The sequence below is a fragment of the Malaclemys terrapin genome, chromosome 2 (assembly GCF_027887155.1).
Source record: "Malaclemys terrapin pileata isolate rMalTer1 chromosome 2, rMalTer1.hap1, whole genome shotgun sequence".
Classification (NCBI taxonomy): Eukaryota; Metazoa; Chordata; order Testudines; family Emydidae; genus Malaclemys; species Malaclemys terrapin.
This window is the reverse complement of record NC_071506.1, coordinates 140948090-141017502: the sequence shown is the minus strand read 5'-3', so window position 1 is coordinate 141017502 and position 69413 is coordinate 140948090. Positions and strand designations below refer to the sequence as shown.

Below are 69413 nucleotides of genomic sequence, written 5' to 3'. Positions count from 1 at the left end.
TGCCCCACAGTCACTCTGCCCAGGGTTAGCACCGGACCCTGGGCACCTCCCCCAGTGCCAGGGGTGCTCAGCAGAGCACTCAGCCCTGTCCCCCCAGACTTGTCCCCTCTGTGCGGGGGATCGGCTGCCCTGACACTCCCCTCCCTCCCGGCCAGGGCGCAAAGCCAACCAGCAGGAACGGGAGGCAGCCCTGAAAGTGGCTGAGGATTTCATCTCCCGTATGAAGTACTCCCCAAAGACCCAGGTGAGTGAGTGCTGGGCCCCGGTGGGCTCTTGCGGGGGTAGAGAAGGGAAGTGGGGCAGTGATGGGGGGCTCCCTGCCAGTAGGGGGACCAGATACCAAGTGTGAAAAATCAGGACAGAGTGTCGGGGATAATAGAAAAGCCATATATAAGAAAAAGCCCTGAATATTGGGACGTCACTATAAAATCAGGACATCTCTGGGTGTCTCTGGGCCTTTGCCGGGCTCGCTGCCCAGCCTGGCTTCCCCCTACAGAGAGCCCAGAGATGGTTCCCAGGGCCCTTCACCCCAAGGCAGATCTCTCCTCCCATGCAAGGGGGGTGTCTTTGGGACCCCACCATGCCCCCCCACCTCATGCTAGGAGCACGTGACTCTCCCCACCTCACCAGTCTCTGTCCCCCTGTCGGCTGCAGGTGGAGATCCTGCCCCAGGGCCGTGAGAGTCCCCTCTTCAGGCAGTTCTTCGCGAGCTGGAAGTGAACCTGGGGCCTGCCCCAAGGCTGCCCGGCACTGCTTCGTCTCTGGGCCTGCCCTCCGCTCTGTAGCTACCAGGGATCTCATTAAATGACCTGTGCGGGGACCTGTCTGCCTCCTCTCGCCTCCATCCCTCGTTCCGGGCGGCCGCGGCCTTTGCTCTGCCCTCGTGGGGGCTGGGGGGGGGGGGGGGGGGCCTGGAGAGAGATTTGGAAGGGCAGGGCCTGGAACCAGGCACGGTGCCATTTTCCCCCTCAGCTCCGGCGCCAAGCAGCGATGGCAGCTCCTGGCCTCCGGGAGTGTGTGCGCCAGTCCAGGCCTGAGACGTGACAGCCACCCACGGGGAGGGACGTGGGTCCCCAAGCGAGGGATCAGATGGCCGGGGGGCAGCTCCCAGGCACTGACGCTGAAGGAGCCCAGAAGCTAACGTAGCATCTCCTGGCTGGGCAGAGACTGAGCGGTGTTTGGCCGCCACATGCCGGAGAGATCCTGCGAGGGGGGACTGCGGGAGGCCATGGCCGCTCAGCAGATCCAGGCTAAGGGAGGGGATGGAGAGAGGGGCCAGGCTCTGGGGAGCTCATGTGGGAGGTGGGGCAGGGTTTAGCAGAGTCCAGCTACAGTCTGTTACTGTGGGAGGCTGCCCGGGGCTGGAGCCAGCGACCGGAGGCCATAGGGCTCTCTGCTCTAGAGCTGCCCCTTGCAGCCTGGGGGGCGTCTCTGAACAGGGCCAGCGCCAGGTGCTTCAAAGGGGGGAGCCTTGCTACGGGGCCAGGGACTCAGCCTGGGGCACGGGCACCACAAGCCATTGGTTGGCCTGGTTGTAACAGAAGTGCTGGCTCGAGGCTGGGCAAGAGAAGCCCAGCAGGGCTCGGGCTGGGCAAGAGAAGCACTGAGCAGATACAGTCCCCGGGGCCCCTTCAACTTGCCCCCCCCATGGGAGGGCCAGGGGGAGGAAGTCCCCTCTGGGCAGGAGGGCAAAGGGCCAGGTCCCATCCCAGGGGCAGGCGGCAGCAGCTGCTTGGGGCTCCTAGGTCATTTTGGGCACATTGGGGCTGTTTGCCCAGCGCCACAGTGGAGCCAGTGGCTTCATGGGACTCGGAGAAGGCCCCGGAGGAAGCGGGGGGGAAGGGAGGAGGGGGCTAGCAGTGCTCATGGGGCAGGGACTTTCTCTCGCCGCTGGGGGGACACCACCAGAGCACAGAGGCCAGCTGGGAAGGCGTGGGGCAGGCCCAGGCCACATAGTGTATAATTTAGCTTCCTGGGCTGCAAGCTAAGCTGGAGTGGAGCATCCACCCCTCCTCTCCATTCCTGCCCCCGGGTCAGCACTGAGGGGACCTGAGGCAAGGCGGGCTGACGGGGGGGGAGCTGGGGCGATGGTCAGAGAGTGGTGGGGGGGCAGGGAGATGGGGAGACAGAAGCAGGGCCGGCTCGAGGGTTTTGGCCGCCCCAAGCAGCCAAAACCAAAACAAACACACACACACACACAAAAAAAAAGCCGCGATCGCGATCTGCGCCGGCAATTCGGCGGGAGGTCCTTCACTCCCAGGCGGAATGAGGGACCATCCGCCGAATTGCCGCCGAATACCTGGAACTGCCGTCCCTGTGCGGAACGGCCGTCCCAAGTACCTGCTTGAGAAGCTGGTGCCTGGAGCCGGCCCTGGACAGAAGTTGAGGGGACAGAGAGCTGGGGTAATGAAGAGGGAAGTCAGGGCGACGGAGAGCTGGTGCCCTGCGGCAGGAGCTGGCATCATAGTGAGTGGATCACGGAGGGCCCGTCACTCGGCCCCCTGCACTGGGTGCGGCTGACACCTGCAGGACACAGGCCGTGGCTGAGGTGCTGAGGCCAGGCCCTGGCTGGCGCCGGCCCAGCTGAACCATCTGAGCACCCTCCCACCCAGCCACGAGAGGCTGAAGGCCGTTAGTGCTTGTCCCTTTCCCCAAGCGAGCGGAGGAGGTCTGTGCTCCTGCCCCAGCTCTGCCCCGGTGGGCAGTTAGCAAGCACAAGACAGGCTGGCCAAGCCCGCCCGGCTGCTCACCCAGGGACCCGTCCCATGCCGCTGCCTGCAGACAGAGCACCACAGGCCGCCCCAGGGAACGCCCTGACTCGCGGGTATTCGCGCTGCCCAGGCCTCACACCCCTGCAGATTCCCTGCACCCGAACCCAGCCATCAGCACCCTGGCCTGGCCTGCTGCCCCCCAGGGCTAGTCTGCAGGGCGTGGGCGGCCCCAGCTGGCAGCCTAGCCAAGCCCCCGCAGCAGCAGCAGCGCTGCCAGCGTCCAGCCGAGCGTGGCGCGGGGGGCCGAGCTGAGGCACATGCAGCGCTCCACCTCCAACGGGGGGCCCCGCCAGTCCGGCTGCAGCTTGGCTTCCGTGGGGGGGCTGGTGGGGGCGCTCGGTGGCGGGTAGAGCTCCCCGGTGCAATCCAGCCAGTCCCTGGCAATGGAGCGAGGGTAACCCATCTCCAGCTTGAGGCTGTGCCGCTCCAGCTTCCAGTACTGCCGGCCCTTGAAGGCGTAGACCTCTCCTGCAGGGAGAGGGGTGTCATGAGCGCGTCAGGGCTCTGCGAGCGGCTAAAGGCTGGGGGAGAGGGCACAAGGGGTCCCCTTTAACACGCAGGAACTGGGGGGGTGGAGACAGAGCAGGGAGTCTCCATAGGGCACAGGGGATAACCCTTTACTTGGGGGGGCAGAGCGACAGGTTGGGAAGTCTCCATGGGACACAGGTGGGGTCCCCTTTCAGCCCCTCAGTTCCTGCGTGTGAATCACCACGAGGCAGGGGGCGGGAGCGAGGGGGGCGACTCACCGTCACTCCCGCTCAGCATATCGTCCATGGGGGTGGGGAGCTGCCCCCCGAGTGTGGTGTGGGTGGGGGACCCCTCGTCCATGCGCCCCGTGGCCTCGTCGTAGGACCACTGCAGCCCGCCCTTGAAGAAGTAGGTTTTCCAGTCGTGAGGCCGCGAGAAGGCGGCGTCCACTCCCCCCTGGGGCAGGCCGAAGTCCGTGACGGGGCGCGGGTACCCCTCCTCCACGCCGTTGTCCTTAAACACCCAGTAGAGGGGCCCTGAGGGAGAGGGGGGGCGGTGAGCGGGTGCCAGGCAGCCTGGTGCTGAAGGGAGCAGCCGGGGCACAGGAGACCGCTGGGGAACCCGCCCCATTCCCCTGCAGAGACCTCTCCACTCAGCTATGAACCAGGAGAAGATGAGATACAGGGGGATCGTTTATGGTGGTCCTGCAGCCCCACCCAAGGGTGCCTGGCGCGGGCTGCCAGGGGGTGGCTGAGCCTGCAAGGGTGGCATGAGGGTGCGTTCCACCCCCAGGGCACAGGACGGCTCCTCGCCATGCCCTGGCTGGCCCTGCGGTGCCCGTCGCTCTTGCTGCCCCGTGCCCCCAGCTCTCACCACTGAAGAAGAGGATCCGATGGTCCGTGTGCCTCTCGTAAACGGCGTCCACTTTGCCCAGGCTGCAGGGCAGACCGCGCCAGAAAGCCGCGCTCAGGGCGGGGCGCAGGGAGGTGAGGTGCCGGCCGTGGGTCAGACGCCAGAAGTACTGACCTGGCTCGGGGGGGGGAGACAGGAGGTTAGCGGCTGCCCCCTGTGCTCAGCAGCATCAGTCCCGGGAGAGCGGATGCCACAGCTGGGGCCCCCCATTCAAGGAAAGCCCCCAGCCATGCAGCACTGAGGGGCCCAGGGGAGAGATGGGCCCCGGGCTGGGCATGGTTTGGCGAATCTGGCGCAATCCCTCGAGTGCAGGTGTTGCGTGGGGGCAGCTGCTGGGGTGGCTGAGCACAGCCCCTCAGCCAGGGACAGACTCAGCCCCCTGCCCCCCTGCCGGCCCCTTGCCCCTCGGGAAAAGCCTCTCCCAAGCCAGGGGCACGAGGAGGAGGTGGGGCCGTCCCCTGGAGCTGGGGACAAGGGGCCTTTTCCTGCCTACAGCTGGGAGCTGGGGAAGGCCTGGGGCCTGGAGGCGGCACAGGGCTGGCAGGCATATGGGGCTATTGGCACAGCAGCCAGGCCGGGGGCCCCATGTGGCGAGGGCTGGGGCCCCCGAGAAAACAGGGAGGGAAGGGGCGGGTCTGGCAGCACGGGCGGGGAGGGGGGAGTGCAGGGACACAGGAGAACCTCCACCCTGTCTCTTCCCACACTCGCCGGGCTGCCCTCCCCACTGCACCCCATCCACATCCCACCCCAGGCAGTGCCGCCCCCCGGCCTTGGAGCGTACCCCCTGCTGGAGGTTGTGCCCCCACAGGCCCAGTCCTCAGCTTTCGCCTGGGGAGCTGCCCCCCGCCACAGGGCGAAGAGGCAGCTGGTCCCACAGGCGCCGGGGTCACCCCACTACATCATAATACCAGCATGTCCCCCCCCATCCCCCGTGGGGCAGAGGGAGCTGGCCGGTCCCACATGGAGTGCAATGGGCCGATCCCCCATGCGCAGGGACAGACCTTTGAAAAAGAAGGTTTCCCCGCGGATCTGGGCGACGGCGTCAATGCTGGAGGAGCAGCGATCCGGGAACTCCTTCTCCGACCTGCCACGGCAGCAGGGAGCGCGTCAGCAGCACGCGGTCGGCTCCCCTCCTGCCCTCCCACGGGGCCCAGGGGCAGGCAGAGCCATGGAAATACCCCCAGCCTGGCAGAGAGGCTGGGGCTGAGGCTGTACCTGCGTCAGGTCACCTGATGGGGCCCCGCACCTCGCTAGCCCTACTCCCACCTGACAACATGGCTGCAAACCCCACAGGGGCCTAGGTTTGCCAGACAGAGTCAGACCCGAGGTCCATCTAACCCAGTGTCCTGAGGTGTAGGAATCCCGCAGTCGCAGGTGGGGGACAATCTGTCCCCCACTTTAGGTCTCCAGTAGTTAGAGATGGGCAGGTTTATGAGGCCTTCCAAAAATGTTATCCTCCTTAACTGTGATAACTCTGGAGAGTCCAGTTTATCCACAGAAACACCCAGCCCCTGCTGGATTCCGACTGAGTCTTGGCCTCACTGACATCTTGTGGCAATGAGTTCCACAGGCTCATCACACTGTGTGAAAGAGTTTTCCCCCGTAGCAGTGCTGAATTCCCCACCTTTCAACTCCACCGAACGTCCCCCTGCTCGGTGGCAAGGGTGGCCAACCTGAGCCTGAGAAGGAGCCAGAATTTACCAATGTACATTGCCAAAGAGCCACAGTAATAGGTCAGCAGCCCCCCATCAGTTCCCGCTCCCAGCGCCTCCCGCCCACCGGCAGCCCCGCCAATCAGTGCCTCCCCTTCCCTCCCTACACCTCCCAATCAGCTGTTTCATGGCATGCAGGAGGGTCTGGGGTGGAGGGGGAGGAGTGAGGGCATAGCAGGCTCAGGGGAGGGGGCGGGAAGGGGTGGAGTGGGGGCAGGGCCTGTGGCAGAGCCAGGGGTTGAGCAGTGAGCACTGCCCCCGGCACATTGGAAAGTTGGCGTCTGTAGCTCCAGCCCTGGAGTCGGTGCCTAGACAAGGAGCCGCATATGAACTTCTGAAGAGCCACATGTGGCTCCGGAGCCCCAGGTTGACCACCCCTGCTCCATGAGAACGGACGCCCTTGCTCCTCCTCCTCTAAACCAGCTGTGATTTTAGATACATTTATCCTGCCCTCTCTTACTCATCCCTTTCTATGGGAGACCTCCCCCGTCGTTTCAGTCCCACTTCAGAGGAGAATGTCTCCAGCCCTGGATTGTTTTCCTGACCCCTCTGAGATGGGTGCCCAGGTCCCTTTCCCGAGAGGATGCTGTTAACCCAGGACCCTGCTAGGTGTCAGTGGCACGTGCCAACACTGACTTACATTTGCCAGCGTGCTGCCCATTCACCTGACTCTGGATTCGGCCAGGGGCCGCTCAGTGCACAGGCCTAGAACCAGGGGTTCCCCAGTTCTGAATGAACTGGATACACCACGGAACCCACTGGGGACAGTGGGAGCTGCTAGCTGACCCCCAGGGATCCCAGCCAGGCCAGGCCCACACCCGCGTGAGGGGGCTTGGGTCTGAGTGCAGGGTGGGGAGGGAAAAGGGATGGTCTCGGCTCACCTCAAGGCAGGGAAGTCACGGGGCAGCGACGGTGGGTCCGGGAGCAGCGATGATGCCTCCGGCTTCTCTGTGGAATGCAGAACACGGCTCCCTGGATGCGGGTGAGAGCACGTGGCCATCAGCCTCCCCACAGTCCAGCCACCACATCCTGCAGTGAGCCAGCTCTCAGCCCCACACAACGAGCTGCAGGTCAGCGCAGCCTCTCCGGGCAGCAGCCCCACCCCGACAGCTGCTTTATCCACACTGGGGATGTTCCCAGCTCTGCTCTCCCATGAGATGGCAGTGCATCCCAAAAATGAGCTCCGAGTTCAGCTCATCCAGCGCTATCTCGGTGCATGGGACACAGACTTGCCGGATTGGCCACCCCACCGGTGCTAGTCCTCTTTCAGAGGCCTGTTTGCAACAGCTGGGCACAGAATCCGGGCTCTGGCTTGGAGACTGTCCCGGAGACACAGCCTGGCATTAGAGCCGGGCAGAGAGGGCTCCCACCCCAGTCCCACCCCGGCGGGCCATACCGTAGAGCCTCTGGATGTCCACGCGGTCATTGGCCTGCAGCTGGTACTGCAGCGGGTCGCCCACTGGGCCCTGGTAATACGGGCGCATGATGGAGCGCTTGGAGGGCGAGTGCGCCAGGCCCAGGCTGTGACCAAACTCGTGCACGGCCACAGCAAAGAGATCCGTCCCATAGTCATCTGCAAGGGGAACGGGGGAGTGAGGAGCCTGGCATTAATGAGGGGAGAGGCGGGCCCGGACGGAGCGCTCCCTCCCTGTCCTGGGGCCCACCTGGTGAGCGGAAGGTCCAGTCCTCGTCGCTGTCGAAGTGCACATGGCCAGCACGCTGGGGGTCCCCGGGGAAGAAGGCGTGGGCCACCATGCCCCCTGGCCCATCGAAGGGGTAGCTGTCCTGGTGGTCCAGGCGCAGGAACTCCACCGAGACGTCGGCGCTGGGCCCGCCCACCTCGTGGAAGGTGAGCGGGGCGGCCTCGCTCCACACCTTCAGCGCGTAGTGCATGAGCGCACGAATGGTCTCCCGGCTGAGCCGCGCCTCCCGCGGGTACGTCTTCACCCTGCCAGGCGGAGCGCCAAGAGAGGGGCCCGCGGGGACCGGAACCAGGCCCACGGTCAGGAAACAGGCACAGCCACGAACCAGCTGGGGGTGAGCAATCTGTGCCCCTCACTCTGACCCACAGCCCCTGCTAGCCCAGTCCTGGGCTCCCCACCCCCAGCTCTGCAAGTGCCCCTCAATCCCGACCCACAGCCCCTGCCAGTCCAGTCCTGGGCTCCCCTCCAGCTCTTCCAGTGCCCCTCACTCCCAGCCCACAGTCCCTGCCAGTCCAGCCCTGGGCTCCCCATCCCACAGCTCTGTCAGTGCCCCTCACTCCCGACCCACAGCCCCTGCTAGCCCAGTCCTCGGCTCCCTGCCACAGCTCTGCTGGTGCCCCATTGCTCGGGCATGGGGCGAGAGCACACCCCAGCAGGCGCCTCTGCTTCCTGCAGCAACAATCCCAGCGAGCGAGGTGGCGAGAGCTTGGAGGCCCCCGGACTGACTCTTGGGGGAGGGAGGAGCTGTCACGGGGGCGGCTGCACCGGGGTCGAGCTAACCCCTAATATTAGCGACGGCCCGTGTGTCACTGTCTCCATTTTCCTGGGTCCATTTGGGTCTTTGCTATTTAATAGGGAAACCCCACGGCTCGAGCGAGGGGGCGTGTGGGGAAACCAGCGTAGATTCTTGCGGATCAAAGCCCTTGGTTTTCCAATCAGAGCGTCTACGGGCACTGCTGGGCAGGCCTGTCTGCACGTCGCCATGCGATACCGTGCTGGTTGTCAGCTCCTGCCTGCGTGTCTAACCTCTCCGAGACCCTTTGCATGGTCTCCCGGCTCCCCCAGCTGACGCCAACCCCCAGTTCCCACTTCAGCATCACCTGCAATCTCTGGGTTCTGCTGTCACTGCTTGATCAGCCTGGCGCCTGCATCCCCATGGGATCGCTGGTGACCAACCTGGTCACCCTGGCAGTGGCAGGTCAGCACCCCCTAGTGTTACACTCTAACATTATTCCAGAGGAAGACCCTGCCCTACTGCACCTGCCAGGGCCAGAACTCCTCTCCGAGTGCTGACCCCAGCCCAGCCCTGCTTTGTTCACATGATCTGAGAGGACTGCCACCCAGGGACCTGCGACCCCAGGTCCCCTTATGGCCTGCAGAGCAAATCCAGCAAGCGCTGCCCCTGGGCAAGGCGGCACAGGTATCCGATGCACCCGCAGGGCCAGTTCTGCCACCTCCCATTCAGCCATGTCTTCAAAGGAGCTCACACCCCACAGCTCCCATTCAGGACAATGAAAAATCCCCCCTTTACCCTGTCACGGAGTGTGGGGGAGTCAGGGCCCTGCACCCCGCTTCCTGAGATTCACCGTGACTCTCAGCCAGCCAGTAAAAGAGAAGGTTTATTAGATGACAGGAACACAGTCCCAAGCAGAGCGTGTAGGTACAACCAGAACCCCTCAATCAAGTCCTTCTGGGGGGTTTAGAGAGCTTAGACCCCAGCTTGGGGTTCCCTGCATTGCACCACCCAGACCAAACAAACTAAAAATCAAATCTGCCCCACTCCCTGCTCCATCACACACACCCCCAATAATGGGGGCTCCTGGGCACCAAGGAGTTTGGAAAATCTGGTGCCAACTCCCTACGCAGCCATCTGGCCATGGTACTTCTGTGGCCCCTGTGACGAAGTGGGGGATTTTCTTGTTTTTTTTTTTTTTTCAATGGTTTGTGTGCAGAGGGGGTGGGACTCAGTTTCCCTGGGTGTTACTGGTTTAAAGAGGTGAGGAGAGAGGGAGTTTGTTGGTATAGAGGACCAGCAATGGAACTTGGGATCCTGGCCAATGGCCTGGAGAATGGAGATCTGGTATCCCAGCTCGGCCATGATAGCCGGTTCTGGCCAGTGGGAGGATAATGGGCTGGGGAGAGAGGACCCCAGTGACCTGACCAGCCGGTTCCAGCCAGAGGGGGCCAGAGGATGGATGAGAGAAGAGGCGGCCCTGTTTACCTGGACACAAGACAAAGGACAGAGGCAGGGCTTGGGGGCAGGGGATATCGGATGCCCAGCTGGAAAACGGGGGTCTCTGGACTGGGGAGAGAAAGCAGGCAGAGCCCACCTGGATGCAGGGAGACTTGGATGTGCTGTGCTGAGGGAGGCCAGGCCTGAGGCCCTGAGAGTTTCCTGTGCTGTGTTCAGACACTCAATAAACCCTCCTGTTTTATGCTGGCTGAGAGTCGCTCCGGTCTAGAGAACATTCCCTCTGGGAGTGGAGGCCCCGGGGGTCCAGGGCGAGTGGACTCCCTCAGGGGGCCCACGGCGAGAGACAGGCGAGAGGTGCGGTTCCAGGAGGCAGAGGTGCTTAACCCCCAGGAAAGAGTGGACCCCCCGAGAAGGGCTGTCTCACTAAAGCGGGTTCTCCCCAGGGACCGTTTGGGGCCAAGAGTGGGCACAACCTGGGAGTCCGTGACAGCACCCATCACCGCAGCCTGTGAGCGATTCACTTCTGTCAATGGATTTAGCCTCACAACACCCCTTGGGCTGTTACCCCCACTGTGCAGATGGGAAACTGAGGCACAGAGCGGCAAAGCGACCAGCCGAAGGTCTCGCAGAGAGTCTGTGGCAGAGCAGGGAATTGAACCCAGGATGCCGAAGTCCCTGGCTCATGCTCTCACCTCCCTCTCCATGTGTAGCCCTGCTCCAAGCGGGGTTCTGCAGAGGCCCAGGGTCCACCCCATGCAGACTGCTGCAGGCCCAGGGCCTTGCGCTGCCTGTCCCTCAGAGGGGTTCTGCAGACAAACCCTTGTTGTTCTCTGGTAACGTGCCCTCAGTGCTCAGACACTGATGCTCTGCTGCTTACCGGGCTCAGAGCTAGCAGGGTTTTCCTCTTGACGTGTGGGTCGTTATTTTACGCAGGGCAGCAATGGGTTTTAACCAGCCATGATGTCGTTATCTGTCGAGTGGCAGCGCCTGGGAGCCCTGGTCATGGACCAGACCCCCCCTCCGTGCCAGGCGCAAAACTAAAAGCCAAGGCAGCCCCTGCACCCAAGAGCTGACGGCCTCTGTACCTGCCAGATGATGTTTCTGCCTCTTTCAGAGGACTCAGCCCCCAGGTTTGCTTTGTTCCAGCTGGCTTGTACCTTCCCCCCGCCCCCTTCCCAACTTCCCCCACACCAATTGCTAGCAAATGCAGCGGATTGATTAGCCAATTTCCTTTAACTCCCAAGAACACAACTCAGCCCAGCTGCTTTATACACATTTTGTCCATGCTCCCTTCCCCATTCTCTAGCCACTGTTATTCGGGTATCTGTTACTGCTTAACTGTCCACTTTTCCTCCGGGTGTGGGGTGTCCGTGCGTGTGTCTTGTGTTAGAGGCAGGTTTAAAAACCCCGTTAGTAGCTCAGCCTTTTGGAGCCCTTGTTAATTTCATTACCGGAGTGTGAGTGTTTGGACAGCGCTGGATTAGGGCTAGGAAAGCGGGAGGGGTTTATTTAGCCAATCCCCGATTAACACACTTTGCTGAGCGTGTCTCTGAGAAGCCTGGATGAGTTACACCCCATGAGACGCAGTGGCACTGGAATGCCCTGGGTGCCTAGCCATGAGGTTTGCTCCAAGGTGCCCTGACGGGGCTGTGTTGGCCTCACGTCCCAGGCCAGTTGGGGAGCAGGGATCTGACGACCACCAGAGCAGGTTGGTACCTACTTCCAGGAGATGTTCCTCTTGGTCCAAGCCAGGCCTACGCTCCGCCTGCCCCGACTTTTCCTCCTCTTCCGCCACAGCCTCCCATTCCTCCTCTTGGGCAGCTTTTCCGGGAGCACATCAGGCAGCGAGCAGCGTGGCGTCCGGATCAGCGCCAGCGTGGCATCGTCTGGGCAATGCGGAGGGAAACACAGGTGCGTCACCGACCGGCAGGTCAGAGCGCCGCCTGGGACACAGCAGTGCAGTGAGCTGTCAGTTCTCAGCTGGGGGTGAAGCGAGCCTGCAGGCAGACTGCCTCTTGGAGAACAGCCTTAGGGGAGAGCCCACTCTGCACCCACCTGGACCCCCAGCTGAAGGAGCGCCCTGTAGCTATGGCATAGCCCTGGGCTGGTGCGAAGGGGGGCACTGGCTGGCTCATGAGCTGGGTCACAAGGGCCTTGCTGAGCCTGCTTTCCCTCAACATCCAGGCAGGGGTCCCAGCGATGAATCCTATCCAGGGGGCCCATGGACAGCATCTGGGCCGACAGGGCAGCGTGGCAGGGGAGGGTTAAAGGAGCCGGAGTCTCCCCGCTGAGAGGTGGATCCCGGACCAGACAGACAGAATTCGGGGGTTCCCTTAGCAGAGCAGGGCGGGTAGCCACTGGGTGCAGGGATGGTCTGATGCAGAGGGGTTGCCATGCAGATGGGAGCAGGTTGGCAGACTCCGGAGGGGCTGGTGGAGATATGAGAGAACCAGGAGAGGAGCCCATAGAGGGACAATGTGGGGTCCAGGTGCTGCCGGCAGCGGCCAAGGCAGGGTGTAGTGTAGGTGATGGTTGGGCTGGGGCTGCAGGCTGGCCTGGAGCACTGCAGGTTGTCACAGGGCTGCAGGCAGGGATGACAGAGGGGCTGGGGACTGCAGGCGGGGACGATGGAGGGACTAGGGGATGCAGGCAGGTGCAGGCTCTGCATACCTGGGATCCCAGTCTCAGGGATGCCCGCGAAGCGCTGCATCACACGGATGGCGCTGGTCACCGCTTCCCAGGTCTGGAGCTGACCGGTGACGGGATCGGCGGGCGGGAGGTAGCCGTACTGCGTCAGCCAGGCCTGGCAAGGAGCACACACACACGGGAGAGTGATACCGTCGCAAGCACCCAGCCCGCTCAGCTTCTCGGAGCCACTGGCTCTGGTGCCCCACCTGAGACACAGACCAGCAGAGCTGGGCACCCCAGAAACTTCTCCCCTCAGTGACCAACTCTCCAGGAGAGCAAAGGCCCCACCCCCTTCCCAGCCTGGGTTCGAATCTCAACTCGAGACAGTGTCACGGAGTGTGGGGGAGTCAGGACCCTGCACCCCTCTTCTTGGGATTCACCGTGACTCTCAGCCATCTGGGGGGCAGGGAGCTTACACCCCAGCCTCGGGGTTCCCTGCGTTCCACCACCCAGCACCAAACAAACTAAAAACTCCTCCAGCAGCTCTCTCCCCCCTGCCCTCTGCTCCTCCTCTCCTTTGTTCAGTCTCCCAGGCAGAAGGTGTCACTTCTCCCAACCCCCCTCCTGGCTCAGGTTACAGCTCAGGTAGCTTCCTTCAAGGGAAGCCCCCCATCCCCAATGTAACTCCCCTGCAACATTCCCAGGTCAAATCCACCCCGTTCCCTGTTGCGTCACAGACAGCAATGCCCATTTGTCCACACATCAGGTCAGGTCCACACCGAAGTGATGTGCCCAGGGCTGGGACTACAGGGGGCTGTGGGTCGGGACTGAGGGGCACCAGGAGAACTGTGGGGTGGGGTGGGAGTGCTGCGCAAGATCCTGGCCTCCGTACCCCTTTCCTCCCCAGCCGTTCGGGTAACTGGAGGTTGGGGAAGGGGGGAGGAAGCAGAGGGCAAGTGAACGTTATCAAGAGGACAGATCAGGCCCCCCCAGCCCCATACGCATGGCTATGTGGGACTCACCACAACCTCCCCGCTCTCATCCGCCGGGGTGGGCACAGGACGGGCACTGGTGGGCAGCACTAGCAGCGAGAATATCAGTACCGCCTGTGCCAAGATGGGGGGTGTCGTCGTCTCTTGCCGGAGCTCCGGGCGGTGCTGCTGCTCCATGGGGTGTTTGCCGGGCAGAGGCGTTTCTCCCGCCTCCATGCGCCTCCCGCACCGGGCCTGGTCTGCAGGGCAGAGAGCCCTGATCCACGATGGGGGCTTCTCGGTAGCTTTATCTGCCAAGTCTGGGCCGGGGGGCTGGAATCCCTGCTGCCTGGATCCTCGGCATGGGCATCGGGATTCGGGACACCGACATCTCTGCAGCTGCTGCCTGGCCTCCTGCATCGGAGAGGGCACCAATAGACCCAGCTGAGAGCCCTGCTCAGCTGGGGAGTGTCCAGGGACCATGCCTGAGCTCCAGTGATGTGACATTGAGTGGGCAGCAGAGCCAGCCCTGGGGAACACAGGGGTCGGGACCGGCTCCGTGTGGGATTTGCTCAGACCCCACGAGCCCGTGGAAGCAACAGGGCACTGGGACCCCAAACCGAGAGTGCCCCCAAGCAGCCAGGCACCGCGCCAGCGAGTGACACCAGCAGCAGCCCAGTGCGGGGCTAGTGAGCTGGTACAGGTAGAATTGCTAGTCCGGGGCCAGGGTGCACATCGACAGCCAGGCCTGGGAGATGCCGGGTATGTGACACCAGCCCACTGGGGCAGCTGCCACTGCAGCAGGGCGTGGGAGACTCCACAGCCTGGCACACGGGACACCCCACCTCCAGCGTCCCCAGCCTGGAGCTTGCCTGCTTGGAGTGAGGGGAAATGGGGTGTAACTAGAACAGGTGCCGCATTCCACCGAACACCCCCCTGCTGCCACCCACCTCTGCAAACTCCAGGACACCCCTCTCCAAGGCTGCTCCCCCCTCCAAGGCTGGGAGACCTCCACAACTGGCCTTACTTTCTACCCCCTTTTGACAGGAAAGAAACCCCAAGCTTGTAACTGGGCAGGAAGCCGGCTTGTCATCCTGAGACAGCCCCAATTCCTGCATTCCCGCCCCCTAAGCCTGCATGCCCGGCTCCTGGCATACCTCACCCCACCATGCTGCAGCATGGGCCGAGGGATGTGCCAGGCATCCCAGATGCAGCAGGGCTGGGCTCTGCTGGTCCAGGAATGGGAGCTGGTCCCCCACTCCCAGGGAACAGGGTGGGTGACTCAGTAGTGGGCACTCTGCCCTCTGAGTTGGCGCTGACCCCACTGCCACAGTGCTGGACTAGGGGGCACGGGTGACTCATTAGGAATAATACATAGTGGGGGCGCTCTCCCCTCTGAGTCAGCGCTAGCCCCAGTCCCCCCACACAATGATGGGGGGGGTGCTGCACTGCAGGGGGTGGGGAAGGCCCTTCAGCCTGGGAGTAGGGGCGGGGGGGCTGGAACAATTTGTAGAGTGGGGGTGCTGAGAGCCATTGATCCAAACTATGAACTCTGTATACCATGGAAACCACTTCCAGCCAGGGGGCACAGCCACACCCCTTGTTCTGGCATCCCCACTTCCTGGTGCTGCAGGAGAAGCCAGCTTCTAAAACTGAAGTGCTGAACTCCCCCCCCGTTTGCTGTGCATGGGGAAAGGGCTGTGAGGCTCCACCCCAGACACAGCTGCATCTAAGGAAGGACGGACGTGTGGGGGTGTGGTCATTAGTTAACACGGAGGTTTTCAGGCTGGGCGCTTGCGGCTAGTTTCTAATTCTCAGTTGCTACGTCTCATGACAGACTGTCCTGTTGTAGGCCGGACTGAGAGCAGGGCTGTGCCAGGCGCTGTACAGACATGCAGCAAGAGATAGGGAGCAGGGTTGCTCTGTCACTGCCATGGAGGGCGGGTCGTAGGCAGTGACATCCCAGATGCAGCAGGGTGGCATGGGGAAGGGGTTGGAGGGTCCCGCTGTGGTTGGGCATATGGCCTCCCCCCCCCCCCCCCACTCACCTGGTCCCGAGGTTGCAGCCGGGCTCCCCCCAGGGCGCCCCCGTGGGCAGGGTCCCTTCCGCTCGCGACCTGCAGCAGCTACCCGTCCCCTATCCTGGGGCCGGCCAAGCTCCCCATGCGCCTTCCCCGGAGCCGCGCCCCCAGCGCCTCGCCAAAACGCCCTGCGCCCGCGGGCGGCGTTTGGAACCGGTCCGCGCCCTGCTGCCAGGGGCTCGGCTTCCCCCTCTCAGCTCCGCTCCGGCGGGGATCGCCCCAGGCCGAGCCCAGCCTGGTCTCTGCCCCAGCCCTGCGTCCTTCCCCAGGGCTGAGGCTCATCCCGGGTTCTCTCTGTCCCGCACCAGCCTGTCCAGCCGCTCGCCAGCGCGGGTGGACAGAGCTACGGGGGAGGGCGAGGGCCGGCTGGGAGGAAGGGAGTGTCCGGGAACGGCTTAAAGGGACACTCCCCCCATCTTCTCTCCATGGGGCTGCCCTAACCCAAACCCGCTTCACAACCAACGGGGCCAGCCAGGGAGGGTCACCTGCTTTCAGCAGACACCGAGCGAGGAGCCATCGTGTGCGAGTGGGTGCAGGTGTGGATGTGGGTGTGTGCAGGATGGTGAGTGTGCAGGTGTGCGTGTCTGTGTGCACACTTGGGTATTAGCCAGGAGGGCGAGGATATGAAGACGCAGCTGTCTAAACCCCCAGAAACCCAGGGCAGTGATCCGTGGAGGCCTGGGTGGGGTCCTGGGGCAGGTGCCGGAACTAGGAGTGCAGGGGGTGCAGCAGCAGCACCCCCTGGCTTGAAGTGGTTTCCGTCATAGGCAGGGTTTACAGTGGGGTTCAGTGGCTGTCCGCACCCCCACTCTACAAATTGCTCCAGCAGCCCTGGGGCCTCGGTTAGGCCTGGAGAAGGCTGTAGGGGTGACAGTGGGGAGTCCCTGCTGGGGAGGAGTGGGGGCCGTGTCCTGGCAAGACAGTGAGTCTCAGCCGAGACACCAGCTTTTGCCGGAGCAGAGAAAATGTAGCTGGAGCCTTAAGAAATCTTAACAGCTCTGACTGCACCTTGGGTGAGGGGACAAGTTCCCGAGGGAGGGGGTGGAACTAGCCTCCTGGGGAAACACAAGGCTCTGACTGGAGCTTGTCGATCAGGGATGGGTTATGAGACAACAAAGTCAATGCTGTGCTGGGGGGTGGGGATGGCCCATGTCCCACTGGGGGTCCCTTCCCATTGGCAGGAGTCTAGGATTCTCTGGCTAGGATTCTGAGCTGTGAGGAGAGGCACTGCCCCAGGAAAGTCTGGCCTCGTTATTCAGAGAGCTCGCAGACCCCGAGCTTGCATCAAGACTGGAGGTCTCTTTCTGAAAGAGCCGCTCTACCTCATCCAAGAGTTGGTGAGTCGGACGCAGCAGTCACTGGGGAGGGTCTCCAGCCTGGGTTATGCAGGAGCTTAAACTGCACGATCTCAGTGGTCCCTGCTGGCCTGGAAATCTGTGAAATGGGGAGAAACACGGCTGTGAGGATTGGAAAGCATTTGTCCACCTCTGCCAGGGCAGGTTGCGGTTGGAGAATCCCAGTGAGGTCTGGGGAAACTCTACAATATCCCCTTGACCCTCTAGGAGGCAGTGCTTGATTTGATGGCCAGTTTCACTCTCTTCAAGCTCCAGCTCCTGGAGTCAGGTGGTCACGTAGGAATCTCAGCTTTCCTTTTTTTAAAAGACATTCCTAGCTCTCCAGATTGCAGAGGAACATTTGACCCCCACAGGCACGTAACCCAACAGCCAACAGAAAGACCCTGACACTTAGTGATTCTTTTTAAAAAATTGTCTGTGTTTTGAGCCAATCCCGGGATTGTTTTGCTGCCCGACTCATGATTTGGGGCTGGCCAGGATAGAGAGCAGTTCCGGTGTCGATCAGAGCCAAGTGTGAACCCATCGTAGCCGGGAGATCCTGATCTGAGGGGGAGATGGGGATGATTCTGCCCTGCTCTGCGATCGGGGGCACATTCCCACTGTGAGTGATGGCAACTCCCTAGCCCCCAGCTACTTGCACTAATGGGAACGGATTCCCCCTTGGGAGAGGACTGATCGATACCTTGTCTCTGCTCTTGGCACTGCCAGGCTGCCTGGTCCCCTGCCCTCTTCCTCCCCTTCCCTAGCCAGCTCCCAGATGAAATGAGGACAGTCCCTATAGCTTCTCCCACACGCCGGGGCGTGCCTCTCCTGGCCCTGTTGAGTGGACCCCACCGATTGTAACGTTTGGGGACCCTGCGAGAGGCTGCACGGGGGTCCTATGACTCAGGAAGCCCAGGCTTCAGGGCTGCTATATTGGGCCTGGGGGTCGAGCGGAGTCCCACCAGTTTCCGCGCAGGAACAAAGGGAGCCAACAATGCAGCCATTAATCTGCTCCCGGGCGCCTTCTGCCCGGCTGGGCTGGAGGTCGTTCCCCTGGTTACGTGGACTATGGGGGCCTTGTGTCTCGCTGGGGATTTCCATAAAAAACAACCCAACAAAAAATCAACCTCAACTGAGTGTCATGGAAACCGGGAAAGGCTCTTCCGTGCCCCATCCAGGATAGGGGGTTCCTCTGGGGAGGAGGCCACCACCAGGGAGCAATGGGGGGTCCCTCCACGGCAGGGGGCTCATGGGGGAGCAGTGAGGGGTTTTCCCCCGGGCAGGGGGCACAGGGGGGAGCAGTGGGAGGTTTTCCCCGGGGCAGAGGGCACAGGGGAGAGCAGTGGGGGGTTTTCCCCAGGGCAGGAGGCATGGGGGGAGCTAATGGAGGCCCAATGGAAGATCCCTACACGTGACCCATTCGAAAGCAGGTCAGCGATCTGGCTCCGAGGCTGCTCCTGGCACCGGCACTGATCCGAAACGTCCAGGCCGCCAGGAACAAAGAAGGGGACGGGGTGGGGGGAGCTTGTGGGGGCGGCAGCCTGGACCTGGGACAGAACAGCTGCTGGGTTGTATCTCCCAGCAGGCGTTTCTTTCCCTTGCTTTCTTTTTCTTTCCCTGCCCTATGCTTCTCATTCTCCGCCTCTTCCCCTTCTCTGGGGTGCATCCCTCCAGGGTCCCACTGCCTCTTGGTACAATTCCCCCCCCCCCCCGAGTTACTATACACCCCCTCCTGTTATGATACCCCCACCCCACAGGTGCTAGAGCAATGCATATCATAGCATAGTCACACCGCTCTCAGTTTACCCTGCTTGCAGAGCTTTGCTCCTGCCGGAGGTTACCAACGTGAGCCGGCCAGAGCCGAGCCAGCTTCAAACCGTCCACACATGCAGTAGCGAGTGATTTAGCTACCGTGGTTGCAGGTGGCACCTAAGGGATGGGGCAGGCCCCATTGCCTCCTGGGAGAAGTGAGAGAAAGGGGTCGGGGTGCAGGTATGAGGGCAGGGGGTGGAGGGGAGGTAGAGCAAAGGCAGCAGGTATGGCAGAGAGACAAGGGAGGGGAAGGCAGAGGGGTGTCAAGGAGAGAGATGTACGGGGGCAGCAGGGACATGTGAGGGGTCAGCAGGGAGAGGAGGGGGCTGCAGGGATACGTGAGGGGCAGCAGGAAGTGGAGGGGGTGGCAGGGATACGTGAGAGGGTGGTAGGGATACGTGAGGGGCGGCAGGAAGAGGAGGGGGCACTGGAGTTATGTGAGGGGGTGGCAGGAAGTGGAGGGGGTGGCAGGGATACATGAGGGGGTGGCAGGGATATGTGAGAGGGTGGTAGGGATACGTGAGGGGCGGCAGGAAGTGGAGGGGGTGGCAGGGATATGTGAGGGGGTGGCAGGGAGAGGATGGGGCGGCAGGGATACGTGAGAGGGTGGTAGGGATACGTGAGGGGCGGCAGGAAGAGGAGGGGGCACTGGACGTATGTGAGGAGCGACAGGGCCGGGGCCAGGCTGGGCGGCAGCGTGGGCAGACAGGGAGCTGAACAGTAACAGAGATTAGGCAAGGTTATGACAGTTTGGGACGAGGAAAGCCAGATTGAAAATCCCGGCTAGGGTTACCGTGGGGGCGGAGAACACTCAATAATAATGCTGCTGGATAAAGCTGCTCCAAGCCCCAAGTTCATCCCAGGGCAGGAGATTTGGGGCCAGAAATCTCTGGTGGGTGGTTTGGGGATGCTGCGGAGGGATGTGGGGGGGTCCAGGGGAGGCTGCAGTCTCCAGCAGCAGAGCCACTAGCCATTGGTCAGAAAGACACTGGGCTGGGGGTTGCCTGGCTGGGCAGGTTCTGCCTGCAATGATACAGTGGCCACGGCTGCAACAAGCTGTGTCTGGCCTCAGCTCCTGCCCGGTGTGGCTCGCCGGGAGGGGAAGCGGAGAGACAGAGGCAGGTGGAGCCAGGCTGCCAGCTCCCTCCCCGCTTGGGAGAATCCCCCCAGGCTTTCCAGATGTTTGAACCCCTGCAGGGGGGGAGGGGGATGCCCTGCCCCCGCCGGATTATGCCATTTCATCCCTTTAAGAGGATTGGGGCCGTGCGGGCACCGGCCAGCCCTGCAGCAGCACGAGCTGCCAGCTGCATTGGCTGGAAGGGACCGCCTGGTTGAGGGGGGCCCCTCCCTGTGGGGGAGGCCAAGCCAGGCAGCCCAGGCGCCCCCACACGCACCCTGAAGGCATGGGGGGCGGTCCCGTGTCAGGGCCACGGGGTGCAGGCTGCAGGGTCAGCAGCAGCCTGAGAAACACTAAGGGGGGGTGCAGGTGCAGAGGCCTCTGCAGGTCGAGAGCCTGAGCCATCGCAGCTGCCCTGCGGCCCCTTTGTGCCAGGAGACAGCAGGAGGCGCAAACAGCCTCCCCTGGGCAGGCAGAGCCCAGCCCACCAGCTCCACACTGCTGCTCCAGCAGCCCTGGGCACAGGGGGTGGAGCAGAGGGGGACAGGAGGAAGGGCCGGGAGGGGGCACGGCCAGGGCAGACTCTATGCCCCTGCAAAGCCCCACAGAGCCTGTTGAGGCAGAGCTGGACCATCCTACCCAGCACTGGAGTCAGTAGCGGGCCCCGCAGGCCCGGCCTAGGAGGGGGGCACACTGCCACCCCTTTGTCTTAGCACAGATCCTACCCGAGTTCCTGAGACCCCCCCGCCTTGGGCTGTGTGGGGTCTTGGGGAGCTGCGTAACCCCAGTGCACTGATTGCCCTGTTCTCAGGGCAGCTGGGAGCCGGGCCCCTGCCTTGCCACGTGCCCCTGGGGATAAACGGGGGGGCGTTGGCCTCCAGGGCTAAGGCCTGGACACATAGCAGCACTGCACTCCCTGTAATGAAAGGGGGAGGAGGGGCTGGGCAGAGCCAGCTGAGCCTAGCCCCGGCACTGCTATTCACCTAATGGCCTCTCTGCGGCTGGCTGAGGGTCCCCGGGGAAGGGCTTCCCAGGCTGGGGTGGAGGAAATGAAATGGAGGGCCAGGCCGCAATCCGATTATCCATCTTGCTCTCTCGCTCGCTCTCCCTGCAGCGTCTGCCTGACCCCGTTAACTCGATCCCACGCCAGCTGCTGCCACCCCCACATACCAGCTCACAGGGACTGACCCACTCCCGCCTGGGCATCCTTGGCTGAGTCTAGCTGAAAGGCCCGGGGGGCCAACGGCTTCCAATCCTGCCTACGGACCCACAGGCGGGAGCATGGGGGGAGCAAGGCCATGCTGGGGCCTAGCACAGGGCAAGGGGCAGCAGAGTGACTGCAATGGGTGTGGGGGGGAGAAGAGAAATGAATACATGAGCAATTGCCCAGCCCCATTTCCCCTCCTCCCTGGGTGGTGGATCTGAAACCCCCCAACCCTCTGGCAATCTGGGGCCATAACGAGGCTCTGGGTTGAGGGCAGGGGGTCCTGTCATGCCAGGATAATGGCATTTCTTGGTGCATCCCTGGGGAAGGGACTGGGAGGGGTGATGAAGAGCATGAGCCCCACTGGGGTCTGTGGCACAGATGTCAAGCCAGCATCTCTGCCCCATTCAGCCCAATTCCTGCTACCACATCCCTTGACCCTGCTCTCACCCACACAGGAGCCCACCTAGTGTTATCCCCAGTGATGGAAACTGAGGCACTAGGTGGGGTTGTGACTCGCCGGGTCAGGGGGTGAGCCGGGGCAGAGCTGGGAGTGGAAGCTGGGCAGAGTCCAGAGCTGGGTATAGGTCAGAGGCTGCTCTTGGCAATGTGTCCAGGCAACATTTTCTCTCCCTGCTTGTTGGCTTCAGAGTTTTCTCTTTGTCCCTCTGCCCCGTCTCTCCTGGCAGTTCACAAGGGCCCCACTGCCCCGGCTGACAGGTGTTGCTGCCAGGGGCAGGAAGCCACAGCGGCACCTACGGTGAGGGATCCAGCCTGGGCTGCCTGCTCACCGGCCCTGGGAGTAGGTGCAGTAGCCACCTCGCGATGCCGCAGCCACGTAGCAGGTGCCGTAGTGGAGATGCTGATGGAGAGACGGTGTGGGCTGTCTCGATCACTGTTGATCCCAGATAGGAACACAGATCCATCCACCTAGATAGTATAAGGGCCAGAAGGGGGTATCCTGGACCTCCACCCGGTCCTCCTGCATCCCACCAGCCACAGAACCCCACCCAGTGATCCCCACTGAACCCATAACGCCTGGTGGCGCCAGAGCAGAGCTCTTCGAAAGACACAGCCAACCCCCGGTGTAAAGACCAGGCCGATGCCTTCTGTCATGGACTCACTGGCATTTCTATTCTCTCCCTGTGGCCATGGACCTAGCCTACCGCCAGCACTTATTTTGCTCCCAATATAGTTTTAAAAACATTATTTGCATTGCCTTCCCCCCTGGGAGTTACCAGCCATGAGTGGCCCAGGGACCACCCAGCCAGCGTCCTGACCACAGCTCATCGGATGCCTCAGAGGAAAGTGCAAGAAACGCCAGAATAGCAGATGGGGGATAATCTGTCCCCCATGTCGGTCTCATCCTGATCCCTGCTAGAAATTAGTTGAAGCACTGAAGTATGAAAATGGAATCCCCCCCAGCCCCCATGACAAGGTTCCTCACCTCAGGCAGTAACTGTAACTCTCTGAGATGGGTCTCCCTGGGGGTGCTCCATTTCAGGGCCCATGCGCCTCTCGAGCCCTGGCTGGGAGATCTTCCATTAGCAGTGTCCATTCAGGGAAGACAGGGCTGCGCAGGCCACCCGCTCAGGTCCTTCTGCAGCCGGATATCCCGTGAAGAACAGTCCAAAGCAGGGGGGAAGCAAGGTAGGGAGGGGAGCACCCAGAGCAGGACACATCTTGAAGTGACTGCCCAGCATGAGAAACCTCCTCTTTGAGAGGCGTTTGAGGGGTGGCCTCTTTAGCCGCCCTCGTCTGCTGTTTTTCAAAAGTCTCCTCGTGCTGGGGGGGGGTGGCAGAGGGGACTGCACAACCCTATAGCCTCTCTGCAATGGGGCCAGAGGTCTGACAAATGGCTGGTGCTCTGCAGCCCAAGGATCTCAGTCTGGCCCTTGGACCTGGGGGGGATGGGGGGGGGAGGGTGTCATATAGAAGGAGCTCCCTTCCCCAGGAACTCAGAGCTGCTCTCACCATCCCTGTTGTGTAGGAGGATCCTTGTCAAAGTAATGGGCTCCTGCACTGATATAGAGGAGATTGATTGGAGGAGGGTGAGGAAGGAGGAGGAGACATTCAATGAAGGGGGAGTGGAGGGTTCCCAGGAGAAAAAGGCAGAGAATCCTACGGCACCAGGAAGCAATGGTAATTTGGAAGCTGGGGTCTCGGCGCTCAGACTCGTTCAGTATCCATAAGCAGTGAGGAGTCTGGCTTTTCTAAGACTGACAAGCCCCTAGAGCAGGGGAATTCCTGCGGTACCCATGCAGCAGCTCAGGGGGCAGTACTGTCGATCTGGAGTGCGGCAGTGCTGAGGCCAAAGGTGTGTGGTGCTTCGATTTGCCTGGTCCCAAAGCTGCCGAGCGAAAAGGCACCAATGGCAAGTCTGACGTAGACAACGCCGTTCTAGACGAGTATATGTGCTGGGCCTGAGCGCTCCAGAATCTCCCAGCTCTGCTGGTACCGGAGGAAGAAGTGTCTTGTGCCACCACAAGAGGTCCCGACCCAAGAGGTCAACCCCGTAGCAGGAGTTGGGGCCTTTTGAAAGCCAGCTCCTGGTGGTGGGAGACCAAACTCCTTTTCTCCGCAGCCTTTCCCTTCTTACGGGAGACCTGAGCCAAAGTCGAAGGGGTGCTGGATCTATCCAGAGACAGAGGTACGAGGGGATCTCTTGACACAATTCCAAAGCAGGTGCAAGGGAATTCTCCATCATCCTCTCACGACTATCTAATTCTATAGTAAAAACAACTAACATGAACCCGCAGTCCTTTGCCTTCAGTGCATCGCATGAGGCTGTACAGAGCGCATGCGCAGGCCCCATGGACACTGCTAACAGAAAGTCTCCAATCGAGGACTTGAGGCCCATATGCCCCTGGTGCACCCACAGGAACACTACTCAAAGAACTTCTTGAGTTAGCATTAATTCTACCTGTTCTCGTTAGCCATATAAATGTCCAGTCTCTTACCAGCTAACTTCTTGACCTCAATAACATCCTGTGGCAGTGAGTTCCACAGCCTAATCATGCAGCTTGAAAATGTATTTCCTCTTACTAGTTTTGAATTTTCCACCTTTCAGTTTAATTGACTGTCCCATGTTCTTGTGCTACCCCTGCCAGCCACAGCTTGTTCACAGGTGGCTTCAGCTTCTCATATGACTTGGGTTATGCATTTAATAACTGCTCATTTATGTTCATTGCAATCCATTTCCCCTTTTTTCCATTTGTTTAGTTAGATGTAGTTTATTATTGGTGCTTTCCCAGGATGATGTTTTAACAAAACAAACCTTCTTGCAGGATTACGCAATTGTGGTCTTCTGAGCAACTAGCCAAGTATTTTTTTTAATTCCCAATTCTTGTTCAACTTTGTTGTTCAAACATTTTCCTCTCAATTGATTTTGCTCAAAAGTTGTTTTCGGCTTTGGGAAATTGGCCGTTTTAAAGCACCCAGCGTGTGTGTGTGTGGGGGGGGCTGTATGCATACAAACACACACACACACACACACACACACACCCCATGCATTGTGAAGCAACTTGGCATATTATGTATGTACCAACCCTGACTTGAAGCCACATAACCACAGAAATGAAAAGTTAAGCCAACAGACCTCTCTGAAACCTCTGACCTCCCTTTTGGTAGCCATTTCGTTCCCTTTTACACTGCTCACCCTGTCCTCAGCTTTTCATGACCTCCATCCACAGCAGCCTTTCCCCTGCCCTTCCTCGGATTAACTCCCTCCATCCCACAATCGCCTCCACTTTGCTTCCTTTGCCACTTCTCCCATTGCACCACCTGTCCCATTGAAGCACCATCCATCTTCACCCTAGCCTGCAGAGCAGCTTTTGTCTCATCTCATTCCCCCAACCCCTGGAGTAAAGATGCCAATCATGATGTCTTGTTCATGGGGAAACTGAGGCACAGAGCAGAGGAGTGACTTGCCTGAGTTCACCCAGCAGGCTAACTGCAGAGCCAGGAATAGGACACAGGTCTGCTGAGTCCCAGTGCAGTGCAGTGCTCTATCCCCCTAGGCCACACTTCTGCTGAATGACTTCTTTCCATCAGTCTTCCCCACAGAAGATGTTGGGGAGACACCTTTCCCCAGAGCTAGTCTATGCAGGTAAGAGACATACTGGACAAGAGCAAGGTGCTACAATAGGCCCAGGTGGTCACATCATTATAGTTTTTGTCAGGAATCTCTGAGAGCCTGAGAATCAAGCAGCTGGCAATCTAAGCGGGCACAAATGCATGAACCCACTGCTGGAGATGCTCTATGGAGTCCAGCCTAAACAGCAGGGGCTGAGGCAGACAGCGCAAACGTTTCCAAGGATGGGCCAAGCCCAGGAGGCTACGTGACAAGAGTAAGGCATTTCATATGGCCACAAGCTCTTGTTTAAGATTCAAACTGTTGATTAAACACCACAGGCTGTGCCTGCCCCAAGCCCCTATCCAAATGCAAAGCCTCCACTGTCCAGCCGGAGGTTTTGACCAGAACAGAAGGAAGGGTGCAATCGAAGCCCCAAAAACTGATGAGCCCCGTAACCACCAACTCTAAAGGTCAGTGACACACCCAGTGACCGGCTGCAGCCATCACCACAGAAAAGCCCTTTATTGTTTCCATCAGCACTCCAAAGGGAAAAGATGAGAGAGTCCACACAGACACAAGCCCACGAGGCTGGTGAGGCAGGATGAGCAGATGGGAAGGAATGCAACACACGGTTTTCGGCACCCACACGGCACAGAAACGGCTTGGAGTAGTTCTCACTGCAGCTGGAGAGTCCTGGGGTGGGAGGCGTCGGGACTGGAGCAGCCAGGACATTCTCTCTGCAGCTGCAGGGAGAGGGAGCAGCTGGCAAGGGGGCAAGTCAGGGCTGGGGAATAAGGGTTCCAGCATCTTTCGAACCATGTTTGTTTGTTAAAGCAACATAAGGGAGGAAAACTTGTAGTAGGAAAGAGGGAGGGTAGGAATAGCTGAGTTAGGATTCCCATTGTTTCAGGGCACAGTGATCGTTACTGGATTATATATAAGGCAGGGAACACCGTGATTAAGGAGGTGGGGTTCATTACAAATCCCTAGGTTTGCCTTGCTCAATTTCCCAGAAGAGTCTCCTTTGGGGAAAAGACAACTTTGCGTACTTTAAGAAATCTACACCACCCCCGAGTTCCCATGGCTAACAGAAAGTGTTACTATGCACCCATTGCTAGTCCCCGGTGAGGAAAACCCTCTGGGAGAGGCTGAGAGGACTTATTGGTAAATGAAATATTGGTCCAATGCATGCATGATAAATATCCTTACCCGAGTTCTATAACTGACCACTGCTCTAAAGGAATTGTGCAAGATGCTGCAACAGCATGACATGCAGCTGCACAGCTCCTTAGCGTTCAGTTGCAACAGGGATTCATCCTTTTCATTCCCTCCTCGAAAGTAGAGGAAGCGAAATGCAAACCTCACTGCAGTACAATGGGCAGCTTGTGAGCTGAAGCCCCAGAGACAGCAGGAAATGCAAAAGTCAGGATTCTATGAGCAACGGTAACTTGACCTCAGGACACCTGTGCAGCCGCACTGGCTAGACTGTAGGACGTATAATTTAATAGCACATGCGCAGGGAGACGGTGTTGCTAATAGAAGGCTGACTTGGGCATTGCCCGACTGCTTGGTGTCGGTCTTTGCAGCATTAACCCTGCAGTGACAGATCCACGCTGGTTACTGAGCCATACGGAATGCTAAATCGGAGCCCGTCTGATTACCATTCCCTCGCGGATCCGGCTGAGGATCTCTTTTCCCCATGAGAGACACCTGTTCTGAAGTGGGGGGCTTGTTTCCTGAATGCCTGGTAGGGAGCAGTCATCTGTCCCTCCCCCTTAAAAGGTTTCAGCTGTCGAGTGAAACATGTAGGTAAGTTATGCAAATGGCCACGGCTCATTTCAGACCTTCACCAAGAAGTGTCAGCTAAGCTGGAGGGGAAGAGGGCAACAGAGCACCGTTGGGTTCTGCCCTGGGACCAGGGGAGCAAGGCGATGGCACGTCACGCCTTAAAAGCCACACAATTTAAACGTTGAAGAATCAGATTTCATCAAGCCACTTTTAGGGGTAACTGCTCCCCTTCCCCCGGAGGCTGCTTATTCTATCAATTCCACGTAGTTGGCAGGGAACATGCCGAAGTGGCCGTCTGGGCCGTAGCCCCGCCACCAGCCCTCATCGATCATCTCGATGTTGGTGATGATGTTCTCAGGATCAAAGGAGATCTCAGTGTCATCGGCTGGAATGAGATAGAGCAGGGGAAGGTCAGAAGCTAGCTGATGTCACACAAGCTATTGAGGAAAAGACAGGGACATATGGTCACAACTGAAAGCTCTCCATCCCTAAACCCCTTCGCTGCCTAAGGTTGCTCTTTCCCTTTAACGGCATTTTTGGTGCCCTGCACAAAATCCGTCTGCGGGAAACACTGTTATTCATATTATTGTAACTCCTAGGAGCCCTAGTCCTGGAGCAGGACCTCAACGTGCTAGGCGCTGTACAGACAACAATAACACAGTCCCTGCCCCAAAGACCTGACAATCGAACGATAAGACAAGAAACAGATGGCGACTGATGGGGAGCACAAGGAAACAATGAGACAATGTGGCCAACAGAGGTCTTAGCAGACCAGCAGCTTTAACCATTGTCAAGTATTCTGCAGGCATAACAGCAAAGCAGAATTTTAAGGAGGGATTTAAAGGTGGATGAGGGAGTTTTGCTTGTGTTTATGGGGAGCTTCTCCCAACCTGAGGGGCAGCGTAGAAGAAGGCACAAACAGGGCTTGTTTGAAAATGTAACCAGTGGGTGATGGAGGCTGGGATCACGGGCCGATCGGAGGTGGGAGCCAATCTTTCAATACTGAATAAGAGACGCTAGGTCAGGTGTGGATAAGTCGTGAGGGGCCTTGAAAGTTTTACGAAACGCGTCAGAGGTTTTGTTTGGAATCCGCTATCAAAACGCAGACTCACTGTGGACTCGTTTTCCCTGCTCTTGCTACGTTATCTAGGATTGCTTTCCGTGGTCAATGAATCTAGAGGCTCCATATCTGTGGAGCTGCCATGATTGCATGGTGATCTGTATTAGGGATTGGGGTAAAATTTTCAAAAGCACCTGACTCACTTAGGAGCCTTTAGGTGCTTTCCTCTTTGTTATGGTGCCAGCCTGACAGTCGCTTTTCAGAGCAGAACCATATCTTAAGGGTAGCAGAAAATGACGGGTTAGATCATCAAAATGTCGTAAGTTCATTGACTTCCCCTAAGCTATTAGGGTTTACACAAGGTGAGAATCTGGCCTGGCGTGCTTGGAGACAGAGGGAAAGGAGCCAGAGGAGAGAGCCCGGGAAGGTCAGAGGGGTAGGGAGTCCAGGAAGTGGAAGGGATGGCATCAAATACTGCATCGTTTTTGGATCCAGGCTGCATGAAAGACGCTGTTGCACAGCAAAGCTGCATTGCACTCACAGCTGTGTATGGCGACTGATCGCCAAAGGAAGTTACTTCGCTGCACTGCTGTTCTTTGACGTATGCCGGGCTCCATCACCCGTCTGGATCTGCATCACTGCCCAGGAGCCGGGGGGGACTTTCCCGGGCTACCCCTGAATCCAGGGGAGTACGTGCACACTTAGAGGCACTGGGGTGGGAACGTGTGTGACACCGAAACCACAGGGCTGTCAATTCCCAAGATTACAGAGAAATAAAGGAGCCACATACCAGCCTGATAGTCGTACAGCGCTCGGGCACATAACCCTTTCCCCTCCAAGTCCGGCCTTTGCTGGTACTCAACAGCACACTCATATTTGGCATCTTCAAGCTGTTCCTTTGAAGGCAAACGGAAATAGACAGTGTTAAATGTGAACGAGTTTGCATTTGCTGTTGGAGTGCCATGGGAAGCCCAGCTGTCAAGACCTGCATCAATGTGGAGCAACCTAGCTCTTTCCCACCACTCCAAACAAAGCAAACAACCCAGTGCCACGCATAGATCCTTTACTCGGCACTTTCCACGAGCCTCTCTCATCCATGAGAGGAATGTTGGTAGCAGTCTGTTTGCGAACTGCAGTCTTGTTATAATGACGGTGTTACGGGGACACAGACCAGATCACCCCCATGCGAACACACACCCCGGTAATAGCGTGAACAGAACACATACAAACATTCAAATATTGGTCTCTGTCCCCAACAGAAGAAAAAGAGGGTTCTCCGCGGGCAGATTTTCTTTCACCTCCCCAAAGGGCAGCATTGGAACTGACTGCCCAATGACCAACCTGACAACAACAGAAAGGCACTGATGGCTATGCTTGTTGCACCACAGCCGCTTTATCTCATCCTGACACAAATCAGAGAAGCAGCATGACCCAGGGGTTAGGGCACTAGCCTGCGATGTCAGAGACCTGGCTCCAACAGACTCCCAGCATGACCCTGGACAAGTCACTTGTCACAGAATTATAGAAATGCAGGGCTGGAAGGGAACCTGAGTCTCTCCCTGGGCCTGGACAACGCGGATCATAGCACTGCCCTACCTCACAGGGTGTCGTCGGGATAGATAAATCCAGTAGCGATTGTGAGGTGCTGAGATACTACCCCATGGGAGGATACCAGAAGTACCCTGGATAGATCAAACTAGGTTACACTGAACTACAAAATCTGTAAAAACCTCAACAAAATATGGACCAGATGCCAAAAATAATGCAGAAATCATAAAAATGCCAGGTATGGAAAAATCCACTTGATGTTTCTAAATGAGCACTAGTGCCAAACGGCAAAGGAGATGACACTTGCAGTTTAAAGGGCAGTATCAGAAGCATGGACATTTGAACTGTGCAAAGAGGGATTACAACACAAGAAAAAGAAAGTTTGATCTGGGCTGATACTGCCCAAGAGAGGAGAGCACTCCAGCTTCACACACTAAGCTTGTGCAACTATTCTATGCAACGTTTACCAACCTACGGTATGCAACTACAGGTTGATGCTTTAAACTGAAACATTCACACTATGTGGGTGGAAAAGATACCACAAATTAGGAATCATCTGCTGCTAAACCCAAGCCTGGAAAGAATTTAACCCCAATCAACAGAAAACAAATCTTTATAAATGACTCCACCCAGAAAAGCTTAGAAACAAATAACAAAACTTTTAAGAAGTGACTTTGTATCTCTACAGGCCAGAAGGTACCTGATTTGCAAATCACAGACCAGAGAATGTCACCGAGAGATTCCTGGCTGAGCTTTAAGAGTGTTAAGAAAAAGGGATTTATTCTTGATTGAACGATCAGAAGTGATGGAGAATCCACCACATTCCTAGGTGGGTTGTTACTCCCACTATTACAACATTTCTGCCATATTTCCAGTTATTTGTCTGAAGTTTTAACTCCCATCCCTGGGATCTTGCTAGGCTTTACCTTTGTCTGCTAGGTTATAGAGTTCTCTACTGACAGATCTCTTCCCCCGTGTGACGTTATTGACATAAACTGGGACCATATAGATCATCGTTGCAACCAAGGTCCTGTAGTGGCACCCAAATCTTGTATAAAGGGGGTCAAATGGGGTGTCTAGGACAAGGTTATGGTTTGCTGGTTATGATGATGCTGTCTATATGTAAAAAGAAGAACAGGAGTACTTGTGGCACCTTAGAGACTAACAAATTTATTAGAGCATAAGCTTTCGTGGACTACAGCCCACTTCTTCGGATGCATATATGCATCCGAAGAAGTGGGCTGTAGTCCACGAAAGCTTATGCTCTAATAAATTTGTTAGTCTCTAAGGTGCCACAAGTACTCCTGTTCTTCTTTTTGCGGATACAGACTAACACGGCTGTTACTCTGAAACCTGTCTATATGTATGTATCAGTTTGGTAGTTGAAGTTATGAATATTGGCTCTATACTGTCTGTATGGCAAACTTATGCTATGCTTCTGGGTGACATCCCAGACAAGCTGAGATTAGCTCTGCCTAGCCTGCTTGATGGCCCATTAAGGCCCATCAGCTATACAATGGACCCATTGAGAGAAGGCAGATACGCCTTGTACCTCAGCAAAGTATGCAGGGACTGGCCCATGTGACTCCAGACTCCATTTTGCGGTAATTTTCCACAGTAAGAACAAAGAGGTGTTCTTACACCTGGAAAAGACTATATAAGGCTGATGCCTGATCTCCATCTGGTCTTCAATCCTGCTTCTTACCTCTGGAGGGACTTTGCTACAAACTGAAGCTCTGAACAAAGGACCCATCCCAGCTGGGGATGTATTCCAGAGACTTGATTTGAACCTGCAGTTTATTCCATCGCTGCTGCAAGCCTGAACCAAGAACTGTGCCATTACTGTATGTAATTGATTCCATTTAACCAATTCTAATTCTCATCTCTATCTTTTCCCTTTTATGAATAAACCTTTAGATTTTAGATTCTAAAGGATTGGCAGTAGCGTGATTTGTGGGTAAGGTCTGACTTGTATATTGACCTGGGTCTGGGGCTTGGTCCTTTGGGATCAGGAGAACCTTTTTCTTTTACTGGGGTATTGGTTTTTATAACCATTTGTCCCCATAACGTGTGGCACTGGTGGTAATACTGGGAAACTGGAGCGTCTAAGGAGATTGCTTGTGAGACTTGCGGTTAGCCAGTGGGGTGAGACCGAAGTCTTAGTCTGGCTGGTTTGGTTTGCCTTAGAGGTGGAAAGACCCCGGCCTTGGGCTGTAACTGCCCTATTTTAGCAATTTGTCCTGAGTTGGCACTCTCAGTTGGGTTCCGCCAGAACCGCATTGTCACACCCCGTCAACGTTCCCTCCAATTTTTCCCATCCATGTGCGGAATGCATTTTGCTATGTGCACCAATATGGAGGTGATGTGTGGTGGGGGTGGGGCCAAGGGGTTCGGACTGTGGGAGGGGACTCAGGGCTGCGGTGCAGGAGGTGAGGGCTCTGGCTGGAGGTGCAGGCTCTGAGGTGGGGCCAGGGATGAGGGGTTCAGGGTATGGGAGAGGGCTCAGGGCTGGGGGAGAGGTGGTAGTGAGGGCTCCAACTGGAGATGTGGGCTCTGGGGTGGGGATGAGGAGTCTGGGCTGTAAGCTGCCCCAGAGCGGCAGCAGGCAGAAAGGACTCCCTCCAGCTCTCTCTCCCCGCGGCAGTAGCTCTGGGGCTAGGAGAGAGGGGCCCCTCCCTGCTGCTGGGGGGGCAGGAGAGGCATCTCTCCTTGCTATGCCACAGACCTGGGGCTGGGGGGGGGGCGGGAGAGGCATCTCTCCTTGCTGTGCCGCAGCCCCGGGGCTCGGGGAGTTAGGTGTGTGGCCCTTGGTGGTCTCCTGCACGGCCGCGCAGGCACACACCTTAGAGGGAACTTAGCCGCCTATAGGTACTTCTAGGCCGTAATCTAGTCATCTCAATCTTCTTGGTGTTAAACAGATTGAGCCAAACAGCCCTGTTTCCGTAACTAAACCCACCTGAGTGGGGGGCTCTTCGTAGACAGCTGACTCATCAGGGGGTTCCTCGTACAGCGCGTCCTCTTCCACTTGCGGCTGGGACACCGGGGGGACTGGACTGTACCTGGTGTCCTGCACAGCAGCGTCACCTAGAAAGAAACCCAGAATACCTTGCGGTCTCAATCCCCTCGCACACTGGTCCCTCCCTCCCTCCCGTCAGAGCCACGTGCCGGACAGCTTTCTGAACCAAGCTCTGACCCGTAGACAGAGGCTAAGGAGGTACCAGATCATGATCAGAAGTGGGTATGCAGAAGCGGGGACCTGGAGGAAATGATCAGTGCATCAGGGTTGACAGCCTACAGCTCCTTCCATCCCTCTGAGTATCGAAGAGAGAGGTTGAGCTGGCTAATACTTATTTCCTACAGAAAATAGCTCCCCCCTCAATGGAAAATGTTGCCAAAAAATCCATTTGTCAAAATTTTCCAGTTTTCATCCCCCACTGTCCCCCCCAAAATTGTAAGGGGCTGGAGGGGGGAGGCGGGGGAAATCACTTCCTAACCAGCTCCAGTAATAGGAAGACAAGGAGCAAGAAGGAAGAGAGGAGACCTGAGAACAGGTGAGTAAGATCACATTGGGCCACAGAGATGAACACAAGGAGCTTGCGTTAGAGCCCAGGAGGAGTTAGAGGAGAGGGGCGATGGAGCTGGAGCAGCAGGAGAGTAATGATTTTAGCAATGCTTTTTTTGGTAGATTGGAGACGATGGAGAATGGACAAGCTTTATCAGATCCTCCAGCCGCTCTCCCGGCGCCATGCAAGCTTGGGCCCTTACGCAGCATTTTCTACTATTGTATCCAGTCTGCCTAGACAGCTGGGAGAGTGGAAACGGTCAGAGCCACTGTGGGACTTCCTCACCAGGAACAAGGGTGGTGGGTCTCGTGAGATATCTAAACATTGGGCCCAGTCTACCTGATGAAATGCAGGTGTGGTGTACCGGGGTTGTCAGCAATCCCGTTTGCTGAACATGGTTTGTTCTTGTCTGCCCCTACAGCCAAACTGCGTGCAGATAGGGTTATTAGGGGGACATTTCAAGGCTCTAGAGGGTGCTAGGGAGAAGCCTGTGTCTGGCTGTGTCGACGTAAGAAATGATAAGAAAACTCCTGGAAGTGAAGTTTAGATGATTACAGAGGCAGCTTGAAGTTCAAGTGCTCTGCTGTGACATTCTCAAAATGCTTCTGGTTCCATACGCAGGGCTCCAGAATCTCAAGGGGTGGAAGACGATGTTGAGAGGAGAGGTTATTAGTTTATTAGATGCAGAACTTGCGGGGAGGAGGGGAGCATATTCAGGGGGGACACGCTCCATCTTAGCCAAATCAGGTGCTGGAAGAGGGAAGGAGGTTTATTTAAACTAGAGGCTGATTGGGAGCTGACAGGCTGGGGAGCACTCAGATAGGAAGAGACACCTGCTAGAGGGGTCAGCAGCAAGAGGGAAACTATGCAGGCAATATAAGACAGGACAGATGTTACAGCTGCTCTGGCAGAAGGACAGGATGCGGTCAGAGACATTAACTGGGCTTCTGTCCCCAAACTAAGGCTGTGTCCGCCTTCAAAACCCTCCCAATATGCACTTCTCCCCTGGGGACTATGGGACATCACCAATGCACAATGGCCAGGCTAAGGCCAGACATCTTATTACCAACCCAGCCCCCACACTCGACCCTGCAGATTGTGCACACAACCAGTCTAGGTATCCACATGTGCTCATCACCATTCCCTTGTCCATCTTCTTCCCACGCCCTCTGCTTGTCAGGGACTATTGTTTCCTATGCAGAGCCCAGGACAACAGGGCTCCTGAGAGCTGCTAGGCAAGGCGCAAACAAGCCATTTCAGATCACTGAATGTCAGCCACTGCCTGCCTCCCCTTAGAATCCCATACAGCGATGGGAACACCACAATCCAGGAGACGGATTGCTAGTGGGATGTCGCTGCTTGCAGGTTAGCTCTGAGCAGGACCAAGTTTAGGGTTAGGTCTAAATCTCTCCTCAGCACAACAGCGACCCCTAGTGGGGAATGCATGAATACATACCAGTTGCAACCCGGTTTCACCTCTAGCAGGGAGAAAGCTGAGATGTAGTACGGAACCTGCTATGGTCTCATGTTCCTTGAAATACAGAAGCTGGTCGCTTTAGAGTCATAGAATTTAAGCCCAGAAGAGACCAGCAGATCATGTAGTCTGACATCCTGTCTAGCACACGCCGCCAGCACCACCCCACACCCACACACTAAACCCAACCACCCAAGTTAGACCTGCTTTGTGCAGCGCCTGCCTCGCCTGCAGGGGCTCTGGTGGTTTGTGTCTGGGTGCGTTTACTTTTATTTCTGAAGGAAAGAAGCTGGCGGAGAGGAGAGTCGGTCACCAGCCCTAATCCTAGGCTACTGGCACCATCCAAAAGGCACCAACCGTCTCAGCACTAAGGGAGAAAACAGGGTGAAGGTAGCAGATGCCGGGACCAGGTACTGGAAGAGGAAGAGACGCAGCAAAGAGAACTTCACCGCAATGTGGCTGCTGAATATTTAGCAGAGCCAAGCAGCTACAGGGCAGCACGCTGGAGATGGAACCTCACCCTGGGAAGGGGCTGCGTCACTGCTGCAGAGCGTCTGCTAGCTGGAGGAAAAGCCACTTGCAACTCAAAGAGGCGTGCACGGAAACCAGAAACAAAGCAGGACTGGTCAGAGAAGGCTGGATCCATGAATAAGTTTGCTCTATATGTCCGCGCTGCCCCTGGTAGGAAGCTCTCTGCATCAAGGACACTGTCAGGCTTCCCTCCCACTCTGAACATTCCAAATACTTGGTTCCTGAGGACACTGTTATAAAGGGGATGTGTTGTCTCAGGAAATTAAGCCTCTGGTAGCTTTGCTGTAACCCAGGGATCAGGCCCAGTGTCAGCTTTCTTATCACCAAAGCCCTGGTGCAGAATAACAGTAATCCTGAACTCTTCCAGCACTAAACCGCAAAGCTTATGGGGGTCAGTATTATCATCCCCATTCTACAGATGGGGAAACCGAGGCACAGAACAGGGCAGTGACATACCCACGTTCACACAGTAGACAAGGAGTAGAGATGGGAATAGAACCCAGGTCTCTCAAATCCCAGCCCAGTGCACTATTCAACAGGCCACATGGGCCAAGCATACTGAGACTTGTATTTTATTACAGCATTTGGAGTAGTGGACATAAGAACAGCCATACTGGGTCAGACCAAAGGGCCATCTAGCCCAGCGTCCTGTCTTCCGACAGTGGCCGATGGCAGGTGCCCCAGAGGGAATGAACAGAACAGGGAATCATTAAGTGATCCATCCCCTGTCGCCCATTCCCAGCTTCTGGCAAACAGAGGCTAGGGACACCATCCCTGCCCATCCTGGCTAATAGCCATTGATGGACCTATCCTCCATGAATTTATCTAGTTCTTTTTTGAATCCTGTTATAGTTTTGGCCTTCTCAACATCCTCTGGCAGGGAGTTGACTGTGCATTGTGTGAAAAAATACTTCCTTTTGTTTGTTTTAAACCGGCTGCCTATTAATTTCATTTGGTGACCCCTAGTTTGTGTGTTATGAGAAGGAATAAATCACACGTCCTTATTTACTTTCTCCACACCAGGCATGATTTTATAGACCTCTGTCATATCCCCCCTTAGTCGTCTCTTTTTCAAGCTGAAAAGTCCCAGTCTTTTTAATCTCTCCTCATATGGAAGCTGTTCCATACCCCTAATCATTTTTGTTGCCCTTTTCTGAACCTTTTCTGTTTCCAATATGTTCTTATGAATTTTGCAAGGTGTTTATACTGATGTACCAAGTTCCCCAGGCCCCCTTGAATCTCTTGGGATGGAACCTTTCTATGCTGGGTCCCAGAGACTGCATTTTGGGGACAATTTGAAAGAAAACCCAGAAGTGTCCTTTTTCAGCTTTAAAAAAATAGAAGACGTTCCCCACGAGTAAATTAAAAATGGGTGAATTTCAGCACTTCAACCTTTAAGCACTCTGTCCTCCAGGAAGCATAACCTTGTAACAGTACACAAAGGAAATAAAAGGAACGTTGTACTTCACAGTAAAAATAATTTGGGGAGGAAAGAGGGTGTCATAACAAGCCTGGGTGTCACTTTAATTATGGAGTTGCAATCAGCACCTCTACAACCCAGGTAGATTAAGCAAAGCAAAATCTTAGCTCATGCCCCCGGTGTGCAAGGTGCTGTACAAACACAGAACTCATCCATGTTGTATGTACTGTAACATTTAAGTCATATTTAATAGCCTAACTAGAAATAAAAACAATAATCTTCCATATCTGCAATGCAGGGGAGTTTGCGTTACTGTGAGAGATCCTTCCCTTTTGCACTCTCTGGATTTTGTATCTGAACATGCAACGTAAACGTTGTGTTCCTGCTGATTTAAAACACATTGTATCCTTGTTTTCTTTTTAAAAGAAAATAAAGGAAAAGGAGAGAAAAGGAGCCACCTGCGTGTTTTTACTTAATTCCTTGTTTTAACCTTCACTGCTAAGACCTATGGGACTGCTGGTGGATGTCTAGTGGCATCTGCAGGACTAGATCCTTCCATTGCAAGTTCTCCAGTGCAGAGACCCATCTAGCTCATTTGAAAAGCACCGAACACACTTAAATACATAAACCGGGCCCTGCTAATTGAGCAGGTTCAGACAAGGGCTCTCAAGTGTGCCTGCTTTTAGATTTTTAGGCAGCTCTTCCCCACAACGAAAGCCTGCTGGCTCAGAAAGGCCATTCACATGCAGTGTTTGGAGTCCAGCCATTGGAGTTACTGGTGAGCAAAAAAGACATAATGCTGAGAAGCTGGATTATTCCCCACTCTCCATAACACTAACAGCTGAAAGGACCGTCTTCAGACTTAGCAAACAAAAGTCATTCCTGGTCTGAGATACAGCAGGCCAAGTTTCTGGCCCAAAGGAGAATTTTTCAGAAAGTTATGGGCATGTGGAGACAGAATGAAACTAAGCCATGACAACCTTGAAAATATCTTGTACTACGGCAGAAGCCACAATAGCTGGCAGACCTGCTCCGAGAGCCAAAGTGAAAGCTCTCCCCTGGTGGAACTAGGGGAGCTGACGCACCCCCTGGCTTGAAGTGGTTTCCATCATATACAGGGTTCATAGTTGGGTTCAATGGCTCTCAGCACCCCCACTATACACATTTCTTCCAGCGCCCCTGCCTAGTGACCTGGTGGGGAAGGTAAAGCAACACACCTGAGCCAGGAACCGGAGAGGCTGGAGGCGTCTCCCGAGCAGAGGGATGGACAAGGGAGGGTGGATGAAAGGCCTGGGCAGCTGAGTGGACTGGGGAGGCCGGAGCGTGGACAGGGCTGCTCTCCTTCTGCAGGAAGGGGCTCCGTAGCTTGCCTGGGAAGGACGGAAGCGAGAAACACACTAGGCACATCAAGCAAGCAAGCGAGCTGTTCAGAGAAGAGTACAAATGGGAAGTACCTACTCTTCGCTCCACCATCTCTGCGCTTACTCCTTTTGAAGCAGCTATAGCAGTTGGAACCAACTGTTCCGGTGCGGCACTGCTCTGAAAAGTGACTCGGGAGAAACGGCATCTTCTCGCTCAGCTGATCTGCCCCCGAGATCTGTGGGATTTACTGTCCGAGACACAGTCTTATTGCCTAGTATTCCTGAGTTCCAGTCCAGGGACTGCCACAAGAGCATCCTATCACTTTCTATATCCCCTGCTACACTGTTACAGCAAAAAGCAGAATGCGAGGCAGGGGGATCCTATGGACAACAGCCTCATTCACTACCCAAACCTGCTTCAGTTGCTGTTCATCCTGTGCACTAAACGAGGCAGGAGTCCTTTTGGAAGAAATCGCATGTGTTCATGTAATTAATGACATATGCACAAGGAGGACAAGTTAAGGATGCACGGGCAACCGCCATTCTGGCACTGCTTAACTTCTGAGTGCTTGACTTTGCAAAGGTAATAACGTTCTTTTAGTTTACTTTTCCATATTACATTTCCTAGGTTTTAAGAGAAAACTGCATAAACAAAAGTGCCCTCGTGTGGAACCACAAAGACTCCAGCCATAGGTCATCAGCAGGCTTTGACCCTCAGTTCTGTAGGAAAGTCCTCTACCCCCTGAGTTAAAGGAATAGAAGCTAGCCAGAGGCAGCAGTTATCTTCTGTGTCCACCACTAGAGGGGGATGTTACGCACACTTTCCCAATAAGACTCTGCCTACCCGGCACAGTGCACAATTCTGCTAGACAGCAGTGGAGTGTGGAGTATCAAGGGTCTTAGGTTCTAATCCTGGCTCTGGGAAGGGAATGTTACAGCAGTGGTGGAGGTTACAACCTAGCCAAGTATATAGCCGTGTTATTTGAGGGAGGCAGTGTGGCTAAGTGAATAAGACTCGGTCTCATGTTAAGAGACCTCGGTTCTGTTCCCTTCTCTGCCAGATATGACCATGTGAGCCACAATAAGGGTTGCGAAGCACAAAGCAACATTAAAAGCATTCAGTGGGAGAGGTGAGATTTGAATTACCACTCGCCTGGCTTCCAACACAGCGTGCTGTTTGGCTAAAGGGTGTTTTGCTGGGAGGGTGCAAGCGGGTCACTATTTAACTGAGCGAGGCTTTGGAGCATGCCCGGTGCAGACAGAATGTTCAGTGAATTAAGTCTTGAGCCAATACTACCATGCATATGCAAATGACAATTTCCTGGGACTAATCACCAGGTTTAGCCAACTTGATTTTTCGGACAGCAAAGGCACCTCTTTTACATCAGGACTATCTGCTGTCAAATTTCAAGTACCTACTGCAAACGCTGGAGATGCCAGAGTTGTTCAAAGAATCAGATGGAAAATGTCTAACCATCGGCAGAAGCATCTGTTTTTCCTGCCTCTTGTGCTCAAAAACAGCAGTGATATTTCTGAACGTTCAGCCCCTTGGAACTGGAAGTGGAAGCAAGACATTTTCCACGGCTCCTCTAAGCTACTGCTTGCTTACTTACCCACGGCCATAGACGGAGTCTGTGGCAAAGTAGGGATTGAACCCAGTTCTTCCATCCTAGTACCCTATCTACACCACCATCCCTCCTTTTAAGTGGTCTTCACATGTGGCGCTGAAGGTCCCTGGTTCAAATTGGGGTGGTGAAGCTGGTGAAAATCCTGGAAGTCAGACTAGCTGATCTCAAGGGTACCTTCTAGACCAGGGGTAGACAACCTGCGGCACGCGAGCTGATTTTCAGTGGCACTCATGCTGCCTGGGTCCTGGCCAGCGGTCCAGGGGATTCTGCATTTTAATTTAATTTTAAATGAAGCTTCTTAAACATTTTTAAAACCTTATTTACTTTACATAAAACAATAGTTTAGTTATATATTATAGACTTATTGAAAGAGACCTTCTAAAAACGTTAAACTGTATTACTGGCACGCGAAACCTTAAATTAGAGTGAATAAATGAAGACTCGGCACACCACTTCTGAAAGGTTGCTGACCCCTGTTCTAGACTTAACGTTCACAAACCTATTTTTGCTGAATCATTAAAAAAATCCAGGAGACAGCTGGGACAAGCATGGAAAATCTCAACCTCACCGGCTGGGTGAAGTTATTAGCTGCTGAAAAGGAGAGGCTTATAATGGGAAGTGTTTGACAAACTTATCTCTAGGCATTGCTCCACCTATAATGCAGATCACATGGTTGTGTGATAGGAGTTTTATCAGAACTGGAATGACCACTGTAACTCACTTCTGCATCTGGCACTCTGGGAGTAGCATGCCTATCCCAAACACATGCTGATAACACCTTCGTATCACACGTTCCCTATGTATTTACCTGTAAGCCGTATGTTAACATGGCATTGACTGTGTCTTTCCTGAGGAGCTTTATAACCCCTGAGCAGGCTATCAGCCAGCACTGTTCTCTCTGCTGATGTTCCACTCTTGCTTTATACCTGGTTGGGAACCGAAGGCAGCTGTTTCTGAGGGCATAGACCTCTCCTTCTGTTTGAAGATGTCCCGTGGGTTCACTGATCTTTGCGCTATCAGCGATGCCGCTTCCTGTGAGGAAAAAAGAGCACACACACGCATCCACGTAAGACACAAGCCATTATTCCCACGGTTGGATAATCGATTCTGTCACCTGGCTCTGCAATACACAATGCTGGCAGATGGTTTGGTTTTCAAGGTAAGAACCCATCTCATTTCGTAAATCCCTGGGTATTGCTCACCCACCTGCCTGGAACAGCTTTAGAACAGTTCTGCTCATTCCCTTCAGGATGTACCTACAAGTCAGTGCTGAGAGGTCACGTGTACTCATCAACTCCAAGTCCTAGAGGGGTTGTGGTTTCATCGCTGTTACTGTGCTGTGTACATTTTCAACAGAGTAATTAACCACTGGAACAATTTACCCAGGGTCGTGGTGGAGTCTCCATCACTGCGCGATATTAAATCAAGACTGGATGTTTTTCTAACAGATCAGCTCTGGGAATTATTGTGGGACCTTCTCTGGCCTGTGAGACACAGATCAGACTAGAGGATCACAATGGTCCTTTTCTGGCCTTGGACTTGACGAGGCCTCTGGTAGAATGGATACGGTGGTATCATGGGACTAGTCACAACCCTCTGATGGCACCAAGGCCTACGTTACCACCTTGCCCTGCGATTCCTTCTCAGCACTGGCCCTCTGCCTGCATGAAACAGGCAGCTGGAGAACAAGGTACCACCAATATGGCACATGGAGCCTCTCACTTGTTCTGTTGAAGTCCTCTATTGGGGAGCTCCACAGAAGCAGCAGACAGGCCTCACTTATGACTGGGAACTAAACTGGGAAGCCTAAATTTCACCCTCTTTTTCCCTCCCTTCACAGAAATACAGGAAAGTTGTGGGAAGAACAAGACCCAGCCACTAGGACAAACAACCCCAGTCCCCATGAGACCAGCAGCCATCAGTGGAGGCCTGGAGCAAGCCCCTGCACCCACAGGCTAGGCTGAGGGAGGGCAGTGAAAGCTCCCCAGCCCCCAGGAGCGTCAGGGACAAGCACCTGTGACACCAAGAGACGCATGGCCATGAGGCGTGTGGAGGCAGATAGGAGTCCACGCCCCTCAGAAGACCCACAGCCCACAACAAGTTGGGGAACAAGCTCTCAGGAGACCCACAGCCAGCTGTGTGGGCCTTAGAGAGTAACTCAAAGCCCCCAGGAGACAAGCACCCAGCTGAAGGACCAGGCAGGCGAGGCAATACATGCGACTGCTGCGTCTGAATAGTCCGTGCCGTGTCCCCAGCACCTCTGAGGGGAAGGGAACAAAGGAAGGGTTACTGCGAGGGTCAATTCATTCCATGTGCACTTTGAAGCGGCAGGAAAAGGAGCGCACTGCTTAGCCATGGATTGCCCGTAGGCCTGGCTGGCGCAGCCGTGGCTGTCGGTGCTGGCAGCAGACCATGGGAGCTCCTCCTCGGACGTACCTGAGCTTTCTCCACAGACTCGCTCCTCCGGAGGCCCCTCCGCTGGGTGGCCTGGTGCTCCGCTTCCTGCTCCTTCTGCAGCACAAGACAACCCTTTGCTCTTGCAGCCACAGAGACAAGGATCTCTCACCCAGCCCCCAGGCCAAACCCCGCCCCGAAACATGGCTTCCCCTGGCGCCGGGGGACGGGAACGAGGAGCAGCATCGGAAGGATGGTCATTACAGAGCCAGACAGCCAAATTCTGGACACACCCAGTTTGCCAGGCTTTGGAACCTGCCTATGAGAGTGACTGACAGCTGATGCTCTGACAAAGCCGTTCTCTGTCCAATGCACCTGGCCGGACGGGACAGTTCTGCAGGTGTTGGACAAGTCATTCCTGACCCTTACACACATTCCACAAGGGAAGTCCTGACACTGCTTCAGCCTGTCTAGGTATAACGTTGCTCATGGGCATCTGTCTGTCTGGAGCTCCCCCAGATGCAGTCCACGCTGCGCTATTCTAGGAGACCCTGCCCCCTCCCCAGATTTCTGCAAGAGTCACGAATAAGAGGTCGAAGGGACGGCGATTGTCAAAACTCACCCATTGCTGCTTCTCCTTGTCCCTGCTCTGGGTATCCTGCTGCTGCTGGAATTTCCTGCCATTGTAAATAACAAACTGGAGTTAAATAATAACCAGGCCGAGTTGCTCGCTCTGCCCCTGGTGCCAAGCAGCCCAGCTGGGCGGAGCTCCCCGGCTCTCTGCTGCTGCATACTGCACTAGGGCCCTGGCACAGGCAACCTTACAGCGGGGTGCTGCCCTCACCGCTTCCCCTAAAATTGGCACTTTAGGGGCTCCCCTCTGTCATATGAACAATCCCCATCCTTGCCATAGCGTTCACAAGGAAGGACCCCCACCCATTTCAGGACTTCCTCATAGCAGCAGCCAGCACTTGGCAGCTGAGCCTGTGGGGGCCCCTAGGGCCAGCTCCAGGAGCAGGAGGGAGAGTGAAGCATTTCCCCAAGGTTTTGGTTTAATAAGGGGGTGGGGGAGAGAGGGGGAAAAGAGAACAGGATAGGTGTGTCAGCCCCAACCCCGAGATGAGCCCACCCCCCACCCCACTATTGGAGTCATGTAGGTGGGAACTGTGGGGCAGTAGCAAGGAGATGTGGCCACTCCAGCTTCTCTGATCACTTTTCACGCATCACCATGGGACCCCTTTCCCCCCCAACACACCCTTCAGGGGTGGGGGAAGAACTCCCTGCCCGAGGGACCGGGCAAACACAGACTGGGGGGCTGTTCCTCCCCCACAACCCCAGGCTCTGTGAAAGAATTCTGGAGCCAGGATATCACTGCCCCCACTGAAAGGACGAAGGGAGGTCAGAGCCCATGTGGACAGTGTCTAGTGGCAGTAAAATCAGCCACTGCTCTCCCCACCCAGTGTCCTTAGCGGCAGAGATGTTTTGGGGGGGGGGGGGGGGAAGGGGTTGCTATTGCCAGCCCCCGCTCAGGAGGGCAAGGGGTGGGCATTGCTGTCTGTTCTCCCGGCAGGGGGAGGTGCTGGTACCCACCTTACCCCCTGTGCCTATCAGTGCATGGCTTTGGGGAGGGATTTGCTCCCTGCCAGTCTATCATGCTCCTTGCTGACTCTGGGGTGCCTCTGGTGTGGCTACTCATACCGCCACTGGGGGCACAAGAGCAACGAGACTCCGGGTCAGACGCCAAGCAGGGGGCAAGGCTCGCTCTCATTAGGAGGAGCTACAAAACACCCTCAAACATACTACAGCCTCACACCAAAAGTGTTAACAGAGTCAAGGTTGCCAGACTGCAGGATCCACCAACACAGACCCCAAAGAGCGTGGAAATAAGAAGTTACATCGCTCCACAGCCCCAAGCCCCATCTCAACCCTCAGCTACCTTGTCTGCCCTGCACTGCAACTAACAGGCTCCGGCCACATTTGCTGCTTATAGCGTGTGGCCTTGAGAAACTGCAATGTCCTAGAGCTGTAGGTGTGTGTATTTGGGGAGGAGGGGAATGTCCCTAAACATGGGACCGTGTCAGACTGCAAATGGTGGATGCAAGAGGTGCTACTGTAGCATTCTGGAAACCGTCTGTGAATGGGTGAGTTGTGTTTTCAGCCATGGTTTCAACACCTAGCATTTGTTTTCAGGCAGCAGCTACAGAATTGAGATCTGCACATGTGCTGGGGCAGCAGACGTATTGCCAGCAATCAACACAGAAACAGCCTGGGCACGGACACCACTGTGGTTCTGCTGCACAATACCATGGATGGCCGTAGGGGTAGGTATAAAGATGAGAGAGAGTCACGTCTAAGACTGGGCTTATGGTTGCGCCAATCGGAGCCCTGGTCTGATGGACTGAGCAAGGTCTGTTCGCTGGGGCTCCCCTCTTGAGTCTGAGAGAGCTGTTTGAGGGAGGAGGCAGTTCCAGGGTGGAGGAGGCAAAGTCTTGCCCGTCAGACCAGCCTCTATGCCCTATTGGGGACAGGACATAGAGGGATGGGGCAGGACGACTTCAGCTGAAGTTGCTCAACAAGCAGAGCTTGTAGCTTGGCTGTGGAGAAGGCACCTTCTCCACCTGGATGATTTACCAGACAGGAGCCCCATCCAACAGAATTTACTAGGCTCATCGGACCGGGACTCCAGGGCATAGCCTTAACTCTGACCTCATAAAGACTATGACACATTAGCGAGTGACTCGCTGTCATACTGCCTAGCAGCAGGTAAGCCAGTCAGAAGCTGGAGTTGTGTGTGTGTCAGCACAACTGGGAGGGTCAGAGGTGTGTACTGTGGGTGGCTGACTGTTTGTATAGGAGGCAAGGGTGTTGTGGAGGTGAGCAGCCAGGGTGTTTCTGGAAGTGGCTGTTGCCTGAATGGTGACTTCCTAGATTTTCAGCGATTGCATGGACAGGAAATGCACTGGAGGAACTTTAACTGAGAGTTCACGTTGTTGTGCGCGGACAGATAAAGCGAGTCTGCCACTCCCTGAAACCCACTGGGCCACACACTTCCCCTCTCCGCTGACAGGAATGGGGAGACTGGCACAGTGAAGGGGACATTTAGGAGAGACGCCAGAGATCTGGCTGGAAGGGCACTGGGACTGTCTTCTGAGGTGAGGGTGGAGCATTCCCTACATAGGTCCTCGCTCCTGGGTCCTATGCTCTGGGGATTGCTAACCCGATGGCATGTGGTGGTAGGGGGAGGGGGAGAATAAAGCAGCCCCTGGGTCAGAGGGAAGGAGACCAGACAGACCCCTGGAATAAGGCAAGGAAGCTGTTAGATCTTCTCAGTGCAAAGAAGAGACTCACTTCTGAGCATCAATCTCACTGGATCTCTCTTTAAACCTTTGCTCACGCCCGGCTGCTTCCTGCAGCTCCCGCTCCTGGTGCTCTTTGTCCAGTCGCTGCCGCTCCTCGTCCATTCTCCTCTTCTCCTCCAGCCGGCGGTTCTCCTCGTCTTTCTAAGGACAGGAGCGTGCCAAGTCTGGTTAAAGCTGCCAGCATGGGAGAAAAATCCCCACAGCTCTCTCCTCACCATGTCTTCGTACTTTAATCACCAACCATCACGAGAGATTTACAGCTGGTTACTGTGTTGTCCGCTACAGCTGGATGCACCGTCAGCTGGAGCGTGTGCAGCCCTGGTTGCTCTAACATCACCCCACACGCTCCTGGGAGGGCTCCAACGACTCCACATGGAGGGCGGACCCGGAAACACAGACTCCTCCCTCAAAGACTTTGCTTGCTCATGTAAGCACAGTCACAGAAGCCCTGACAGCGATCAGGGCCATGCCCTGAGACCGAGCCCTCCCCTTCCTGATGGGAACAGAGAACAGAAACTGGGACCTGTAGCCCAGAGTGCTAGCTTAGCCTTTATTGTAGTCAGCTGTAACACAAGGAACCTACAGGCCTGTGCCCTGTAAGACATTAGCGTAAGCAAGTTAGCATAAGTATAGTCAAATAAAGTAGGCCTGTTACCCTTGTCATAGATAAATGGCCTGACAATTATCCTTAGCTTTGGGGAACTAGGAATAGCTAGCTGAACAGCAGGAGTTGGAACCTAACGGTAACCGGTAACCACAGGAACACAGAAGTGATAACCACAAAACTGCTTGAGAACAAAGGGATGGGTATGATAATGAGGATTAATTTGTTAACCTACTGGGAAGGCCGCGAATCATTCACTGAGGTCACTTTCCGCGACCTCCGTGAATTTTGCAGCGCTGGTGCGGCTGACCCCAGGATCACCCCAGCAGCTGGGGAAGCCCCAGAGCCAGCCACACCAGACGCTGCTCTGGCAGCCCCAGGCAGCTGATCCCTCGTGCTGCCCTGGAGCAACGGTCCGGGGGCAGCAGCCGCATGGCCCTGGGCCGTCCCCCACCCCTCCCCACAGCAGCAGCAGGGCCCCCGCGCTGCCCCTCCCAGCAGCAGTCTTCAGGAGCGCCCCCTCCCAGCAGGTAAGATTTAGTCACAGGTATTTTTAGTAGAAGTCATGGACAGGTCACAGGGCTGTGACTTTTTGTTTATTGCCTGTGACCTGTCCATGACTTTTACTAAAAATACCCGTGACTAAAACATAGCCTTACCTATAGGATAAGTGCACCCCAATATGATGAGGGTGAGGTGGTGAGATTTGGGCATGGCAGGCTGAGTATTAGCCTGAATATTCCGGATTGGTGCTCAGGCTATGGGCAAACCACCATGTAGGGAGAGCGCTTTTCCATTGTTAGCTTTCCATTTGCCCCTTCGGCTCTATTGTTATCTCCCATCAGTCTGGAGCATTGAGGAACCTGGACCATCGGACTCATTTGACATGCCAGAGACAGGGCTGGTTCTTTGTCTCTTACCACCAGGTCCTCAAGGAAGGGTGCAATATGTAAATCTAAGAGCTTATGCAACGAATGATACCACAGATATCCCCAGTACTGGATTATTCCCATTTATTATTGTGGCTTGGAGCTTTTCTGGCTTCATTCCTTATTTTAATACAAATTGTGAAGGTTTTCCTTTGCCCTCAGTGTGAGTGTCCCTGCCGTATATCCTAAGGGTCCCTACGCGATACTGAACTCATTGATTTCAGTTCTGTATAGCCTGATTCTGGGACAAGAACCTGGTTACCTTCAGATCAACTGGCCATCAACACAAGTACTACTGACTATTAAAAAGGATTGGGCAACAGACTCTTGCTTCCAGTGTGTCCACACTAGAGAACATTCCCCAAAACCAACCTTTCTTTGCTAACACTGGCTCAACTCCACTACAGGTATCACCGGAAGCTCTCTGCGGCAGATGGGTTGTCAACACCCATAGGAGCCATTAGCATTGTTCAGAGCAGCTTAACGCAGGTGGCGTTAACAGTATCTGCAGGTGCTGACAACCCAAGGAGCTCCCAGCACTGAACGTGGGTGAAGTTAATAATGGTGGGAGGTTTGCAAGAGTGTCCATGTCACAGTCACCCCCCAACAGAGATTGTCACCACCACCCTTCATGAGGCTAACCTTTAACCTCATCAACCCTGTTAACTAAATCACTCAAGTACTTATCCGGCCACCATCACCACAGTATCTGCACACCTGATAACCTCCAATACATTTAACCTCACACACACACACTCTCCCCCATGAGGTAAGGCAGGGCGCTATGGTCCCGATCCGACAGAGGAGGCACAGAGCAGCTAAGTGACTTCCCTTGGGACACTCAAAGGAAGTCTGTGGCAGAGCAGGGAATGGAAGCGTGGTCTTCCAAGACCTAGTGCGATTGCCTACCCATTGGACCATCCTTTCTCCGTCTGGCCAGGACTGAAGAAACCATCACTTGTCCCCAGTGTTTAGCCTCCTGCTCCGAGGCAGGCTCATGGCTGGTTTATACTTGGTATGCAGGCAGATTTAACTAGCCTGGTTTCTAAACCTGCCCCGCGCAGCTAATGCACAAGAGACCTGCAACACCACCCTACTTGGCAGTACCCTGGATGCCTCTAGGCCGGGACCCAGATACAGCACTGGCTGCTCTGGTAGATGGCCTAACCTATCCAGAGCCAGCCTCACATCCTGCTGCCCCTCTCCACAGCATCTCATAGCATCCATCACCAAATGCGCCTGTCACATATCCAAGAGGCTGCAGGAGGGAACAGAAATGACCTGAAGTGGTTCTGGTCCTTCCTCTCAGGCTGAACCCAGAGGGTCCTTATGGGGAACCCTTCCTCCAACACCCTCATCAGTGGAGCCCCACAAGGCTCTGTCCTCTCCCGCACCTACAGGAAGCCACTGGCGAGCTGCTGAGACACCATGGGCCTGAGTGCCAGCAGGACAAGTACGACCCCCCGATCCAGATGTCCTCCGTGTCAAATGGAGCAGCACTACTGCCTTGCTCTCTCAGTGCCTAGTCAAAATCGAAAGAGCAGCTGGCCAAGCTGAGCCCAGGCTAGACTGGGCAGCGGGGAGGTTTTGGAGAACTTGCTTCCTTTGTAACATCGCCCACTGTCAAGGGCACCTGCCCTCAGATTGTTAGCTTGGTTTTCAGACTCCTCTGTGCTACCACATGCCCCAACAGGCAGTGGGACAAAACATGCCCACTTCCTGCTGGGACTGGCGGGGAGATTGTCCCATCAGACACAGCCCTGGCCACGGAAATGCTCATATCCAGGACCTGCAGGCTTCATTGTCACAGCTCGGGATTTAGATCCAGGGATGAGTCAAACACCCATTAAGGACTGCAACAGCCTGAGTGCTTAACCAAACCCGCCGCAGCATTCCACTCAGCGCACTGGTTCCGTAGTCACAGCCCTCTTGGGATCTGACCTGTTTCCCCAAGAGACACCTTCCCCTCCAGAGCCATGACCTCCCACAACAGCTACACCCCACTTCATCCGTGAACCTGCCGACCATCAGTGGGAGCCTCGAAAGGGCAGGACTCTTGCTGGAGCTAGACCAGACTACGGAACTCACTGCTACAAGAGAGAAGAGACCACAAACCTCAGTATATTCAGAGCCCTTCCTTGATTCGGCTTCCCCTCAGTAAGTTCTTCACTCACTCACACACACCCCAAGCTAATGAGTCAAAAGGCTGGGAAAGAAGAACAGAGCTTATTGTTATTTTGGAAGCTCTCAGGTGTTATGAGATGAGGACCAAATAAGAATCTAGACAGACCTTGAGGGACAGTGACACAGAGATGAGCTGCCTAAATATGAAAACTGACATGTCTCCAGTTAATTTTCACCTGAAGCACAATTTCCTTCCACCCTCACTCCTGTATTTTGGGTTCTGCTTACACACCCGGCAGGACACGTGGGAGTCAGGACAGTCCCCAATACTTTTTCCAGTCACTTCTATAGCAGCAGGTGGAAACAGTCACCCCCACTAAAGCAGAACAAACCCTTCCCATGCCATGAATCCATTATCCAGTAGTCAGCAAAACCCAGCTTTAGGAAGGGGAGGAAGAGGCAGTTAGTGACAAAAAAGCTCACGTTAAATCCAAACACCTTACCCAAATCAAGCCTCCCTCACCAATCCAATGCTCAGGGACTCACCTCTGCTTTGGCCCAGAAGTTATCTTTACCGACCCTCTTGATTTCAGACATGGCGTTTGTCTTCTGGTAGACAGAACCCTGGAGGTGGACAAGAGAAGCACACAGCTGAGGCAGTCTGTATATAATCAGGATCTAGTTGTCAGAAAATTGCAGCAGACTGGCAATACAGCCCAGCATCTTTCAGGTTCCCCTCCCAGGATAGTGCACCCAAAACTGTTCAACAAGACCATTAAGTGCCTGCTTCTGTACAACCGGCCATGCGGTCTCCACATTTCCCCAACCTTGGAGAGGACCCTGGAAAGGGAAAGCCCAATGGAATGTTGAAAGCCAGTTTATGACTCCGCATGAGCCAGACCCTGAAGTCTGGCCCAAAGAGAGACAGGAAGTTGTAATCTGAGAGCTGCATTTTAGAGACAGACAAAACTGGCAGGATGAGGGAGGGAAATTACCCAAAAGGAAAAAGACAGTGGTAAATATATAGATATTTGAAGAATAAGTCCCAGGCCCCACCTTGCCATGTGGCAGAAGCTAAGGAGCTGAGAGCTCATCACTGGATCAGCAAACGATCTTCAATAACAACAAGAGAAAGGAAGACAGACACAAATAGCAATGAAACAGCACCAAGACACAGATGATTAAGAAGATCAAGAAAATACCATTCAGTGACCAAGCTCAGACGGTCAGCACCCTGACCCTGACGTATTGTGTGTGTGGTTCTTTTCTAGTGTTGAGATGAGCTGATGCTTGTGCAGTGTTTGAAAAGTGAAAGCGCAAAAATCGATGTTTGAAATTGAAAAGAATTTGCTCTTCTTGTGAGCTAACACACGTGAACTCTAACGTCTTGGGAGGGGTGCTTTAGAAATTCCAGTGTTGTTGCTTTGGAGTCACTACAGACAAGACAACACTTGAGAATACACTGAGGCTGGTCTCTCATTTCGCCCCGGCACTAGCCATCAGCTCCAGAGAAAGAAGTTCTGAGATACAGAGGGTGAGGCCATGAAGAATACCACGGCTAGCTCCAGGACAAAGGCACCGTCACACCAGGATCAGAGTTGAGCAGCCCTATTTGCCGCGCAGCTGAGACACTGGCAGCTAGATCCCTGCTGTCCCTGCAGCCCAGGGGTGCAAAGGTTACTTAGAAAGGTCCCAGGAACTCACCACTGGCGTCTGAGGGCCTGAATCCTGGAACCTGCTACTTTCTTTATGGAAGTTGTAGTTTGCGCCGGAAGCCTTGGCAACTTTCTCCATGATTGAGTCAGGTTCTACGTCCTCCTCCGCCCGAGCATTTATCGTCACATGGGCACCCTGGGCAGAGAAAAAGAGCAGCACAGTTAGGAGAAACTTGACTCCAAGGGCTAAAGGACGACATCCTTCTGCCGAAAGAGACACACTGTGTGAAGTGGCACGGTCAGGCTGCTGCTGTCACCCATTCTCCTCCAGCTCCTGACAAGGATGCTGGGCTGACCTGAACTTTCCACTTTAGAGACCTGAGCCACAAGTTTCTGGACTCAATACTGAATCTAAAACAGCAAGGATAAAGGAACCCCAAGATCAAGGGACTGAAAGAGAGAGGGCAGAAGGAGACATGACACGTTACTGCCCTGAAAGCAGGGTTTAAAGAAGCCATTTGCTCACAAATTGCAGCTCAAAGGGCTGCCAGATATGAGGGGGAACGGTTAATCTAACAGGTAAATATTCACAAAGTAAGAGAGAATGCGTGTTTGTAGCTCTCCCCTCGTGTATGGTCTCTTTTTCCATCAGAAACTATTTTTCATCGGGGAAACCCCCTAAAACACATAGGTTCTCAAAGAAACTTAGAAGAACGTGTCTACCAGCAACAAGCCCCCACGGGATGCTCAACAGGTTCACTTCACAGGTGGTTAAGGGGACTCAGCTGAGTGCCAACGGCATTTTAACACACACCCTGCTGTGGCTTTCTGCTGTGTTTCTGTTCCAGGAGAAGCCCATGCTCACCCGGGAAGATCCCAGGCTGTAAATACGGAGACTTGCTGTACCTCCCTCGGGCCTTTCCCAGCAGGAAGGACAAAAAGCCAGGGCTGCAGATCTGGAATAATAGGGAGGCCAAACAACAGCAAAGGGAGGGTCCAGAAAGATCATCATAAAAACATGACTGTACCTTTAAGAAGTTTGCTATGGTGCTGACATGGTTGGCACAAGCTCCCTTTCTCACATCGTTCACGCCTTCGCCAGTCTGCAAAGAGAAACCATCAGTACCTAGAACCTCATCTCAAGGACTGTGTAGCACTCAACTGAGACAAGCCCCCCATCGCATGGCTCCTTGAAACAGGACATCACAGCTATCACCCATGCTAGGGTGAGGTGGAGGCCAGATTGAGGGGAAGAGATGCTGCATGTCCAAGGCAAAGCTCTGGCAGCATTATTTAAAGTGAAGGAGAGGAATGTAAGAGATGAATGTAAAATAAGCATCCAAGTGGCAGACCCCCTCTCTGCTAACCCTCTCTAGAGCTACCAGTGCCTGGTTCCTCAAGAACAGGATCCTACTCCCAGATACTGGGCCTGTAAACCTGGCTGCCATCTTAGCTGACGCACCAGGGATTGAACTGAGAACCTCAGCGGCTGAAAGCAGGAGTTGCTACAGCTTGAGCTGAACAGCCAAGGTGCCAAAGGTGGGGCTGCAACAGACACACATCTTCCCCCGGATCAGGCCCAGAGGGGGACCTGTAACACACATGGATCAGTGCATTAAGGACCATCACAAAACTCACCACCTTCTGCTCCAAGCGCAGGCACTTTCTTTGACCAGCCTTCTAACATCAATACGAAGCAACATGTACATTTCAAAAAACCTAAAACCCTCCCAAAACAAGACACTCCACTGCACAGGCTTCTCCCCTGGCGAGAGGGTTGAGAGAAAAAACAACACGCGACAGACCTGTCGTCACATGGCTTCCACTGTACTGCTGGAAGGCGCTCAGATACTACAGTGACGAGCACAGTACAACAACCTATACAGAATAAAGAACAGTGCTGTGCATGCTCTGTTTGTGGAATCTCAACTCCAAGTTTTCTTCACTTTCAAACATTTTATTCTAGCTATAATGCTCTAGAGAGGTTATTTTCAGGATATTTACAGCTTTAATAACCTTAACCTAAATAACCCAATAATATTTACTGCTAGCTTAACTACCATACTAATCCATGGTGCGTCCACACCTTGAATACTGTGTCCAGTTCTGGTCAGCCCATCTCAAAAGGATATAGTTGAAATGGACATGGTTCAGTGAAGGGCAACAAAGATGATCGAGGGTATGGAATGGCTTCCATATGAGGAGACACTAAAAATATTAGGACTGTTTAGCTAAAAGAGAGATAATTAAGGGGGAAGCTATGATAGAAGTTCTATGAAATCATGAATGGTGTGTGTGTGTGTGTGGGGTGGGAAATGAATAGGGAAGTGTTATTAACCCTTTCCCACAAAACAAAAACCGGAGATCACACAATGAAATTAACAGGCAGCAGGTTTAATATAATAAAGAGGAAATACTTTTTCACACAACATATAATTAACCTGTGGAACTGTGCCATGACGGCCAAAGTATAACTGTGTTCAAAAAAGAACTGGCTAAGTTCATGGAGGACAGATCCATCAGTGGCTATTAGCCAAAATGGTCAGAGATGCATCCCATGTGCTGGATGTCCCTAAACCTCTGACTACCAGAAATGGGGAGGGGAAGATGGGTGGATCATGACAACTGCCCTGTTCTGTACACTCCCCCTGAAGCTCTGGTACTGGCCACACGATAACTGGGTAGAAGGACCACTGGTTTGACCTAGTATATCAGTTCTTATCCTCTTAACAAGAACAGAGCACTTCAGAAGGCCTAGGAACATCTCCCCATTTTGTTCATCTGAATTCTTAGCATTTTGCAGTGCACTAGAGATTTGCATGTGTTTTTCAGGGAGTCTCACTCTGGCCCTGAAGGCATTCCAAGCATTAGCTATCTATAAGGCAAAGTTTTTGTCATGGATATTTTTACTAACAAGTCAGGGACAGGTCATGGGCAATAAACAAAAATTCACGGAAGCCTGTGACCTGTCCCTGACTTATTAATAAAAATATCCGTGACAAAATGGGGAGGCGGATTCAGCACCCACTGCTGTTGGGGCTCCTGAGTCCCCCACCGCTGCAGGGCTAGGCTGCTGTGGGGTCTCACCAGCCACCCACTGCAGCTGGGCAGCTGCATGGTCCCCCCAGCAGGGTAGGGGCTACGAAGGAGGGCTGGCTGGGAGCTCCAGCCCCAAGGCAGAAGATGTCACAGAGGTCAATGGAAGTCACGGATTCCGTGACAAAATCGCAACCTTAGCTTTCTAGATGCTGGCAGCTCTGGTTCAAGGGTGTATCCTTTCCCACCTGGAGAGAGAATCAAACATGTACCTAAGGCTCCACATTCTAACAGAAACAGTCCATCTCTACTTACCCAATTGATGATGACGTACTTGGGAAGGCCAGAGTTGGGATCCTTTACCCGACAGAAAGCGTACATCACCTTACCACTGTTGAGCTCCTCCACCAGCTCCTCCAGGCCACCATCTATACAGTTATTTCCACAGAGGGAGAAAGGGAGAGAGATAAGTAGAGTGAGATTGAGTCAACCATCTCAGTCTTGAGAAGAGGAAAAATTACTGTGAGCGTCCCTCAGAAAAACATCCAACTTAGGCCTGGTCTACACTACGGGTTTAGGTCGACTTTAGCAGCGTTAAACCGAATTAAGCCTGGACACGTCCACACAACAAAGCCCTTTCTTTCGACTTAAAGGGTCCTTTAAACCGGTTTCTTTACACCACCTCCGACGAGGGGATTAGCGATAAAACCGGCCTTTGCGGGTCGGAATTGGGGTAGTGTGGACGGAATTCGACGTTATTGGCCTCCGGGAGCTATCCCACAGTGCTTCATTGTGACCGCTCTGGACAGCACTCTCAACTCAGATGCACTGACCAGGTAGACAGGAAAAGACCCGCGAATGTTTGAATTTCATTTCCTGTTTGCCCAGCGTGGAGAGCACAGGTGACCACGCAGAGCTCATCAGCACAGGTAACCGTGATGGAGTCCCAGGATCGCAAAAGAGCTCCAGCATGGACCGAACGGGAGGTACGAGATCTGCTCGCCATATGGGGAGATGAAGCAGTGATAGCTGAACTCCGTAGCAGTAAAAGAAATGGAAAAGTATTAGAAAAGATCTCCAAGGCCATGAAGGACCGAGGCCATAACAGGGACACACAGCAGTGCCGCGTGAAAATTAAGGAGCTACGGCAAGCTTACCACAAAGCCAGAGAGGCAAACGGAAGGTCCGGGGCAGAGCCGCAAACTTGCCGCTACTACGCGGAGCTGCATGCGATCCTAGGGGGTGCAGCCACCACTACCCCAACCGTGTGCTATGACTCTCTCACTGGAGAAACACACAGGGAAGACGGTTCGGGGAACGAGGAAGATGACGATGGAGGTACTGTAGGTAGCTCACAGCAGCAAGGAAGCGGAGAAACCGGTTTCCCCAACAGCCAGGATATGTTTGTGACCCTGGACCTGGAACCAGTAACACCTGAACTCACCCAAGACCCTCAGGGCACACAGGAGACCTCTGGTGAGTGTAACTTTGTAAATATTTGTAAACATTACAAAAAAAAAAAGCAAGCGTGTTTAATGGTTAATTTGCCCTGGCAATCGCAGCCAGTACATCTACTGGAAAAGTCTGTTAACGTGTATGGGGATGGAGCGGAAATCCTGCAGGGACATCTCCAGAAAGCTCTCCTGGTTGAAATGGGGTGATTTTATTAAGGGGACATTCAGAGGCGCCCGTTCCTGCTCTTCTGACCAGAAATGTTCCCCGCTGTTAACCACGCGGTGGGGAGAGGGGTGAAGTGATCATCCCAGAGAATCGTGTGTGTGTGTGTGGGGGGGGTGGTTTACTTGTGTTTGTGCCGCATGTTAACCGGGAAACCGCAGCCCCTCCTTTTACATTGAAACCCCATTTTAAATGGACAACCCAATTCATCCTTGATATGGGAAATGCGCTGCTGTTTGCAACCTTTCCCGCATGTTAAGAAGGTTAAAAAAGCCAAAACACTGTGGCCTACCATGGCTGCCTGCAAGCCGAAATATGCGACCTTGTAATGAAAGAGTGTACCCATTGTTCTCTAAAATGTGTCTTTTTTAACCACCTCTCCCTTCTCCTCCACCAGCTGCAAATGTTTCTCCTTCGCAGAGGCTCGTGAACATTAGAAAGAGAAAATGTAGGACGAGGGACGATACGTTCACGGAGCTGCAGATGTCCTCCCACGCTGATAGAGCACAGCAGAATGCGTGGAGGCAGTCAATGTCGGAGATGAGAAAAGCCCAATATGAACGAGAGGAGAGGTGGCGGGCTGAATCGCGGGATGAACAGAGCAAGTGGCGGGCTGAAGACGATAGGTGGCGTCAGCTTGCAGACAGACGGCAAGAGGCAATGCTCCGTCTGCTGGAGCATCGAAGTGATATGCTCGAGCGTATGGTTGAGTTGCAGGAAAGGCAGCAGGAGCAGAGACCGCCGCTACAGCCCCTGTGTAACCAACAGCCCTCCTCCCCAAGTTCCATAGCCTCCTCACCCAGACGCCCAAGAACACGGTGGGGGGGCCTCCGTCCACCCAGTCACTCCACCCCAGATGATCGCCCAAGCATCAGAAGGCTGGGCTTCAATAAGAGTTAAAGTTTTAAAATGCAGTGTGTCCTTTTCCATCCCTCCTCCCCCACCCATCCCAGCTACCTTGGCAATTATCCCCCTACCTCTGTAAGGAACTAATAAAGAATGCATGAATGTGAAAAAACAATGACTTTATTGCCTCTGCAAGCGGGAGGGGAGGGGAGGGTGGGGTGGGGTGGTTGGTTTACAGGGAAGTAGAGTGAACCGGGTCGGGGGGGGGGGGGGTTGGAGGGTTCATCAAGGAGAAACAAACAGAAGTTTCACACAGTAGCCTGGCCAGTCACAAAACTCGTTTTCAAAGCTTCTCTGATGCGCACCGCGCCCTGCTGTGCTCCTCTAACCGCCCTGGTGTCTGGCTGCGCGTAATCAGCGGCCAGGCGAGTTGCCTCAACCTCCCACCCCGCCATAAAGGTCTCCCCCTTACTCTCACAGATATTGTGGAGCGCACAGCAAGCAGCAATAACAATGGGGATATTCTTTTCGCTGAGGTCTGAGCGAGTCAGTAAGCTGCGCCAGCGCGCTTTTAAACGTCCAAATGCACATTCCACCACCATTCGGCACTTGCTCAGCCTGTAGTTGAACAGGTCCTGACTCCTGTCCAGGCTGCCTGTGTACGGCTTCATGAGCCATGGCATTAAGGGGTAGGCTGGGTCCCCAAGGATCACGATAGGCATTTCAACATCCCCAATGGTCACTTTCTGGTCCGGGAAGAAAGTCCCTTCCTCCAGCTTTCGAAACAGAGCAGAGTTCCTGAAGACGCGAGCATCATGTACCTTTCCCGGCCATCCCACGTTGATGTTGGTGAAATGTCCCTTGTGATCCACCAGGGCTTGCAGCAGCATTGAAAAGTACCCCTTGCGGTTTACGTAGTCGGTGGCTTGGTGCTCCGGTGACAAGATAGGGATATGGGTTCCGTCTATGGCCCCGCCACAGTTTGGGAATCCCATTTCAGCAAAACCATCCACTATTGACTGCACGTTGCCCAGAGTCACTACCCTTGCTATCACCAGGTCTTTCATTGCCCTGGCAAATTGGATCACAGCAGCCCCCACAGTAGATTTGCCCACTCCAAATTGATTCCCGACTGACCGGTAGCTGTCTGGCGTTGCAAGCTTCCACAGGGCTATTGCCACTCGCTTCTCAACTGTGAGGGCTGCTCTCATCTTGGTATCCTGGCGTTTCAGGGCAGGGGAAAGCAAGTCACAAAGTTCCATGAAAGTGCCCTTACGCATGCGAAAGTTTCGCAGCCACTGGGAATCGTCCCATACCTGCAGCACGATGCGGTCCCACCAGTCTGTGCTTGTTTCCCGGGCCCAGAATCGGCGTTCCACGGTATCAACCTGCCCCAGTGACACCATGATTTCCACATTGCTGGGGCCTGTGCCTTGTGAGAGGTCTATGGCCATGTCAATTTCCTCATCACTCTCGTCCCCGTGCTGCAATTGCCTCCTCGCCTGGTCCGGGTTTCGCCTTGGCATGTTCTGGCTCTGCATATACTCCAGGACAATGCGCGTGGTGTTCATAGTGCTCATAATTGCCGCGGTGATCTGAGCGGGCTCCATGATCCCAGTGCTAGCTATGGCGCCTGGCTGGTCAGAAAAAAGGCGCGAAACTAGTATCTGATGGACCCGGAGAAGGAGGGAGGGAGGGCCGAGTGACAACATGGCGTACAGGTACAGGAACAGGGAATTAAAATCAAGAAAGGTGGCTGTGCATCAGGGAGAAACACAAACAACTGTCACACAGAATGGTCCCCCCAAAGATTAAACTGAAAACCCTGGGCTTAGCAGGCCGTTGATTTCACGGAGGAAGGGGAAGCAAATGAATACAGAACAAATCTATTTTTTACATCTTAAGCTGGCAGCCGACGGTGCAGCATGAGTGATAGCCTCTCCAGTACGATGACGATGGATACCAGTCGTAATATACCATCGTCTGCCAAAAGGCAAGGGGCTGCTGCTGTGTAGCAATGCAGCCCCACGTCTGCCAGCCCCACGTCCGCCAGCACCCAGCATCGCCCTCGGCCTCTTCTGGGTGCTTAGCAGACAATACTGGGCAATTGGCAGAAAATAGTATATTACGACTGGTAGCCATCATCATCGAAACAGTAGCATGTCTGCCCAGGTGGCCATGATTGACAGCCACTCCAGTACGACGATGATGGATACCAGTCACAATATACCATCTCCTGGCAAGGGGCTGGTGCAATGCAGCCCTACGGCTGCCAGCCCCATGGCTATCACTCATGCTACACCGTCTACCACCAAAAGGCAGTTAGCAGCTGCTGCTGTGTAGCAATGCACTCCCACGTCTGCCGGCACCCAGAGGACATATGGTGACGGTGAGTTCAGCTGAGCTGAGCGGGCTCCATGCTTGCCGTGGTATGTTGTCTGCACAGGTAACCCAGGTAAAAAGGCGCGAATCTATTGTCTGCCGTTGCTGTGACGAGGGGGGAGGGGCCTGACGACATGTACCCAGAACTGCCCGCGACACTGTTTTGCATCATCCGGGCATTGGGATCTCAACCCAGAATTCAAAGAAAAGGCGCGAAAGGCGCTTCTCGGCTCTCTGAGCTGTGGCGCAAACGTAGTATCTGACGGACTAGAGGAAGGAGGGAGGGCGGGCCGAGTGACGACATGGCGTACAGGTACAGGGAATTAAAATCAAGAACGGTGGCTGTGCATCACGGAGAAACACAAACAACTGTCACACAGAATGGTCCCCCCAAAGATTAAACTGAAAATCCTGGGCTTAGCAGGCCGTTGATTTGACGGAGGGAGGGGGAAGCAAATGAATACAGAGCAAATCTATTTTTTACATCTTAAGATGACGGTGCAGCGTGACTGATAGCCCTCGGCATCTTTCTGGGTGCTTGGCAGCAAATACGGGGCGGTGTATGACAATGGTCTTCAGGCCTATTGCACAATCGGCTGCTCAGGGAAGACTCTGCTAACGTGCGATGACCCGACTTGTAATAGGCCGGTTAACAGTCGTAATACACCATCTACTGCCAAAAGGCAAGCCCCACGGCTGCCAGCACCCAGATCGCCGATGAAGGCTACCAGTCTACTGCACCGTCTACCGCCAAAAGGCAGTTAGCAGCTGCTGCTGTGTAGCAATGCAGTCCCACGTCTGCTGGCACCCAGAGGACATATGGTGACGGTGAGCTCAGCTGAGCTGAGCGGGCTCCATGTTGTCTGCACAGGTAACCCAGGTAACCCAGGTAAAAAGGCGCGAATCTATTGTCTGCCGTTGCTGTGATGGGGGAGGGGCCTGACGACATGTACCCAGAACCGCCCGCGACACTGTTTTGCATCATCCGGGCATTGGGATCTCAACCCAGAATTCCAAGGGGCGGCGGAGACTGCGGGGACTGTGGGATAGCTGTGGCATAGCTACCCATAGTGCAATGCTCCGGAAGTCGATGCTAGCCTTGTACTGTGGACGCGGTCCGCCGACTAGAGCACCTAGAGCATTTTATGTGTGGACACACACAATCGGCTGTATACAACCGATTTCAATAAAACCGGCTTCTATAAATTCGAACTAATTTCGTAGTGTAGACATACCCTAAGAAACAAACTGTTGAGAAAATAAAACGGAACTGTCAGCAGCCTAACAGTGATGTGTCCATGAAAACGGGACCTGAGAGTTTGTCTGCTTCTGTTGTTTATTCCTACCTAACGTCATAATGAGGTTATAAAAAATACTAAAGACATCTATCCAAGGCCCCAGGCACCCTAACATAACCACGCAACAAATACAATTAAACCTCAGCAAAGCTGAAACCAGTTCCACAGGAACTCAGGAGGGCAGTTAGCTTTCATCATCTAGGAAGACCCTGAGCTTTTTCTCCAGAGCCTTGCCAAGCAGGTGTCTCTTGCAGTGTGCCCTGAAAGTCAGAGTTGGGCTTTTTCAGACCAAGGTGGGAGAGCAAGTTCCAGAGTCCTGGAGCCCTCACAGAGAACACCTTGCCAGCCACCCCTCTCTTCTATAATGAGGGGGATCCAGTTTGAGCACCCCCGCTGACCACAGCTGTGGCAGTATGGCCGGGAGAGGGGAGATTCCTCAGGGAGGCCAGTCCCAGGCCACTTAGGGCTTTAGCGGTCATCACCAACATCTTGAACTCCACCCTAAGACCAGTGGGCAGCCAGTGCTGACCCTACAGCACTACTGTCACTTGTTCCCAGCAGAATGCCCCACTCGATAACCAAGTCACTACACTCTGCACCAGCTTCGGTCTCTGAACGGCTCTAAGGTGCAGCCCCATGTAGAGCGCATGGCAATAGTCTCACTGAGATGACAAGGGCCTGAACAACATCCGAAAGAAAAGGACCAACCTCCTAGCCAAATACAGATGGTAAAAAGCTGACTGGGTTACTGCTGAAATCATCAAACAGCAACTTGGGGTCGAGAGTCACCCCTAAGCTGCAAACACCATTAATGAATGGCGGAAGTACTCCTCCAATCAAAGAGGCCGATATTACTTCCACCATCTCCTCCAGCTGCTTCCCCCAACCCGCCATCTTCACCTCAGTCCTGTCCAGGCCCAGCTTCAGCCAGCTCACTCTTGTTCATGCCCCAATCTCCACTAGACACTATGGCAAGACTTCCTGTCTCTTGAAGAGAACAGATCACCGGCCGGTGTGAGTCCTCCATCAGTGCACGTGGACACACAGAACAAGCACAGCCCCCAATGAGAGTCCTATCTGTGGATGTGTACAGTCCCCACTCCTGAAACTCAGCCCTTAGTGCAATGGGGAGATGTCTCCTACTGCTTGGCCATGAGCAGTCAGAACAAACTCAGCTCCTGGTGAGAGGCCTCCACCTAAACCAACAAATCCTCACAGCTCTGCTACGGTTTGCAATTTTATGGATCATATGGAAGAAGTAGGACTCTTCAGAGCCCTGACATCCTTAAAAACATCCCTTCACATTTCACCTGGAAAGAGGCCAGATTCCTACAGGGTCTAAAATAAAAAACATGTCAAATGAAAACCACTCTTACCATAAATGGACATATATTCCAAGGCACTTCATTGTAATTAAATATTTCAATACAGTGACTGTTTTCAAAGCTGTAGCAGATGGCTCTAAACTCTACACACAAGTTTGTACATGAAGTTGTATTGAAACGGTAATGGGCACATCCTGATCCCATTAAAGTCAATGGGAGTTATCATTGATTTCAATGGGATCAAGATTCCTTAAAGTAATATGCATAAGCGAACATGGCAGGAACAGAGGCTCAGGAACGAACACTGTTCACCTCTTTGGATGTGGCTTATTGAAGGGGCTCCCGTTTAACCCAAAACTAGACCAGGTTGACAAAGTCTCCAGCTGCGTGTTCCTTCCTCCCATTTCATTTTAGCAGCAAGCTCAAAATAAGAGAACATGCAGACACACAAACAGGAAAGCCAGCTTCCCCCGAACTCCCTGCACAGGCGTCTGGTCAGCACAACCGGTTTCTTGTCAGCCAGCAGTACCCACAGCAGTGTGATTTATAGGTGTAACAGGACACGAGACACTCCACTATGTAGCTAAATTAGCTGCAAACGTAGGTGGTTTCTAGACACCTTCAGATTTTCACCATTACTGTGGTTACTTTGTTGTGTAAGAAGAGTTTGCTAGGTACTTTTCCTATAAAAAACTGCCATGTCTGCAGTCTGCCATACACAGAGCAGTGCTATGGATGTTACACATGGACCCACAGTTGCAGGAAAAAGATGGGATGAGCCTATGCTGGGATATCATTTGAGAGATGGTCTGGACTAACTGAACAGTGTCAGAATGCAGTTTATGCACAAAGAGGTGGAGTTAAGACTACGTGGGCAACATTAACTTTGTCCTTTTCTGGCTCTTGCGTGCAGCCTTCCTGCTTCATTAACAGTGCAAGTTAATATCTGGCACCTTAATATCCAGGCACCAGCCTCAAGAGAATTTTGAGCATCAGAACTACTGGCCTAGACTGCAACAGAACACCCAACACGCTTACCGGAGGCCACCAGGAAGAAGCCCCTCAGCATCAAAGCTCCTAAGCTGCATCAAAGCAGGGCGCCCTCCTATGCATGGGAACTGTCCCTTGTTCCCTGTTCACCTTACAAGGACCACATGCAGGGCTGACTTAGCTGCACATGTGGGGTCAGGCTGGTCTTCTTCAACTTCCCATTTTATGAGGTTAACAGGAATGTGGGCGAAATTCAACTGAGCTTGTGCCACGCAAGGTTTTCAAAGCTCATTTTCACAGGACTCGCAAAGGCCTTCCCTGCCAAATTTCAACTTCAGTTTCCCTGCTCCTATCTGTTGCATGTGTACGGCTCCTCAAAAAAATTCTTGTCAAGAAGTTACATCATGGGGAAAGCGCATTCCCCCTCCCACCAACAGCTGATATTCAAACTTTAAAAGGAAAAAGAAAATTCACCCTCAGGTAGTGGCCAAGCCTTGAATATCTCAGCCTGGATGTTGAAAGGGATGAGAGTGTAACAAGAGGGATTTAGAATAGAAAGTGCTACATTACCCACGATACCTCTCTACCTATAATTAAATGCTAAAAACTACCATGAGTACAACATTAACACTGGAGTAGTAATCAAGTGCTCACATGTCAGTAAAATTTCACCATCCAAAGTTTCTCCTGCAGTGTTGGCTCAACCACATTTAATCACCACAAAATGTATGAGTTGCGCATTAATCATCAGGCATTGGTAGCAATTCCAGAATGAAGGTTGCATTTAGATTTGCACTTGAAGCAGGACTGAAATCCCTATTTCCCCCACAATTAAATAGTTCTACTCAGTCTCCAAATTTAGCCCAGTCATTTCAGATGACAAATAAATTTTCCATGTGATGTTTTCAGAAAAATACTCACTAGCTTTTGCAGAAAAAAGGTTTAGAAACTCTCCCTTTTGCAGCTGTCTTGACAATCTCACTTCTGGGGGGGTTTCCTCTTGACAACCTTCGTCCCCACAACCACCAAACTTTTCACACACTCTGATAACATCTCAGATCCAGAACACCGCTGAACTTTTAAAATCAAAAGTAAAGAGTTGTAACCACCTTATGTCATCAGGCAAGGAAAGCCAACAGAGCCACTCAGCTTTGTCAGCAATTTCCATTTTCAAAGCAACAGTTTCAAGCTGCCTCTGTAGGAGAGCTCCATCTTGAGTCTGTATTTCAGCTTTCCTCCTCTCCCACCATATCTTAGCCCTGTTAGTAAGAAGGCGCTACAGAAAGCACCCTGTGAGCCTAACTAAATCAGTAAAGATGTGGGTGCAGCCTAGGCCCAAAATTCAGCTATAGGGTTGGGGCAGAGACATGAGGGGAGCCAAGCACAAAGGCTGGCAGTGGGGCTGTAGAGCACAGCCGGGCTAAGAAGTGACCTTCCAGATTCTCCATAGGAGGCCCTACTCCCTTAGCCCCATTCCAAACAGAACATTATGTCCTTTGCCTTACGAATATTTTCACTCACTGAAATGAAGATAATGATCCTTCTGTCTGGAAGGCAATTTAATGGGATGGGGAGACCCCTAAAATTAGGGCATCTGGAAATCAGGCTTGGAAAAGTGGGGTCTGGCAGCTCAGCCCCGCTTCCAAATTCCTTGGCTCCTTCCTTTACCTATGCCCTTCCCTAGCAGTTAAACCTCGATTCCCAGTCTGACAGATTTCTCTCACTCAGGAGCTCAGCTGTGGGTTGGAGAAGCTGAGTGAAGAGCTCTTAGCTCCTCTACTGCGGGACCTCCAGCTACAAATATCCCTCTCTTCCTGCCCCCATTCCTATCACCGACAGGGCAGGGACAAGGAGAGGAAGAGTTGCAGAGTTACCAGCTGAGCAGTTTCTCCCCCAGACAAACCTGCTGTTCTCCAGAGGGGAGTCCTAGTTTGGCAGACTGGAGGCGGCTTGCTTGACTGGACTGCTACAGGTCTCCTAGGATCTCAGGGGCGTGAACCCATCTAATGTGCCAATGTTTAAAATTTGATTGTGGTAGACAAGCAGGGTGGCATGGGAGGGAGCAGGGCTGCACGGGGTGTGCCCGTGTGAGAAAACACAGGCGAGAAGCGCAGTTCTGCAGAGGGCATAGGCGATATCAAGGCCCCCAATCAGCAGAGGCCACGTTGCTAGTTACCTAGGTGAATAACTACCCACAAGGATACACATGTTTATTACAAACCTGTCCAATCCCTGAAACAAAAATACTTATTAATTTGGAGTGAAGGTTCCTAGTTGCATGAACTTTAAAAAGCAGGGAAAATAAGCAGCTCTATCATTCGACACACTATCTACGCTCCACTCATTCTCAACTTCAAATGCCTCTCTTCGACCATCATGGCCCTGATACCTCCGCTCCTCAGCGGCCACATATCGCCTTAACGCTAACCATGAACACACTACATCAAGGCAGATTTTAGTTCGGCTACTCTACATAAAAATACTACACCGGGAACCATCACAAACAGCCACACATCACCCCTTCACGGGTTTCCTGAACACGACCAAAAAACCATCCTTCAGCTACCATTTGCAGAGCAACACTGCCCTTCATTTTGCATCCAATTCAAAACCACACACAGAGCTACGTGCAAGACAATTTCTCAAGGTCACACCAACCCTGTGTTAGTCACATAAACGTATAACCAGCGAACATGGTTGACATTCAAGGGTGCCTGTTAGTTGCTGCGTGTGGCGACACGGGGGATGTGAAAGGAAAATATGAGGCTGTGAAAGGAAACTGATGAATGGAACACAGACGAAATGATAAAAATACTTATTTCCTTGCTTTTAAGATGTGTGTTGGTGGGACCTACAGTTTAGCACCCTTAGCTGTAAATTAGTATGTTTTCATGTGGAAATCAGCAAGATATTAAGTGTTACATGTAACGGGGAAACCCGAATCAGAAAATACTCCATATGGACAGTAAGTCAGAATTATTGTCATAAGTCACCTTGACTTCAGAGTGTGTGGCTGTGCTACCTTTCTGTTGCATTCACCCTAGTTGTGTTAAAATACAACAGGAATGAACTGAACTGTGAAGAGTTAAAAAGAGGTACAGGATTATTATTTTTTCAAGTTTCTTTAAAAAAAAACCAACAGAAAAACCCACACAAAAGGGGAAGGAAAAGAAAATGAGCCAAGGCTGTTTTGAGAGTGATTGAAACTTGCCTTCATGTTACACGTGACATCACAGTCCCCTACCAACTGCCACTCTTTCTGCTTTTACGCTGCACCCCTTCATTGGAAAAGCATCACCACCAGGCACTGTTACTGGGTCACTGAAAAAAAGCTAAAGGTGCATTTCTACCTAGGGTGACCAGATGTCCCGATTTTATAGGGACAGTCCCGATTTTTGGGTCTTTTTCTTATATAGGCCCCTATTACCCCCCATCCCCTGTCACAATTTTTCACATTTGCTGTCTGGTCACCCTATTTCTACCTTACGTCCCACAGTAATGTGTCCCAGGGTCTAATCCAGGATTCTTCACAACGTCTTCTGTCAGTCGGAGCAAGCAGCAAGGGACAGAGACCACAGCCCCAGAAAGAAATGTCCTTTGTTAAGCAACTGGGGTGGAAGAGGAGGTAGAATCTCCACCCCCAGAGCTATTCCATACAAACACTGGACACCAACAGCCAGCAGTGGGTAACAAAGCTGAACAGACATCACAACCCTGTCAAGCTAAACCATACCACCTCCTATGCACACACTCAGCAACCAAGGACCCATCCTGACCGCAAATGGGCATGGCTGCCCCACATAGGGGGTGGCCTTTCCCAGATGCACTCACCTCCAGTGCCAGCCACTCGCAGATCATTACTGTTGCCTTCGTAGGTAAACAAAGCCCTGAAATAAAGTGTAAGGGTGACATTTTAGCAACCAATGCACCATTATTTCTCACCAGCCCAGCCTTCTGCTGCACCTCCTCTCCCATCTCCCCAGAGCGGATGCTAGCACCCGCCTCACCACCATCCTGACTGTTTCCCTGCCTTCTTCATATGCATCCCAGGTGCCATACAGTCCCCACCCCATCCCCTCTTGTGTCATCCTGACAGCTATCCACTTCCCCACCACTCCTCTCCTATACCAACCCATTTGCTCGCGCACACACACAACCTTCTCCAATCACTAACCCACAGCTGGCGCTATGCCACCCCAACCAGCATGGCCCCAGCGCCATCTAAGCTAATGTGACCCATACGTGCCTCCCCTGCCTTGAGGCCCCACAGCTAATGCCCTCCCAGCAAGCCCACCCCTCATCTGCATCTCCAACACCCCCATGCCCTACTGCCAGGGAAGAGGAAGTGAACCATTCTGAGCTGGGGGGAGGGTGTCTGGGGAGGTGCCAGTCCTCCTGGGGTGGGGGGATGGTACAAGAGGGCGAGCCCAGTCCCCGAGAGTGGGGGGCCCGGCGGGGGGCAGGGCCGGGGCGGTCCCGGGGAGGGGAAGCCCGGGAGGGGGCGGCACAGAGCCAGTGCGGGGTCGGCGGGCTGGATGGGTGGCCGAGCCAGTCCCCGGCAGTGGGGATAGATGGAGGACAGGAGGGGGACCCGGCGGACTGGATGGGGGCGGGGCCGGTCCCCAGCAGTGGGGAGCCCGGGAAGGGGGCCCGGCGGGAGGAGGGGCCGGGTGGGGGTGGATGGGGGGCGGGGCCGGCCCCGGGGAGGGGGCCAGGGTGGAGGCCGTGCGGGAGGGGACTCGGCCCCGGCCCCTCACCAGTCGGTCGGGCTCCTCTCGGCCACCACCCGGCCATAGGCCTCCTGCAGCGCCGGCCCGTTCCTGCTCAGGTTCAGCGCCATGGAGCCGCCTCCGCCCGCCGCCTTCCGGCTCCTCCCGGCCGCGCCGCGATGGGGAGGGGCCGTGGGAGGGCGGGCAAAGCCGCGGGCCGCCCCCGAGCAATCAGACACCCACCAGACACCCCCAGTGACATCCTCTACAGACACCCCCGTCACAGACACCCCCTACCCCCTCAGGCACCCCCCCGTCACACACACCCCACCACCACAGCCCCCCGTCACATCCCCCCCAGACACCCCCAGACATCCCCTACAGACACCCACGTCACAGACACCCACAGACACCCCACCACCACACAGCCCCCATCACCCCCCCACCAGACACCCCCAGACATCACCCCCCAGACACCCTCCGTGACACCCCTGTCACAGACACCTCCCCCCACAGACACCTCCCCCCACAGACACCCCCCGTCACACACACCCCACAGACACCCCCGTCACATCCCCCCACTGACACCCCACCACCACATCCCCCCACAGCCCTCCCACAGACACCCCCAGACACACACCCCACAGACACCCCCAGACACATCTGCCCCACAGACCCCCCTAGACACCCCCTAATCCGTCCCCACATACCTCATTCCTACATCCCTCCCAAAACATCCCTCTGTCCCCCCACAGACACCCCCACAACAGCCCCCCCAACACCATCCCCAGATACCTCATTCCTACACCCCTCCAACATCCCCCAGCCCCCCAACAGACACCTCCTACACCACACCCCCTATATCGTCACCAGACACCTCATTCCTATACCCCCAGACACCCCCTCAATATCCCCCTGCCCCCCCCACAGACACCCCCAACACAGTCCCCAGACACCTCACTCCTATACCCACAGACACCCCCTACACACCCACAACGATCTTCCAGACACCCACACCACACCCCCAACCTTAACTGAGGTGAGGCTGAGAGATGGTCATGATTGCTGTGGGTACTGGGGGATGAATTAGTATGTTGGGGTTGGTGAGCAGCTGGAAGCTCCATGCTATCAGGCAGCTGGGAGAGCTCCTACTTTGGGGGCCAGTATCCCCACACTGAGGGAGTTGGCAAAATTACTAGTCCCACGCACCAGGGTGAGGTGGAGAGTCAGGGGAGGGTTCTCTGAATCCCAGGCAGGGAGGAGCAGCAGCAGCAACACCTTTTCCAGGTAAGGGATGCAGTCCTGGCATCCGTCTCCTCCCAACAAATGCCTTCTTTGACCCACCAGACACCCAGTTAGCTTCCTTTCAGGCTCCTCCCCACCTGGCTAACACCAGTCAGCCCCAGCTCCCCTACTACCTCAGCGCACTGCCCCACCTGCCCTCTCAGATCCCTGTGTGCTCCCATAGGGGCACCGGGGTGTTGTCCCAGGAAGAGACAGTCCTGGATGGATATAAGGGGAAGTCCTGGCCAAATCAGAACCGTTGGGAAGTCTGGTTTTAATCACTTTTGTTATTTAGGCTTTTGTGCATCGGGTTCTGAAATCAGTATTTGGAAAAGGTGTGGGGTCACTGTTGACTGGGGCTGGCTTCTTGGGGTATGTCTACACTGCATTGTAAACCCGAGTCTGGGGATTCCGAGTTTCCAAGCTCACGCTTGAGCATCCACACTGCATTGTAAACCTTACAATTGCTGGACCCAGGTCTCACGGCCATGTTAACTCAACTATAGTGCACTACACAGACCTTCTGACTCAAGTCTGCAGCTTGAGCTGCGTCCACACTGCAAAATGACAGGGCTTGGACCCAAGTCATAGCAGGATTCAGGCTCTGACCCACCCCCTAGCAGCATCCTAGGACCCAGGTCCTGAGTGCTTGCTGACCTGAGTCAGACTGATTTGTGTGTGGACAGAAGGGGGACTTGGGCTCAAACCTGAGTCAAATTCAGAGTCTGGTGTAGCGTTCGGTGTAGACATACCCTAGGAATCTCATTGACCTTCTCCTTGTGGGCACTGGGAGCCCTGCAGTGCCTCCACTCTCCCCAGCCATGTGGGCTAGGAGAAATAAACCGCAGGGAGGAGCCAGCCAGAAACTGAAGCTGTCAGAGCAGCTTAAGCAAGTACTACTGCATGGGAGGGTAAAATGGGGCCTAGGCAGGGCCACCCCTCCTACCCAGAAGAACTGTGCAGGGGAGACCCCTCCTCTGGCAGCGCTAGGACCCATGCAGCGTTTCTTCCCACCTCCAGCTATATGACCTTTGGGAAAGAACCAGCACAGAGGAGCCAGCCAAGTTGCCAACCAAAAATTGAAGCTGCAGAGCAATTGCAGGAGTATGAACACCGATAATATCTTCCACAGTTTGACTGGTCTATCTCTGTCCTCAGCTGATCGTGTTTTGCTCCAACCCCCTGCCTCACGGTCTCCTCCCCTCAGGTACCTTTGCCTCCCCCCATCCACTGCACCAGAATATGAGCTCAATGCAATTAAAGATCATGCTCCAACTCCAGTGGCCAATCTGCCCCAGATGTTCAGCATTCCCGATTTAGGGAATGTTTGCATGGGGAACTTCACCTCAATAGCTATTGTGGAGTACGCTAGTCTGCAGTGCCTCCCTGTGTGAACCTCTTATTCTGGAATATGAACATCCAACAAGAAGCTATTCTGGTATA

At 54.5% G+C, this 69413-nt stretch overlaps 3 protein-coding genes across 5 annotated transcripts in view; 1 reads left to right on the top strand and 2 right to left on the bottom strand.

The window, feature by feature from the left end:
• The window catches only part of CAPG (capping actin protein, gelsolin like), a 6483-nt gene extending 5663 nt beyond the window's left edge, over positions 1-820 (top strand). The window contains exons 8-9 of the mRNA XM_054020293.1: positions 156-244; positions 655-820. Of these exons, the coding sequence (XP_053876268.1) occupies positions 156-244; positions 655-720 (155 nt within the window). The 3' untranslated portion in view covers positions 721-820. The remainder of the gene's footprint in view (positions 1-155; positions 245-654) is intronic.
• Positions 821-2215: 1395 nt separating this feature from the next.
• Positions 2216-16852, bottom strand: LOC128832713 (matrix metalloproteinase-17-like). 2 transcript variants are annotated; one of them, XM_054020292.1, is made up of 11 exons: positions 16763-16852; positions 13411-13773; positions 12431-12563; positions 11481-11646; positions 7528-7811; positions 7260-7436; positions 6745-6835; positions 5153-5235; positions 4113-4265; positions 3518-3775; positions 2216-3239 (listed from the first exon to the last, which is right to left on the bottom strand). In XM_054020292.1, the coding sequence occupies exons 2-11, from the start codon at positions 13594-13596 to the stop codon at positions 2953-2955; spliced, it is 1818 nt and encodes a 605-aa protein (XP_053876267.1). In that variant the 5' UTR covers positions 13597-13773; positions 16763-16852; the 3' UTR covers positions 2216-2952. The 2 variants fall into 2 exon arrangements, with proteins under 2 accessions (XP_053876267.1, XP_053876266.1); XM_054020291.1 differs by lacking the exon at positions 16763-16852 and adding an exon at positions 15408-15752.
• An 8636-nt stretch (positions 16853-25488) lies between these two features.
• DBNL (drebrin like) lies at positions 25489-66853 on the bottom strand. Of its 2 annotated transcripts, XM_054017772.1 has the most exons (14): positions 66735-66852; positions 65809-65864; positions 53775-53887; positions 51452-51526; positions 50473-50619; positions 49315-49392; positions 45101-45252; positions 42375-42429; positions 41795-41869; positions 40285-40390; positions 37587-37739; positions 32338-32465; positions 28624-28729; positions 25489-27158 (listed from the first exon to the last, which is right to left on the bottom strand). In XM_054017772.1, exons 1-14 carry the CDS (start codon positions 66815-66817, stop codon positions 27019-27021), a joined length of 1467 nt encoding a protein of 488 aa, XP_053873747.1. In that variant the 5' UTR covers positions 66818-66852; the 3' UTR covers positions 25489-27018. The 2 variants fall into 2 exon arrangements, with proteins under 2 accessions (XP_053873747.1, XP_053873748.1); XM_054017773.1 differs by lacking the exon at positions 37587-37739 and having other exon boundaries at positions 66735-66853.
• Positions 66854-69413: the final 2560 nt, after the last annotated feature.

What these genes read in the sequence shown, in the direction of transcription:
- DBNL (XM_054017772.1), bottom strand. Translation starts at nt 66,817, where the DNA reads ATGGCGCTGAACCTGAGCAGGAACGGGCCGGCGCTGCAGGAGGCCTAT. An exon ending in CAGGCCCTCAGACGCCAGTG is followed by an intron (nt 49,393 to 50,472) that starts GTGAGTTCCTGG and finishes GTCCACCTCCAG; the next exon opens with GGTTCTGTCTACCAGAAGAC. An exon ending in TGCCTTCGGTTCCCAACCAG is followed by an intron (nt 37,740 to 40,284) that starts GTATAAAGCAAG and finishes CGTCCTTCCCAG; the next exon opens with GCAAGCTACGGAGCCCCTTC.
- LOC128832713 (XM_054020292.1), bottom strand. Translation starts at nt 13,596, where the DNA reads ATGGAGGCGGGAGAAACGCCTCTGCCCGGCAAACACCCCATGGAGCAG. An exon ending in CTGGACCTTCCGCTCACCAG is followed by an intron (nt 7,437 to 7,527) that starts GTGGGCCCCAGG and finishes TTCCCCTTGCAG; the next exon opens with ATGACTATGGGACGGATCTC. An exon ending in CGTGACTTCCCTGCCTTGAG is followed by an intron (nt 5,236 to 6,744) that starts GTGAGCCGAGAC and finishes CTGCCGTGGCAG; the next exon opens with GTCGGAGAAGGAGTTCCCGG.